The 72,089-nt window shown below is 33.0% G+C and overlaps 2 long non-coding RNA genes across 2 annotated transcripts; both read right to left on the reverse strand.

Annotated features, from left to right (window-relative positions):
• Positions 1-10,038: 10,038 nt before the first annotated feature.
• Positions 10,039-22,623, reverse strand: LOC127738801 (uncharacterized). The gene is made up of 2 exons (XR_008000170.1): positions 22,269-22,623; positions 10,039-12,146 (listed from the first exon to the last, which is right to left on the reverse strand). It is a non-coding gene; the product is annotated as an uncharacterized LOC127738801 (long non-coding RNA).
• Positions 22,624-35,991: 13,368 nt separating this feature from the next.
• Positions 35,992-39,989, reverse strand: LOC127737019 (uncharacterized). The gene is made up of 2 exons (XR_007999265.1): positions 39,933-39,989; positions 35,992-38,111 (listed from the first exon to the last, which is right to left on the reverse strand). It is a non-coding gene; the product is annotated as an uncharacterized LOC127737019 (long non-coding RNA).
• Positions 39,990-72,089: the final 32,100 nt, after the last annotated feature.

Raw genomic sequence — 72,089 nt, forward strand, 5'->3', positions numbered from 1 at the left:
ACTCTTGACAATTTATATTGACATGCATCTGTCTATTGTTGAACATTGAATGAAACTCCCTATATTTTTTTAAGTAAAAAATATGTTTTCTACATAATACGGTAATAATAATTGGAAGATATTTTAAATACAAGTATGTCATTTACATGATATAGACGGTCCGAGTTGACTTTGAAATAATAAATAAAGAATTGAACAAATAAATAAAACAAATTCAACATTTTTGCTTTAGTTAAGTTTTATAATAGATTGATAAAGATAAGTAGAAATTTGAATTCACATTAAACAAATTTGAATTTTTTTAATATGTTTTGGAAATGCAGCAACATGTAATTGATACTGTCATGTATAATATATCATTTAATAATTTATGAGTTTAAAAACTTCTGAGTTTGAATGTCCCTTTGGTTTCTTTCGCCTCTCTTTTATAATCATTCAACTAGTTTAAATCCTCTTTAAATACTATGTCCGAGCTGTAATTATAGACGGTCCGGTCTGATTTGACTTGGGCCGAGTTGTCCGCCATTCAAATTGGTGTGATTTTTGAAGGACAGTCTTTTATAAATTTTCAGCTTGTTGTATACACAAATATGTATAGTTGTATATAAAAGCTTTATACATGCATATATGCTTTGCATTTATACGTTTATTTGAAACAACATACCATTCTATATGCAATGATATGTGCCTGTCCATAGGCAGGAGCCTGTAGTTCACTGGTTGTCGTTGGTTCATGTCTGTCAAAATAAACTCATCATAGATACCAGGATTGAAATTTTATATTTGCGCCAGACGCGCGTTTCGTCTACAAAAGACTTATCAGTGACGCTTGAATCAAAAAGAGTTAAAAAGGCCAAATAAAGTACGAAGTTGAAGAGCATTGAGGACCAAATATTCCTAAAAGTTTTGCCAAATACAGCTAAGGTAATCTATTCATGAGGTAGAAAAGCCTTAGTATTTCAAAAATTCAAAGTTTTGTAAACAGTTAAATTTGTTTTTCGTAAATTGTTTTGTTATAAATTAGGCCGTTAGTTTTCTCAATTGAATTGTGTTTCATATTTTTTATGTCAGGGCTTTTTATAGCCGACTAAACGGTATGGGTTTTCTCATTGTAGAAGGCTCTACGATTGCCTATAATTGCATATATCCATTTCATTTGAACTTTGGTGGATAGTTGTCTCATTTGCAAACATACCACATCTCCTTATTTTTATAATGCATCAATTATAACTTACATCAAACATGGATATCTACCTGTTCAAAGCTGTTGTACTATTTCATGTTCAGCAGGATCTTTATTTGAGCCGACTACACGAAATTGAAGGTTTGCTTCTAGTTAACCATTTGTGTACTGGAAAAGTGAAAAGATTCAACAGGGTGTATGAGAACAAATTGAGAAGCAAAGTAGGGTAATATAAGAACTAGGATATGAGATATATAAAAACATGAAGCACCAAATCTGTGTAAATTTCTGATCGCTCGCTTGCATAAAATGCTTTTCATAGATTTTAATTTTTTAATATTTCAAAAATAATATCGCTCGATAGTAAAAAAAAATATTCTTTCGCCTGCCAAAAATCAAACTTAAAAAAAAAACAAATAAAAACTTTCGCTCTCTCGTTACCCTTTTTTAAGGAAAGAGTCCGAAGAACAAGAAATTAATTTTGCCTAAGTATATAAATGTTTTTCATGCTGTTGTACTACATGTAATTTCAATGCAGCTCAGTGATACTGTAATGTTTGTATTACTAACACATGTTGCATTTCTTGAAGTTATATAAATGAATTGATTAGGTTTAATAAAAACATCGAATTATAAATACCTGTAAAAAGATAAACCTTATATATTCAAATATATACTTTCTTTTAGACTACAATCTACAAACTGCAAAAGGATATTTATCCATGTTGAATGATGATAAATTTAATGTAAATATAATATGTTATTCCAAATGTTCAATTCATTTAACGTCATTGCATATTTGATCCAGGCTGATGATTGCATCAAAAATGGTGATGTGTGATCCATGTTCTAAACTTAGCAAATCATCAGAAGGAATAAAATATTGTACAGATTGCGAAGATTCATTATGTACTGACCATCATGAGAACATGTGTTTCGAGTTTTATTGCTACGATCATGATTGCTTGATATGTCGAACATGCATGGCAAATACGAATCGTACTTGTGGAAAAATTCAACCAATAGATATTGCTTCGAAAGGATGTAGATCATCCCCAATGTTAGAAGATATTACACAAGACATTGCTGCATTACTAAAATCGACGAAGGAGTTGGTAGAAGATAGACAGAAGAATGAGACACGTGTAGGACAAATTAAAGCAAAAGCATTTAAACAGATAGCAAAGTTTAGACAAGACATTAATGAGCACCTTGATGAGCTTGAGAGTAAACTTTTTTCTGAAATAGATATCATAGACAAAGAAATTTGCCAAAAGGCAGGCAATGGTCTCCTTGATGCGGATAAAAGACAAAGGGTCATTGAAAACATACGGCAGCAAGTTGAATTTTTTACTATACATGCTTCAGAAAGTCAGTTATTCATCCTTCTGAACACAATTAATTTAGATGTATCAAAACAGTCTCAAAGTCTTCAAACTCTTATCAAAGTTTTGGAAACCAATGATCTATGTTTCGAACCGTGGGATATAATTTCTGTAATAAGATCTTTAGGATCCGTAAAAGTAACATCTTTCCCATGTCCAGTGACCTATCAACATCCTAAACACATGCAAGCACAAACTGGAGAAGTATATAAAATAGTGCCTACAAAGTTTGAGTTCGAAAAGAAAGTTTCTATACCATTTGGAAGAATCACCTGCATGACATTAACTGACGATAACATATTGCTTCTTTGTAACGATATGACTAGTGAAAACAACATATCAGCATGGACAGAAACGGGACAGCATTTGAAATCCTATACTTGCTCTAAAGGTAAAGTATTCGTCATAACTATCATCTCGGGAACTGATGAAGCAGTAGCCACATTGCCTGATAATGAATTACTTCAGTTCATCAATTTAACTAGATTCACCGGAGGAAAACAAATTGAGGTACCTGGTGTTCGCCCGTATGGTGTGGCAGTTGTAAAGGATAATGTGATTGTCGGTTGCAGTGATGGAAAAAATTTTTTCGTCGAGCTCAATAGTGGAGAGTGTAATCAAACTTTGAATGTTGGAAGTGGTATTATATCGTCACTTATTCCCGTTGTGGATGATAAAGATGAACTGTTATATTACTGCGAACATCCTGGTGGAAACATAGTAAGCTGTATAAAATTCGACGGAACACGCATTTTCTCCTGTGTTTTGAAAGAACCAGTAGCTTTAGCATTAGATTCTAAGGAAAACCTTTATGTGATAGAAATAGATTCTGAAGATTTACATCGCCTATCATCAAATGGTAAAGTAGATGATATACTTTTAAAGAAATCCGACGGATTAGATCTTCCCTTTGCCATTGTATTCAACAAGACCTACAGAAAAATGTATGTTTCAAATGTTGATTTAGAGAGCAATGTTATGATATTCAATTGTAAATGAACGTTTAAATACACAAAACAATGTTGGATTTCATTTCTTGTATAATTTTTTAATATTCTCGAAAATCGTGTATTCTATGTATTACAAAAAACAGTTTTTGGTCAAAGGTTTGGTCTATTTTTTGGGACTAAAGATTTTCGATTATCCCCTTGGTATCTTCTCTTTTTTAATATAGTATTTTGTCCATTTAGATCGTCTCCGAATTTGTTAATACTACATACATCATTGAAGTGTATGTGTCATGGTAAGAAACATAGAAACATAGAAAACAATAAGATAATTAGTTTCCGATGCGCAATCCATTCAAAACAGCACGCTAATATTTTCCTTTTCAATGTTTTTACTCCATATGCATTGTAGAAGATCACGAGTCAGCGCAGCTTTAAGATATAAATTTCAACAGGATGTTGGATCATAAGTGTTCATTGCATCAGTAGTTTTAGTATGCACATTCAGGACGAGATGAATATGAACCCGATTTGTACTAGACCGACACGCTGATCTCATTTCTTTAAAGTGCTAGTTCACAAGATAAAAAGTAAAATAACATTTATACCAAACTCCTAGGAAAATTCAAAACGGAAAGTTCTTTATCAAATGGCAAAATAAAAAGCTCAAACACATCAAACGAATGGAAAACAACTGTCATATTCCTGACTTGGTACAGGCAATTCCTTATGGAGAACAAGAAACAGTACGCAGGATGACATGTCATCCTACCGGGACACATTATTCTGACTCCGGACTGATCATGTTTTGCTCTTACTCCTAAATATCGCGTGCTTAGCAGAAGAGCTTCCAATGTTTGATTTGAACCAGCCGAGGATCGAACCAAAGAACTCCAGTAGTCGAGGCGACCACGCTACCACAAGGCCACCGAGGCGGTTATGAATATTGAAAATACACGTATATGTACATTCAAACCATTTGAAAAAAAAATGTGTGGTCATAAGACACCGTGCTCCCTCACATTATCACATCTGTATGTTAAGTAAACCACTGAATCCGGGTAAAACCCTTATTTGGTTTATGATTTCAAAAGTTTTAAATTTGGAACGGGACGGATGAATGAACGGATACACAAGCTAAAAAATATAACATCTCTTTGATATCATAAGTTGGTCATGAAAATAAAAGTATCGTACTTAACAAAATTGCAATCAAATATTCCATGTTCGTTTTTCAGACGTATTTGTATAAGCTGAGCGATACACATATCATAAAAACATCAAAAAAAGCATTGATGTTAAATTGTGTATCTTCATAGAACCCATGCAGCTTTATAATTAAAAACAAGAAGTAAAAATAAAGTGTAATCATTTGTTTTCTTGAAGATGCATCCTAATAAGTTCCATCTCATAAAATTCTACAGAAAGATGATAAAGTTCTATCAGATACAGATACATCAGTGATCTGAATTTCTCCCTTTGACAAACGTATCTTGAAATAAATGAAAAAGAAGTTAGTCGTGTACACCTTTAACTTTCTGGCTAGTTTGAAACCCCTGCTTTAACCTTATAACTTATAAATCAAAAATTAGAATATCATCTCGCTTCTTTCAAACTTAATTTTGATTTTAGTTGTTTTAAAAATTCATCCTTTGAGAACTAAATATATGGGTCAAGTGAAATGACCAAGTAATGATCGATGCGTTTGATTACCAGTAACTGGATTAACTATTCCCTTAAAAGGTTGTTTTCAATAAAATCATCCAGATTTTAATAAAAACAAATATGTACAGATTTGAAATAGCAGATTGGGTTGATTTTTTAACATCTATTCCAACAAACTATGTGTATTCAACGAGCTAAAATATCATGCAGTCTATCCTCCCCTCCGTCATGCTTCAGTGCAATCGGCCAAGATACGTTCAGATACGCTGGTTATGTCGAGTTATGTCATTTTACTGGAAATCTCTAGTTCAACCTAAGAATAGAAAAGAATGTCCAACTTTTATGTTATCGGTAAAATAGATACAATATAACATTTTTTTTGCAGAAAAATAATATTTTTGACGGTATATAAGTCAGATAATGAACAATATCGATTTTGTTTGAAAATCACATTATATTAACTGCTTGATAAAGGAATGAGGTGGTGACAATATATTTGGAATCCCAAAATATACTCCCACGATATTTACAAGGAGGGAATCCTGATTAATGAAGAATGGTTTTATGGTCCTTTTGAATGTCAACCAAAGATGAATAACTTTATCTTCCTTCGCTCTACTGGATACCCAAATAAAATAAGTGTCCTTTCAAACAACTAACTGCTATATCTGTAAAAAACTGCGCGAAACCCCTTAAAAATAATCAACGTTTATCTTATTAGGAATCAAACTCGGTCTTTTGAGTAACTGTGAAACTAAGTACTATAGAGGTGGTGTGAATCAGATATGAATATTAAAAGATTCAAACAATATGTCAGTGTACACACAATCAAAGTCATTCTCTTCGTGCAATAGTTTAAAAATCTGACTTTTTACATTAGTATTCCTCATTCTAAACCTAAAGACACATTGAAAGAATAGGCCAAACTGTTTTTCCTAAAAAAAAGAATGGCCAACCCAGATAAATTTTATCTTGTTTTAAGAAAATGATACTTTGTAATAAACTACTCGAAGTCAAGCAGAAAATTCACGGAAACTAACATCATAAAAAATACTCGATTTTTATATTGACATAAAAATGAGAATGGAAATGGGGAATGTGTCAAAGAGACAACAACCCGGCCATAGAGCAGACAACAGCCGAAGGCCACCAATGGGTCTTCAATGCAGCGAGAAACTCCCGCACCCGGAGGCGTCCTTCAGCTGGCCCCTAAACAAATATGTATACTAGTTCAGTGATAATGGACGTCATACTAAACTCCAAATTAGACACAGGAAACTAAAATTAAAAATGATACAAGACTAACAAAGGCCAGAGGCTCCTGACTTGGGACAGGCGCAAAAATGCGGCGGGGTTAAACATGTTTTTTGAGATCTCAACATATTTGTTACGTTCGGAGAACGTATTTTTCAACAATCGGGAACAAACTGTACACCTCTGCTTGCTAACTTGTTTCATTATTTGGATTAAACAGACCTCGTACAAAAGCACCTCAAAAACTAAAAGAAACAATTTCCTTTATATAGATGGTGTCATTTTACTAAATAATTCAAAGTTAGGTGATAATGTTTACTTTATCTATCCCGTTAAATTTGAAATAAAGGATACCACAGATAAGTCAGCCTCATATATTGACTTACGTCTAAAATTTGACAGTGAATGTCGGTTGAGAACTAAACTTAGCGACAAAAGAAATAATCTTTATTTCTTTTTAGCAACAATCGGCCAGCAGAAGCGCCTGCATATTAAATATACATTTCCCACTTAAAACGGGCTTGCGTTTCCTGTCATGATTTCCGTGATAGAGCGTTATTGCTTATGAGTAATCGATTGAACCAAAGGTTTCAAACGAGAGGCGAAAGACACCAAAGGGACATTCAAACTCATAAGTCGAAAATAAACTGACAAAGCTATGGCTTAAAATGAAAAAAACCAACAGACAAACAACCGTACACAAAACACAACAAGAAAACGAAAGACTGAACAACAAGAACCCCACCAAAAACTGGGGGTGATCTCAGATGCTCCGGAAGGGTAATCATATCCAAGTGATAAAGTTGTACTCATCCTTTCGAGGAACATGACGGTTACCACTTTTTTAGTAAGTTTTGCTTACTCTTCCCAAGTTTTAATGTGGATAGTGTTGCTTAGTCTGTAGTATTGATGTTCTGCTTGTAGGTTTGTTTGTCTTTTAATCGTCTTTCTTTTTTTACCATGATTTTGTCAGTTTTCAATCGTCTTATGAGTTTTGAATGTCCCCTTGGTTTCTTTAGCCTATTGTTTTCTAATCGATATTTAAACGCGATATGTATTCATAAGACATCAAGCCTCTCTTGTACTCCAAATTTTAATTTGATGTGACTACAACAACTACATTGTTTACTACCTCAAACCTAAACTTATCGTAATAGGGACTATCGATCGGACTGACCGACACACAGACCGAAAAATAGTATGGCTTTGTTATCGTAGGCGGGTTGTGAAACAACTTTTTTTTTTATATATTTCCCGAAAGTAAAATTGTATTTAGAAACGGAAGCTTCATTTGAATATACTATCTAATATTCATAACATAAATTTGATCGATTGATTGTTGGTTGCTTAACGTGTTTGCCAGCTCAATGAGCAAAACAACAGTGAATCTCCAAATTAAATGAGTATTTGTTGATTGTGTAATCTGAAAGACTTTAACGACACCAAATAATACTGGTTGGCTGAGCCATAAATGCAGCACACATTTAATTCTGTTTTGAAAATGATATTTCTGATTAAATTTTACATGGTAATGTGCTTTCAAACTCATTTATGATAAATCATATATCTTATTCAATTGTTCAGCTATATCACTTTATTCTTCGAAATTTTTTAAATAAATTTGTAACTAAAACACATTCTGAAAAATGTAGTGTTTTAATTCCTGTTTAATATAATGTATTATGTATGCCATACAATTTATCTAAAAGTTGCTATTGATTTATCCTCAGTATTTTGTCTTCTGAAAATAGTGAGAAATACTGAAATATTTCACAGAGTGAACTGAAATATGAGCCAAACCATCATTCAAATTATTGTCTTAATTTAAAAATGTGTAATTGTTATTAAAATATGCGATTTTTTTCTTATTATGAGGGAAACCTAGTGATTTCACGGGCTTTTGTGGGATATATTGATCCGTTTTTTACTGTAATTTCGTGCTTGAAAAATGTGTTTGCTTTTATGGGGAGTGTATCGAATTGATAGCGCTTCGATGGTACCATCCGCCCAGGAGTTAGTTTTGCGGTACTTGCATATTATGAAATATCCCATTTATTACGTAATCGTAGTGTCCACTTATATAAGAAATTATGTTATGTACTAAAAAAATAAAAAAATGAAAACAACACGTTAAATAATTTCATGTTTCCGAAGCGCTTTTCTGGATTTACCTTCATCAGGAACGCTCAAAGCCGAATATTTGAAAGCCGAGAATGTATAAGAACCGAAACAGTTGAAGAGCTATATGACAAAAAAAAAATACATAAAAAATAGCCAATTCCACCTGCCTCACTTGACATTGACCTAAGACGGTTTCAGGTTGTACTTTGTAAATAAAGCTGATTCACAAACCACGACGTCCTTTTGGGGAGATACTAAACATTTTGTTCTGTGTAGCTGCTGATTCTAAGATATGATTTCCATGTTTCATCTCATAGAGACACAACTTCGAACTGGACAGGATTCAGTAATTGATCGTATAAGTTTTGGTATGTATTTAGTAGTTATACTTTATAAAACTTTAAACTCCATTTTTATTATTATAGTATTATAAAGTAATATATATTTCTAATAATGGTGCAGTTTTTATTTGAACTATCAATCTAACAATACATTCTATAGATTAGATTATGATTGTTTTGTCATGTCAATGAGCAAAATGACAGTGAGTCTCAAAAAGCAATTGCTCTTTGTTGATTGTGTAATCTGAATAACTTTTACGACACCAAGTAATACTGATTGGCGGAGACATAAATTGCAGAACACTTTTAATACTGTCATTGAAAATGTCATTTCAAATTACAATTACATGGAAAACTGCTTTCACTTATCATCAAATGGTTTCTTATTCAACCATTCCTTTTCATTCTTTGAAATGTTTTAAATAAAACTGTTACTTACATTAAAACTGTTCTATAACAAATGTGTGATATGCGTTTAAATTCATGTAAATGTATTATATACGACATACAATATTTATGCCTCAAATTTTGAAAATTTATTTTTTGTTAAAAGTTGCGATTGATTTTTCTTTAATACTTTGTATTTAGAATATTGTGAGAAAGAATGAATTATAACAACATTTCCCAGAGTGATGATAGGATCAAACATTTGTATTATTAATTTCATGAAAGACGTAAATATTTTCTTACTACACGAGGGTATTTGTAGACTATATTTGCCTCGGTTACATATTAACCCTACCACGTGCTCTCTAAAAGGTATTATGTACAATGTTTTCTGACGCATTTGGTAAATTCCAAATTCCATTGAGAAAATTATGAAACTTCCAGTTTATAATTGGTATATATTGGTAAAATTTTTAAACATATATCTGAAACTCCATCTGATTAGAATACGGATCCTGTATCCATGCTTTTCTTACGAAGATCTGACAAAACACTGTTCTACTATCTGTTATGGTTATTGTTACGCAAGCGCATGAAATTTCATCCTTTTAATTTTTGAAAGTGCGATTCATTAGGACCCCGAAAGGGCGGTTTTTCAATCAGAAAGTATAGCTGAGCGTTGTCAGATCGCTGTAATCAAAGCGTAATCACATGATCTGTATTTTAATCAGATTGTTGAAAACTGATTTTTGCACATTAAGGTGGTACCTAACACTACAGGGAGATAACTCTGTAAAAATCAGCTAGACGTTTTAATCACGTTGTATTGTTAAGGAAATATTAAGCTTCTCAATGATCAAAATTAGTGTTTGTCAAACTGCTATATAACCAATGAAATTTTTCTGATAAAGTGGTTGGTTGAAATTTTTTGAAATTTTTACATTTTTGTCAAAGGGTCAAAGTAAACATTTTGTCAAAATTTTATGAAAATTAAACGAGCCAAATTAATATTAGTCAAGGTGTTGGGTACCACCTTAAAATGAAGTTCTATATCCTTGATATTCTATAACATAACCCTATTTTAATTATGGTAAAATTTTCTAAACTTAAAGTTCATAACACATTTAAATAATAATAAGAATAATCATAAATAATAATCTCTACAGAAAATGTCTATAACCATATAAAAATATTCACACAAATAGCAATTTTTTTTTACGTCAAATCGAATACAAAAGTGCAATTCATTTTGATATTTTAAGTTTTTTAAAACCATTGTTTTTGATTTTACAAGTTATGGTTTATGTTATTTACAGATATTGCTTATATTTTTTTAGATTCTTCTTTTAATAAAATAAAAATAAAAGGTTTATGTCATGTTTTCATACACCGTTACATTAAATTAGATTTAGTCATTATAGCTAAGTGTCAAATCGAAGAGCCAAACCCTAATTTCTGCAAGAAATCGCTCTTTTGTCGATCGAGTATAAATGTATTGTAGAGAACTGCTTTGCGTCAATTTGAACAAATTGTAGTATTGTTGGATAATTTCATCCTTCATTATAATGATTTATAATTACAGAATGAACTGCATTTAACTATCTGATCACAAAAATGTTCATCTTTTTTTAACAAAATATCCTAATCTTTGAATTGTTCATCAGCCTATTGAATGATTTTATGAAACATAGATTTAGGTTTATAATTTCTGCAAATTTGTCATCAATGGTATTATGATGAATGTAAAAGTCCTATTAATTAAAACAAAAGGAAGATCGAGTGTTATTAAACCCTCAAATCGGCCCCCCAAAAAAAAGGAAAAATTTTGAAGTGTTGTTATCAATCAGATATCAATATATTTTGCAAGCATAATGAATGATCTTTCATGTTCCGTAGTCGTTCAGATTTTAAACTATTCATATGACCAGGAAAAGGCAAATTTATCAATTTATTCTCTTATATAAACATAGTTAAAATTAAATCTTATTACCACCAAGATATTTCAGCAAAAATGAACTTTGGTAGAACCTAACATTCTACCAAATTCTCGGGTATAAGGTTGCGCTGTTAACTAGTTTTGTACAAATCTATAATACCTTTTTTTTCAAATTTAGCTTTTTTTCATAGACATTTGTCCTTTTGATGTATAAAGCTATAATCTTTATGATGGAAGAAAACGTGCATTGTAATTAGAAAAATACATAAGCCTAATTATATTAAAATAAACAAGTGCACCAAAGGAGGATTTATTTTTCATCATCTTAATGACGATATAGGCCCTTTATGATTCATCTCCTTTTATACTTGTTTGATATATAATTGCAGGAGTTTAAGAAAACACTTCAAAACCACTATAAAACTAAGACTTTATTTTAGAAATTTGATTTTAGGTTGAAATGGAAAAGACTGTATACTACCAATTTATACTAATGTTTTCCTCTCCATTAACGATTATATATACAGGGAAGGTCTAAGTACATTGAATGCAAATCTCAAGTTAGAAATCCATCGAATGTAAAGATTTTAACCAGCAGAATTGTTCTATTCTTAAAAACGTATAAAATTTGAGTCTCAGTTTTCTCTGTTCTGATTAATGAAATCATGAAATATATTTTCCTTTTTGTTCCTTATTTCCACTTCAATCCGGCAATGTCCTGTACGTTCCTTGGACCGACCAAACGGACATATCAGTTGCTATTTCTGCATTGTCTGTCAATCCATCCATATCATCGCGCACATTCCTCCATCGTGACGCCACAATACTTAAAACAGTAACCATAACAACGATAAAAACCAAAACTATCACAAGCGAAACAAACACAATTACGTCCTGTTGTGTGTAATATTGATCCATTTACTGCCTCTGAAAAATAATAGAAAATGTTTATTTTATCAAATGATTAAATCAAACTGCATTTGGTGGGGTTCGTGTTGCTCAGTCTTTTGTTTTTATGTTGTGTTTTGAATACTGTTTTTTTTTTTAACATGGCATTATCAGTTTGTTTTCGACTTGTGAGTTTTAATATCCCTTTTGGTATCTTTTGCCTCTTTTTCGAGTTATCTTTTCTATACTAATCATGTGATAACCAAAAATAACCAGAATGTAAGGACAAATGATTTTTATTTTTAACAAAATTCTTGCAAACTTTTCGTGTCGAAATTACTTATAAAACTGAATAACTGCAGAAACATGTCATGTTAAGGGAGACCTATTATGTACAAGTATGATCCCAAATAATAAATTAAAGCAAAACATGGTTACAATTTTTTCCTCTTGTAATAAAAAAAAAGAAAAGAAAACTTCATAAAATTATATGCGTCTTTTAGCGCTTTTCTGGATTTACCTTGATCAGGAACGTTCAAAACCAAATATTTTAAAGCCAAGGATGTATAAGAACCGAAACTTTCGAAGAGCTATATAAAAGGGACCTAAAGATGATGATCAAATCCATCTAATGTCAACTTTTCCTGAGGGATTAGGAACCTTAGTTTTTAAAAACCTTAGTTTTCTAATCATTTCTAAATTCATAAACGGGAAATTTAAAAAGGTACCCTTCTAAATTGACAAAACTCTATTTGATGCAGTCCAACTTATCTGTTTAAAGTCATGCCTACCCTAGATTAAGGAATTGTTTTAATCTTTATTACATTGGAAACTGTCAACAAAATGTTCATTTTCTTTTTACCTTATGTGAAAGGTAGCTTATCAGAAATAAACATATAAATAATAAGATGTTTGAATATTGTTTTATCGGCACTAGCAATTGGTTTTGTTATTTAGAAATTTAAACATAACTAAATATGTATTCCTATACAGTAATGAACACTTGCGTACCTACATCCTGTTGATACTTGTTTTTATTTTGACATTAATTTGTACAAGGTCATGTTATTTCTCAGACTTTTCATGACTTTTTTACATTAATTCCATTGGATGTGTACTGATTGATACTTTAGTCTGAGAGACATGATTTATTTATTAGTTGTTATTATTTGTTTTGAACTAGCATTCTGTAATTGCGAGTACTCTCACATCGGAACTTTTTGTTACTTGTTTTCTTTGCTTTGTGTTGATCTGATTAGTCAATATTTTCACTGATTTTTAGAGCTTGATTTAATGTTTCACAGGTTAGAAGGATGGTTGTGCACTCGCATACGTGTTCAAACCAGTCCTATTCTGAATGTGCCTATCCAAAATCAGGAGCTTGTAATTCAGTGGTTGTCGTTGGTTGCTGTCTATCATATTTGTTTCTCTGTTACTGTTTCGTACGTAAATCAGGCCGTTAGTTTCACAATTTCGTTATAAGAGGGCCTTTATTAGCTGACTATACGGTTTGAGTTTTCCTTATTGTTGAAGGCCATACGGTGACCCATAGTTGCTTCTAATCATGTCGTCTGGTCTCTGGTGAATATATCAGAACCTATCTTCCTATTTTATATAAACGCTTACATATTTGTTGGTAGGTTTAGAAAACATTCTAAAAATCATTAATTGAAACGTGTCAAGAATGTTATGATTATTGCAATGAAATGTGTGATTAGAAGAAAATTAACTCTTGCATTATATAGCAGTTATGTGTAAGCAAAACTACGATTTTCTTTAGGCCATGTGTTGCTGTGTTTCCTTTGACTTACGATTTCTAACCGACCCCTAACATCTTTTATGTGTCTCAATATTAGATTAACTACGAAGAAACCTTGGGAAAAGAGTCAATAAAAAAGCAATGTCTTTCACAAATCTTAATAATACCTCTGAGAAAACGGAAAAGATTATGTGAAATAATAACATAATAATGTTTTGGGAAAAGTATAAAAGTTGACGTCAAAGAGTATGGTGAAGTGTGAGACAGCGGGAATGACTTTTAGTTTTTCTCAGTTATTTAATAATCTTCGAGTTCTAAGTGTAGGAAACTATTATAACATTTAATCAAAGAAACATAAAAAGGCATCGTCTCAGGAACTCTAAAGTAGAGAACTCACAAATAACCAATTCCTAAATTTGCACTTGTTTATTATATATATATATATATATATGTATATAGTCCTATCAGAAACAGACTAATTGAAATTTGGCTTCATTTATCCCCGGAGAGGAATAATAAAGAATCAATTACTGATTTTATATAGAACAGACACCCCAGGCGTCTCCTGCTGTTAAAAGTAAATTGTGCTGCCATTGTTTAACATTAGCTTCATTAAATAAAGTTAAAGACTATCTGAAAATGAAATTGAATAGCTTAAGACATTTAAGGTTTTGCGCCAGAACATCGCCCTTTTTGCAATTATCTTTATCAGATTACTTATTGCTACAATCGTAAACCTGTAGACGTCTTTATTTTCTGCTAATACCCTTAAATAAGTGGAACTTAACACTTTAGAATATCTCTGTTAATAAAAACTGCTTATAATTGAGTTAAGTTTTACAGAAAGTTGTAAATAATGTATATTAATCCGAAGACTATCAAATTTCTCACACTAGGACAGACAAGATACAAGAAAAAAATAAACGTTGATTAGTGAACTGCTTTTGCTTTCATTGATTATAAAATCAGGTTTCTAGTTGCTCCTTATAAATGAAATATTTACAGCTGAAATGTTTAACTGTATTATAAGGCATCGATAATTTAATTTTGGTGGGGGATAAATTGTTTGATTATATTTTTTTGGAAAAACATAATTTGTCTACTAGAGGAAGGGAAAAAATAGTGGAATATTGAAAGTTACACAAAGGAACAGTATGTGTAAGTCATATACAAAAGAAAATGCTAACCTCTTTTCTCAGAATAAAAAGATAGAAAGAACTACATAGAGACAACAGCTGTAAAATTGAATAAAAGGTAGAATTCTTAGATACAGTTGGCCCGTATACGTAATAACCACAATAGAATGAGTTGGGTACAAATGGTAGATGTACAGAATTTCGTTAATGAGAGTCTGGGTCGGATTTATACAATAAAGAATAATGGACAAAATGTGCAGAATAAAGGGCTAAAAAAATAAAGAATAGAGAAAAAAAGGTAAAAAATAAAGAATAGAGAATGATGAGGTGCTAAAATATAAAGAATAGAGAATAATGGCCTAAAAAAATAGAGAATACAGAAATGAAGAACTCCCATCCAAACTCTAATTACATGTAATAAGCTTAAGATGGTAGTTGGCGAGTCTTGACATTTTTTTTATCAGTAGATATATTTTGATTAGGATAGGATCTTCAAGAATACGAGAAAAAGGAGGTTTCAATAAAATTCCTTCTAGAGTTAATAATGGTATTATGTTTATAATTTTAGTTGGCGTATGTACATATGCATACTTTTCATAGAATGTCATTTTTTTCTAATTGGAATAAGACATCGTATAATTTAGTTTTCGGAGATTTTTTTCTGATTAATTCTAAATCCCATTTAAAGATATAGTTAGTAGACTGTCACTCTTCATAAGAGTGATTGACCTGAAATGAGGATTTTTTTAACCCTCTTTTGTATTATCAAAAACTAAAAAAGATAGGGAGAGACTAAACAGACTAAAAGATCAGTAATACAAGACCAACAAAATAGAGATTTTTGTCATGAAGTCTATTCTCGTATACAATGTTGGAGAGTGTCCTTTGTTTAATATGCACATAGACCAAGGTGAGCGACACAGGCTCTTTAGAGCCTCTAGTTTCAAACTATTTCTGTCGTTGGGTCATTGTATCATTGACGGATATCATCCTCGCCTTTCATTGAATTTCGTAGATGGTCTTTAAAATAAAATGCATTAGGTATACATTTATATAGAGAGTAAAGTTCAATAATAAACTTATTTGGATTTACAGTTACTAGTTGTCGACAATTCTCATCTTTGCTATTCAGTAAATATATTATTATCATGACAAATGAACACTTAAAAAGACAGGAGAGAAAGAAAATTTTAATACAAAATTCCTTGGCGAAATTAAATAATTGTCCTCGTTTTAATAGCAGAGTAGTTGGTACTTGTAATGCATGTGTACATGCTTAGGTGTTTTCCTGTAATGTTGTACGCCAAATCTAAAGAAAGAATCGACTATCCCGAAATATTAAAATTCAGAGAATGTCGCGCATTTTGTATGTTTAAGGATCCAAAATGGGATTGTAAATTGTCTAAAATATTGTTTGTTTTCAGGTAGAATAACTTCTCCATCAATCCTCTCCCTTTTCATTAAAGTTACCAAAAAAATAAGTTAAAATGATAAATCAATAATTCTGTTATATGTTTCGTTTAAACTAGTCATAAACAGATAAAGCACGAGGCATATATATATATATATATTAGGAGTAAGAACGTCCAATTGACAATATTTACAGCTGATCGAAGAACAAATTGCAATTTCATTTGTTCAAAATAGTGTACATGTAACGTTAGAAATGAGACTTTTGTGCCAAATGACAGTGTTTAAAATGGACATATATCAGATCTTCGATTGTGTCCATTTTATGTATTAGTATTTATCAGTCTTGAGTTTTATAAAGAAGTGATTTGTAGACTTGTAATATTTTCGTACATTTTATTTTTATTTAATTTGACTTAGTGTCTTTTCGGCTAATAATTTTCCCTCCTGCAACTATTTTATATGCAGTGTTTTCTTCGTCAGTTTAGAACTTTACATGTTGAGTGGACATCTGTTGATTGTTGATAACAGTGTATTGATCTCTCGATGTTTTTTGTGCTTCGTTGGGTTGCTGTCTACTTTACGCATACCTACAAACCCTTTTATTCCATTTACTTCTCGACTATCATGTGGCGTTAATCATACAACCGAAGGACAACATATGTTGACAATGATTGACTTTATTGGTTGTAATGACTAATGATTTAAATTATAAATGTTCATAATTATGTGTTTTGATGATAACAATCTAATCATTCACTATTTTATTAATAATATAGCAGAAAAAATTATTATCAGAAAATGTAAAATCTATATAGGCAATTTTCTCTAAACAGATACTTGACGATGTATTGTAAATCCTTAGTCTGTAGTTCTATATAACAGTCACCATTCACATAATATGCAGCAGCGGAAATGCGTTACACTTTCAATAGATTTTTCACGTTTTCGAGAGAATAAATATTTTATTGGACTTTTTCGATAGATTTTTTAAACGATTGGGCAGACATTCAATGCAAATCAAGATCTTTACAAAACAAAATACTTTATAGGCCAAACTTTGTCATTTATTTCCCATGACAATCGTGATTTTTATTTATCGGTTAAATACGTATATTTTTCGACAGTTGGTCTCTGTTTCTTCCTTTTTAAGCTGCATTTACCCTGGTAAACTTGATGTAAAGATTTAAAGGGAATACATCGATCAATATGTTTCCTTAACGAAATTGTTTTACCACTTGCAGTAAGCACAGAATTATGTTTCTGGGATAACATTCATCCGTACGACCCATACCATAAGTCAATAAGTCAGCCAACTAGATAAAAGATTCCAGAGCACCAACTCCGAAAGGGTCCAATGAGAACAGTCAAAAGTCGGTCATTTTTGACGGACGATGTTGCAACCTTAGTTTTAGTAAAGGTATCAAATTTTTTAGCATGAAATTTATATCTATAGTTTATTATTTAAAAAAAATGTTATTTAAGAAATGACTGTACTAATACTTTTTCTGTCTATAAAGAAATAACATCAAAAATGTGGTGCACACTGAATAAGTCGCGTAGCGGGTTTTTTTAAAAGTATGCACGACATTTTTAATACAGTCATTCCTTATAATTTAATTTCTAAATTCCATTTTTCCGTAGTAAATCATGAAAAAACGTTGATGACATCAGGGTCACATGACAAAATTATGTCTATGTCAAAAACCTTTTAGCCCATCAAAAGACGTTTTACATCCAAAATTAAATTATTACTCATTGATAACCACTGGATACTACATACTTAGATGGTATCCGCAATGACGGCTAGTCCACCAACAGCAGTACAGACCTATATGTATGATAAAATTTCAGTGCCCGCGATACGTATTATTGGAAAAACCTTCATTACGCTAAAGACAAAAAAGTAGGGAATTAATAAAAGACTTGTTAAGAAAGACTGAACATCTTTTTATTCACAATCTGATTAAAACACATGTTATGTGTCCGCTCTTTGCTTACAATGATCTGGGGTAAGACTGCGTTATACTTTCTATTCTGGTAATTATTACATCAGCGTGGTTAAAAAAAAATGTAAATGTTTTATCTTTTTTCCCATGATAGGAGTTTATTGTACTATTTAACATTTGATTGTAGAGTCACCTGCGATATGAGGGCATATATAGAGAAATTGGAATTTCATTATTGTTTTGTTGCTAAAAACAAATATAAATATTTACTATTTTATAACAGTAAGCGTCCTATGTATAAAGTCGAAGAAGATCTGTACATTAAGTTATAATATGAATAGTACATGTAATCTGATTGAAAAAAAGGAAATCGCTTTTCTAAGCAGTTTGAAAAGATTAGCAATATAAATATGTTCTGCATTTGCATTGAAACAAATATAAATCATTTCTTGGTTGAGTGCTAGATCTTCAGACTCAAATCGATAAATCCTGCTCTAACGTTATTGTAAATGAAATTCGGTTTGAAATTCAATTATTCCACTTGGTCAATGCTCGAAAATACCAACGGGGGCATATACGAAACTGATGTTGTGCTGTGACACCACTTTTCAACGTTAGGAGAGCGTTGAACATAAAAATAGTTGACACCGCCCCATTTTGTATGTGCCTGTCCCAAATCAAAGGCCTTTCATTCAATGGTAATCGTTGGTTGCTGCCTGCCATAGTTGTTTTTCATTTAATGTTTATGCATAAATTAGGCCGTTGGTTTTCTTGTTTGAATTGCTTCACATTTTGTCACGTCGGGACCTTGTATAAATAGCTTATAAGTATACGGTATGGGTTTTGCTCATCTAAAAGCCGTATTGTTATCCATAGCTGTTTGCATCCTCGTCCTTTGGTCTCTGGTGGATATATTATAGTTGTCTCATCTGCAATCATACCACATCTGTTTATTCAATCTATATTTATATTTTATATTTTACGACATAGACGTTCTTATGGCATACTGTATGGTTAAGAGAGAATTTTTTAAAGTCCTAAATAAATTAACTGTAGCAAGAATTTCAATCTGTTTCTTATATACAGTCAGCAATTATACTTCATCACCAGAAAAACACGAACATTCTTTAAAGGTAGACATTTTCTTCATTAACCCAGTCATCATTTGACCAAAAACCCTTATTTATCATTAATTTTAACTCTGTCAAGTAGTTAGTAATTAAGTTTCAAATGCATGCATTTGCTGTTATTTATGTCTCACAAACTTTCATAATCGTAGATCCTCTTAACATACAAAAACATTCAATATGAATAAAACAAGATGTTGGGTAAGCACAAATAAGAAAGCAACCTAACGACAAAATAACATAAAGACATCTCGAGGGCGGGCAATATAAAGCCTTCAATAATAGACAGGTGTCTCCACAATACGTCAGCTTTGATTTGCCCAGAGCCTGATAAAGTTATGATATATATGTTGTTTTTTTTATTAATGAGCTTTCAAATATCATGAATATAACAGGAAAAACCTGTATGTGCTAAAAAAGTTTGATGCTTTTGTTTATAAAATGCTTCGCTGAGCGCAGCTGGATACGACCGCAGAGGTCCAACACTGAACAGTTGGGGCGAAAATGGACACAATATTCGCGCTTGATACAGGTCTGAATTTGGATTGTAATTAAAGATTTAACACATAATAGGTTTCTGACACCGAATAACTGTAATCAAAGAACTTACAATTGGTTATATAATTTATATTCATTTTTTTGCTTTTGTGCAATGCACTATGCTGTTGCGAATTGACCCCCCCCCCCCCCAACAAATAAAAATATATTACCCCCCTTTTTTTTGCTTTTGTGAAATACACTATGCTGTTGTGTTTTGACCCCCCCCCCCCTTTTTTTTTGCAAAAAAAAAAATATTTGAAGAAATTTTCTTTTCAATTTCTGAAATCTGAAATGGAAAAAATTGCCCCCCCCCACAATTTTTACCCCCCTCCCCCCCCCTTTTTTTTTCAAAAAAACATTCTTTCCCTCAAGATATTGTCATAATCTCAATCCAAATTAACAATGGAGTTTGCAACCATAATTACCAATTTGAATACATCATAAAAGTCTTAAATAGATAATTTAAAAGCAGTGTAAGGGAGGTAATCCAACATTGTACAATTTTGTTTTTGGATTACTTCCCTTACACTACTTTTAAATTGTCCATTAACCAGGAAACCCTTGTTTTTCCCCCTTTTTGGCCCCTAATTCCTAAACGGTTTGAGCCAGAACCCCCCAAAGCCAATCCTAACCATCCCTTTGTGGTATGGAAACTTGTGGTATAATTTGAGAGAGATCCATACACTTAAACACAAGTTATTGTCTGGAAGTTACAAAAATGCTTATTTTTGACCACTTTTTGGCCCCTAATTCCTAATTGTTGGTACTATAACCCCCAAAATTAATCCCAACCTTCCTTTTGTGGTATTGAACCAGTTGGTAAAATTTCATAGAGATCCATTCACTTTAACTAAAGTTATTGTGCGAAAACCAATGTGTCTTCGGACGACGACGACGACGACGCCAACGTCATACCAATTAATTAATATATACGACCGCAAAAAATTTTTGCGGTTGTATGAAAAAAGTAATAGACTTCACAATTTTAAAAATTTTTAAGCAAAACTCTCAAAATAATATACTGTTCCTATATAAAGAAGTTGCAAAGTCTATAATTTGCCATGGGAAACTACAAAAATGGTTTTGATCAAACCACAAAATAGGAGGTGTACAATGATATTGTATGGTTTATATTCTGAGAATATTTCCAATCAATTTAAAAGGGGATAAGGATTAAGGAGGGGTAAGATATGTAACAAATGGGTACCCTCCTAAAAGTTAAAATAATGACAAAGTCCATTATTTGCTCCCGGAAACCCCAAAAAATAATTTGGATAAAAAATATGGAGGATGTACACAGACATTTATTTTATATTATTGAGATTCTTAGAAAATTCATCATATTCTAAATATGTTTTGGAAAAGATGGATAAGTGTACTGTAGTGTGTATAAAAATAAGAAGATGTGGTATAATTGCAAATGAGACAACACTCCACCAAGACCAAATGACATAGAAGTTAACAGCTATAGGTCACCGTAAGGTCTTCAACAATGAGCAAAACCCATACCGCATAGTCAGCTATAAAAGGGCCCGAAATGACAAATTTAAAACTATTCAAACGAGAGTAAATTTTACAAAATCCATATCATATCAAAGTCAACCCCAAAAATCATAAGGTCGAAAAAATTGAAAATGAGATGCAAAACTTCAGTATGTGCTTTAGATTATGTTAAAGTGTCACAACATTCTGTCAAGTTGATCAGGAGCAATTGCTGATACAAAAACTGGACGGTAGGGCGGACGGACTACCCGATTACTTCATACCCCCCGCTTCAAAAGCTAGAAATATAAAAATTGTCATAAGGGACTGTTTGAGCAAACACCAAAAACATTCAAATAAAAAGCGAACAATACATGAAGATGGGATCAAGGGTAGCTTAACATACAGCTTCATTTCAAATTTGAATGTTAATATAGAAAAAAGATCAAATCTGAAATGATAAATATTCTTTTAAGAACACAGTTTTGATGAATGTTAAAGAAAAACATAAAACAGAGGGAATTATGAAAGTTGTCAACTTTTACACCGAAATAATTAATGTAGAGGATATGTTGTTGCATGTTAATTAAACTTATACATGTATTAATGAAGATTTTCAATATCGCGAAAATATTTAATATAGAAATTTTTCATTAAATGTAAAAATGGATGTGAAATTGATTTTTAAAACATAACTGTAAACTGAATCATAATAACAACACATGTATACATTCATAAACAGATATTATACACCTTACCTTGAATATTATATAAAATCCGTAAGGAAATGTCAAAATTACTTTTGCAGTAGACTGATTAATTACACTAAATTAAGCATGTTGTAAAACAACTAAAACTTTACACATTCATGTAGATCATCTTCAACTGTCACATTTTACTAACATTGTACTATAAATATTTTATAAAGCCTACATGGACAGCTGTTGCAGATCGATACAATCACAGCGCCACCCTACCATCATCCATCAGCAGCCTTACCCTTATTCAATGTACTAATAATTACTTCAATCGATATGAGAACGAGACTAGATCAAACTTCGGCAGTTTCTTTTACGATTTTAATCAGCAGTCGCAAGTCGTAAGTATAATAAAAACGCCACGTTTGCCAGTCGGGTTAACCGTGGAGTCAATATCTTAAGCTATTTACTAGACTAGAAATCAACTTAACTGACAACAATGAATTTACTAATGGTCAAATTGTCTAAATAATCTTCGATGATGTACTAGAGAACTAAATTCTTCTCCTTGAGTGGACACTACATCGTCGTTAAATGTTGGAAGTTATCAAAGAGATGTAAAGGCTATATCGATTGATATCAACATACAACAAATATTTTAGCATATCAAAAATTACGTAAAGTATTAAGGAAAAGCAGAAACATGGAATGTTTAATAATTCTACCAACACTGATTTAGGTATTGATTGATGTTTGCTTTAAATCTCGTCAGTGCTAAGGGAGCTATCTCAGCCTACCATTTGATTTTAAGGGGGGGGGGGGGCTAGGATGAGCAGGATGAGCAACTTAGCAAAAAAAAAGTCAGGATGACAATTTTTGTAAAAAAAGTGACCTACCGAATTAGACTATTTACCGGATTTGTTATATCATAAGCAATACGACGGGTGCCACATGTGGAGCAGGATCTGCTTACCCTTCCGGAACACCTGAGATCACCCCCAGTTTTTGGTGGGGTTCGTGTTGCTTAGTCTTTAGTTTTCTATGTTGTGTCATCTGTACTATTGTTTGTCTTTTTATTTTTGGCCATGGCGTTGTCAGTTTGTTTTTCGATCAATGAGTTTGACTGTCCCTCTGGTATCTTTCGTCCCTCTTTTATTGAAACACAGTATTTTACTGATATGAATCAAAATTGTCATAGTTTCGTTGGAGTATGATATACTGTATTACAATCATAAATGTAAAAATTGCACACGAAAATGCAAAGACATTGCTCAAATTAATGTGTTAAAGGGACTTTATAGGTATGTTTTACAGAAAGTTGCAAAACATGTATAAGAACGGGGAAAAAGAAAAACTCGAATATATATTCGCATGGTAACAGTGACTCAAAATATATATGACAGTCATTTTTTAATACAAAATGATTATGAATAAAAAGAGAAGTGGATGAATGTCAGTAAGATTTGGATTCAAATACACAGGTTAAATTAAATAATCATCTAATACAATGTATAGTCAATAAACGGTCTTTAGTCTTAGATGCATGATTTTTTTATTAGTTGTTAGTGGCTTTGAACTAGCTGTCAGTAACTGCGAGTACTCTCAGATCTGTACTTAGTGTCTTTTTGTTGTTTGGATGTACAAGTACCCGGCCACGTCCACTTGTATTTGTAGTATTTGTATTTTTATCCTTCTGATGAGTTAAGCCTTTTCCAACTGATTTTTATAGTTCGTTCTTATGTTGTACTGTTACACCACTGTCCCAGGTTAGGGGGAGGGTTGGGATCCCGCTAACATGTTTAACCCCGCCACATTCTGTATGTTTGTGCCTGTCCCAAGTCAGGAACCTGTAATTCAGTGGTTGTCGTTTGTTTATGTGTTACATATTTGTTTCTCGTTCATTTTTCAATGGCGTAGCTTGCCTCATGTTATTACCGAGGCAGGGGGTCTGGGAAGCGCAGGCCTCCAGAATCTGTAGAGGTTTTGAAATTTGAACAAGAAGATTCTATTAAAAAATAGCAGTTGTTTTATCTTACTTCATCATAATAATGTTAATATGCCTTACACAAGTTATACTACAGATTATTAGTTGATTACTGGTACCTACATCATTTTCAATGTTCAGATGAATACATAAATGTTCTCAAAAACATTTACCCCTTTTTCAAATTGAATCCTTTCAGTGAACTTCACAGATTTTAAATTCTTTACGAATAAAAGGAGATGGTATGGGGTATACTTTAATGACACAGCAACTTCAGCATTTCAACAATACAGCTGTGATCCACAAAAAAAACCATGTCAGCTGACGTTCATTTTTTGAACATAAATTAGGCCGTTAGTTTTCTCGTTTGAATTGTTTTACATTGTCATTTCAGGGCCTTTTATAGCTTGGCTTTGCTCATTGTTGAAGGCCGTACGGTGACCTATAGTTGTTAATTTCTGTGTCATTTGGTCTCTTGTGGAGAGTTGTCTCATTGGCAATCATACCACATCTTCTCTTATATATATTTGGAAGTGTAAATTTTTAATCGCGCTTCCAATTTAACACAACGAATTGTTTGGAATTATACAACACAGTTTGGAATACTTGATGTAAAACTTTTCCACCACCAACCGACTGATATTTGTAGTTTAGAATGTTATAAATGCAGTTATGATTATAAGGCAATTCAAAGGAGTGACATGTGTTGCGTTGAATAATAAAATGTACATTTTGAAACAAATACGATCATAAAATATTGGATCGAAAACTGTAGTATACAGGTTGATTAATTGAATTGATTTGTTTATTTGACGTGATCTGACAGATGAATGGCACAAACTATAATAAACGTAATGTAGTTAAATATAAATCTTAATATGAAATGCTACATTTGATGCACGATGAAAACATTACTCATGTAAGGAATAAAATACATAATAGTCAAGGAAAACTTATCCGGTAAATTAATATAATTAAATCAATATGACCATGATATCGTTTACTACATATAAACACCATGCTAATATCTAAGATGTTTTCTAGCGTTTAGTTGCATGTAGATTGGTTGATTTAGATGCTTTATGCCAAGTGGCAAGTATTTTATGTGGACAAGAAAAAAAATCCAAATGAACAGTTTTCCAACCTAACACAAAGAAGTGTTTGGAATTATACGACATAGTTTTGAATACTTGATGTAAAACTTTTTCACCACCAACAGAATAATATTTGTAGTTTAGAATGTTATAAATGCAGTTTATGAATATATATCAAAGATTATAATGCAATTCAAATGAGTGACACGTGTTGCGTTGAATAATAAAATGTACACTTTGAAACAAATACGGTCATAAATATTGGATTTAAAACTGAAGTATATAGGTTGATTAATTGAATTGATTTATTTATTTGACGTGATCTGACATATAAAATGGCACAAACTCATACACGAATTATAGTAAAATATAAATCTTAATATGAAATGCTACATTTGATTCACGATGAAAAAATTACTCATGTAAGGAATAAAACACATAATAACCAAGGAACACTTATCCGACAAATTAATATAATCAAATCAATATGACCATGATATCGTTTACTACACACAAAAAGCGTGTCCATATCTGAGGTGTTTTCTAGCGTTTATTGGCGTGTAGATTGGTTAACTAAGATTGTTACGTGGCAAGTATTTCATGTGGACGAGAAAAATGAAAATCCAAATGAAATGTTCTACAAATTGGATCGACTGGGATAAAAGGCAGAATATTTGGACTGCCACTGGCAAAAGAGAGTATTTAAAATTGATTGAAATGGAATAGCTATGTCATCTTCGGCCCCACTATGCAGGATGCCATGATTCTTTGACTTTAATAGAGCCTGCCCTTTCTCTACCTACAAAGCATCGTAGTTAAACTAACTCAGTCTGACTGGACGTGGCTGCTTATTTATATTTTTTTTTAGATTACTGCTAGAGGAAAGAGGACTAGGTGACCATATTTCTCTACCCTAATCAACCCTTTGGATTCATCGCAATATTGGGATGTTGACCTTTTTATGAAGGAAATATTTGAAACTGCACATTAATCAAACAATCCTATAACGTCACAGTACCCAAATTGCACCTATTTAGCAAAAATAGCAGTCGAAATCTTACAAGTTTTCTTAGAGACTAAACAAGTTGTATTTTTATGATTTGACATTATGCACATCTTTCAACAGAGGTAAATATATTCAAATATACACAAAACATTCACAGTATATATCAACAGATGAAGTGTTCACTGGAAAAAATAAAATGTACGGAAACGTCGCCATACGACGTCCACAAAAAGTCATCTTTAAAAAATGACCAAATGAAATATGTTACAAGCATATATTTTTTCAAAAATGAATAGTAACCATGGACTAATGTCAAATTGTTCTAAATATTTGAAGAAATAAAACAAACATCTGTTATTCGATTTTTTAGGATGTGAATTTAAGCATGGATGCTATTTGGGTACTCCTCATTACAGAATCATGGATCGTTTGGAGGTCTGTTCAAACCCATTTTTATATGATTCAATATGGATTCAAAATTAAATTGGTGAAACCATATAGTAAATAATGATACATCTACAACTTTTGTCTGGATCATAAATAAACGTAGGTGAAAAAACTGTCAAAATAGGTGCAATTTGGGTACCCTCACGTTATACATGTATGAGGGTCTGTATGGGCCCCCCTCATTTCTTTATTCTTTAATATTTTAGACCATTTTTCTCTATTGTTTATTCAATTTGCTCATTATTCTCTATTCTTTATATATTAGCACTCCATTATTCTCTATTCTTTATTTTTTCCCTTTATTCTGGACTGTTTGCACATTATTCTCTGTTCTGTAAACCCCATCCAGACCCTCATCATATGGCTGTCATTCTCCTACAAGAAAATTGAAATTTCAAAGTTTCGCAATGAACAAAAAGAAAAATGAGGAAGTGATAAACATGAACATAAAAAGTGTTTTGGGAAAAACTGACTAATTACATGTCCAATTTATATTTTAAGTTTTTTGATTTATTGCTATGACGCAGATGAATTAAGAATTTTGTGCAAGATGTGTAGAGTTCCTGTCGATATTTTATTTTGGCAGAAATTAACGAAAAAGCAATCACATCTTTATAAAACAACTCTTCGAGCTCAAGTTGCAGTTAAAAAAAAACCGCATAATTCAACAATCTATAAAATGTTTTTGTTTCTCAAATTAATTCAATTGGTAATTTTGTTTTTCTATTCTAAAAGTTAGAGGTTCTATAGACAATCCATTTGTGGCTGTATAATACGACAGTGTATTATATAATATTCCTTGGGTTCATATATTTTGTATTCATAACAAACGATATAACACGTCAACAGATTGGTATGCACTAGTCTTATTAAATAGAGCAATGCCTTATAGTCTACTGAACAGTTTAACACTTAAGTTTAAGTTGATTCAGTACATTTGAAACTTTGCTTAAAATGTACAGTACGTAACATAATAGTCATGTTTTTTTTGGTAATCTTAAAATACTCAAAACCACAGGTGAAGTCAAAGCAGTTTGCCTTCATTTATTGTTTGCCACAGATTGTGAAAAGGATATTGACAAAGTTTGCAAACGCTTAACACTAGTACCTGTACAAAGGCAGTAACCAGATTTTCAACTGTTTTCTTGTTCTATTTGTTCTGTACATTTGTCATTGTTTGCTCTTTCTATTACATTTCTGTACTTGTCAGATTTTTTGTATCTATAGCGGTTTTCAAGATAATAGCCAATAGCTTGTCGGCCATATTGGTTGGCAAGCTGGATCATTGGAGACCTTTTTGAAACAAGATACCCAAATGATGATTGTTGCCAAGTTTGGTTCCTATTTGGCTCTGTAGTTATAGAGAAGGTTTTAGTAGAAGTTAACGGAAAAACGACGGACGCCAAGTGATGAGCATAGGGAATATTACGCTTCTGAAATGAACAAAAATAGAGAATAGATGACAGAATATAAAAGAAAAATTGCTTAAAGAATTAAAAAATAAAACAGAAGTGAAGACACCCTCTTCAGGATCCTCATCTTTTAGTTTTGATTACTTCATTTCGTTTCATTTTAATATTGTAAAATAAGTGTGCATTACTTTGGTTTGGTTTACTTTTTTTTCTATTTATGGTCTAAACGCTTTGTCGTAGTATAAAAATACGTGATATTGTGAAGCGTCTCTGCTTGCACTTATCAGGAAATTAAAACGTCATTCAACAATTTAACATCATTTAACTTTGTTGGTTCCTTTCTCCTGGTGCCTTGATATTCTTTTCCCCCATGTAGAGTTAGTAATTTGCATTAAGTATATTTATGTTATGTATTGAAAGCATCTGTAATTTCCACCTAAAATAAAATACACTGGACACACAATAAGTTTTCATTTCAAAAGTTTGATCCATCTTGGCACAAATATTAGAACAGCAACTACCTTTTTCATAAAGGAAAAAAGGGTTCATCGGTTTTTAAACGGAAGACATACATACTGACTGTACTGTCGTCTTATGTTTCCTTATTCAATTTAGTAGACAGGGGCCTCGATGACAATGATCAAAGTAGTCTGAGGTTGCGCGTTCGAACCCCAGTATTGTCGTGGTGTGCTCTACTCCGATCTTAATTGACACGTATTCCCAGTTTTCTTGCCAAAGGACAATGTAACCTCTCCCGGTATGCCAGCTTCCTCAACCAATAAAAACTGGTCGCCATAATATAGCCAAGGTGGCAGAAAATGACGTAAAGAAAAACAAGCAAACTTCAATTCAGTGGTCATCCTGTTCGTAGCTGGATTGTGCAGGTTTTTACGACATCTGGTCTAGAAATTAACTGTAAGGTTTTTGCATGTAAAATTGGTTAAACCCTATCACATTGTGTGCACCAAGTCACGTGATTTAGACAATGTTCTTCCTTGTTGTCTTTTTTGTACTTCTATGTTCTGGAGCTGTCTGGTGATTGTGATTGGTGTGGCTGGTATCCTTTTTAGTGTATTAATTAAAACACAGTCAACTAATTATCAGTCATCTTTAGTTTTATTGAGCAACCTTAAGAAACGAATACCACCCCCCATCCCCCCCCTTCCTCTCCCATAAGTACAATATACGTACATATATTAGAAATTTCAAAATCATTTGTACAAGTTTCAAAAACAGTAAGAAAAGCAAGACTCGCCGTCTCAGTTATTACAGATGTGCATGTACAATAAGAATGTTTCCTGATATCCGAAACCGATAACGGATGGCTAACAAATGATGCAACATGACAGCAACAACTCAAATCGTGGCGAGAAGATAAAAAAACCTTGAAAACATATAATTCAAAACGTGTATTTTACCAATAACTTCATACTAGTTTAAAATATAAAATATAGAAAATAACTAGCTTTCTTTCTAACACATAGTACATTCATCTCGTTGCTTTTCTACATCTAGCATATTTAGTTGATTCTGAAAGTGTGGTAAGTATTACGTCAAAAGCGACTTCAATATACAGACAGAACAGTATGCATAAGTAGCTATTGTTGGAAGTAATGTACTACCGAATCCTAACGCTCTATAGAGTGGAGAATATGTGTATCCAAAATAAAACAAAGCTCTTCCAAGAATGAAAATAAATGTCAGTATTGGAATGACTTTCATTAATCCCTCGTCAAGAAAAGACGATAGAGTGAGCAGTGCGATCATATGGAGAAAGAACTGTTCCACTGTATTGCGTAATATCCTGTTTGGCACTTCCACCAAAGTTTCTCCTCCTCCATTCACGGGATCTATTGCGTTAGTACTTTTTCTGACTAAAAATACAGAACGAATTGCGAATACAATAGAAAAAGATGACACGAAGAGACAACGGATAGTGAATACCAACCGATCAACGGGAGTTTTAACACCTTTGACGTTCATTGGACTGTAATAAAAACCAGTTGTAAATATCACTATTATCATAACGACGGCGGCTCCTATCTGTTTTTTCATCAATCTCTTTTTTTCTTTTACATTTTTTTCGTCTTTTTCCATACTGATGGTGCAACTGAAATTTAAAAAGAAATTTTGTACTTTTTCATTGCCTTTCTCTAAAATGCTTAAGGTTTATGACAAAAATACATTTCAATAATTACATTACATGTACGTTTCATTAGAATCCATAATTTTGATTGGCCGACAATAAATGTGAGACACTCAAGTTTCAGATTTTATTTCCGTAAAAATACAACAGCTATGGCTACACGTGCTATCCGTGACAATGTTAAAATAATGCATCGAAATACAAACGAAACGTTTGGTATAACTCTTAATTTCATAATTGTAGCATAAAAAATTAATGTTTCTTTTTATGATGCTATAGGGTTGTAAAAGCGTTGATCATGCCCACATGTTTAATATGAAGCGCTTCCAAGGTAGCGCTTCATACATATCGTGCTTCGGTCAACGCTTTTACACCCCAATAAAATTATAAAAAGAAGCATTCAATTCTTCAAATGAATAATTTAGTTTGGCCTGAAAAAGTTCAATAATATTTAAACCTTAAGAATCAAATTGAATGTGAGACAAAAAAAAATACAAAAAGATATAATACAGATTTGGTACTTATATATAAAATAAACTGTCATAAATTATGCCGTTAGTTTTCTCGTTTGAATTGATTTGTATTTTTTTCATATCGAGGCCTTTTATACTACTAGTATACGTCAACGGTATGGGTTTTGTTCTTGTTGAAGGTCGTACGATGACCTATAGTTGCTTACATCTACGTTATTTGGTCCCTCTGGATATTAATCTTATTGGCAATCATACCAAATCTACTTATTTTATGTCAATATATAATGAAAGAATCTTGTAATGGACATGGGAGAAACATATCATTTCGTTCACTCGAAAAATTCAATATTAATTCTTTTACTATATATAATTATTTGATTGTCTCGCAATTTTATTGAAATAAGTATTCCATTGCACGAAAAAATTAGTTTCTTTTAAGGAACCATTTAGCACGGAACAGTTTAGTTTCTTTTAAGGAACCATATTTAGCACGAAATAATTAAAATCAAACATAAAAATCCCTCGCAAGCGTCATTATTAGACACACTACGTTTGGTCTGTTGTACTGTCCATTGTGAGGAGTAATTCCTGGTTTTTTTTTTGTAGTATAACTGGCACCAATGCATTAAGTGCGTCAAATTTGCCTGCGGATTACAACACTGTCATGGTCGTTTCAAAATCTAAAGGACTATGGTTAATCTCATTGTTCGTACTCCGAAATTAAAATAATGTTACGTCATTGGTTGAATTTCCATATTGTTTAGGACGTTTTAAACAAATCACAACATTTTGGGATACGCTTTTGAAAATATTGCCTAGAATGTATCAGATTCTGAAACGGCGAAATTTATGGAACTCATTGAGGTATTCAAAGTAGTGCATATGATACAGTATGGAGTTGCAGGGATTTCCGATTTTTTTACATTTCATTCCTTTTGATAGTTTTACAGTTATTGAAATTTTAACCCCCTCTGTTTTCAATGAGTACCCCCTTCTTATGATATTGTTATCTCTAACTGTTTAAGAGTCAGCTGCTATTTCTCTACGTTTCGCCTTGTGCTTGTTAAAACAAATATTGGCTTCTAAAGGTTAATTTAACAATCTGAACTGCTAAAATGATGACTGATTTGAGCATATACATGTCAACATCTAGATTTAGCAAGGAACTTAATATCTAGATCACACAGGAGCTGTAATACGATCATAAAGTAACCGATATGGACTTCCAGGAATAGTTCTCGCTTCATGTGATCTTTTTTTAGACATTTATTTACAATACCGATCCAAATTATATCATTACATACACCTGTACATAACAATAACAGCATACGTCATTTTTCTAAATGAGGTATATATGATATTTAGAATACTTCTACAAAAAAATCTATGTCATAGACATTTACACACATTTTTGTAGTTCAATGAATATCTAGTTTTAGGGTAAGACACTTTGTTTACAGTTTTTGCTAGGCAAAGAGAAAATGCCTTCAATTTATCTATTTGTAAAAATCACACGTATCAAAATCAGAGTAGCAGATTGCAAACAATTGGATCAATACTGCAGTAAATGAAAAAAACGCCCGAGGGGAAAACAATGTTGGATTTGATTGCTTGGCTTAAGATGTCCGAACGACAGCTCAAGGGGATGCAGGCGCGGATCCAGCTATTTTGAAAGGGGGAGGTTCAAACCCCCGTAACACCACGAAACGCTCAGAAAAAAGAAAAAACACCGGATCACCCCCTCCTCTTGTATCCACCAATGGGATGAAATAATCATATATCCAGCGGACGAAGTAATTATTTCGATATATAACAAAATATCGTATTTTACGTGCTATACTCAGGACTCCATCTGAATTAATCATACAAAAACATTTAATAGTATCACGATGTTGGATCTCTAAATTGTATCATAAAATTTGATTTAAAAAGTTAATTACTGTTGGAACATGCGACTTGATAATTGTTAATATGTTTGAGGTTAAGCAATGATACCGTTATAACAAAATCCTAGCTTCAGAGAAAAACTTGAATATAGTATGACGCTTAATAAGTTCCCTTAAAATCAAAATATATACAGAACATAAATATATTACCTGTGAATAGAACTGCATACAGGTATCACCAACAATTGCAAATTTTGAACGTTTTATAACAGATAAACAAACATGACCTAAAAAGATAGGTCAGTCAAGCTAATATTTAGATGTTGATGGGAAGTCATTAGGTTAACTTGTTTCAAGTTCCCCCTGATAATGATATCCAAAAATAAAGTTCATATTATGGAAAACAATTAAATTTAAATTAGTAGGGAGATAAGTATAGAAGGGGAATGATGCCTTTTGAATAAGGACCATGGCAAGTTAAAAGCTTCTTTTTTACTGGCAAAGACAAACACTTATATATATTTTACCTATCAGTGGCTACATTGTAGGGGCAATTTACAGCCGTGTATTTAGTGTGGACACACGATTATTGTTGACCCTTGTTTTATATCTAGATTGATTGATTGATTGATTGATTGTTGGTTGCTTAACGTCAAGTGACAAATATTTCATGCATGTTCAGGATGAGAACTAATTAACAATAAATACAATAGGTAGCTCCTGTAAAAGAGGCCATGCAGGATGAAGGTCGGGGAAATTTAGACTGCCACTGGAGATTGAGGGTATATTGGATAGGGAAAGAAGGTTTGTCTTGCAACAGGCCACCTACGGGCTCCTCAAAGAGTTGTTGCAAGGGTTTTTAACGTTTTTATATCTAGATATCTTTCTATTGATTCGTCGTGTTGATATGATACTTTCTCTTTTCTTATTGTATTGCGTAATAAAAATAAGGAGATGTGATTGCCAACGAGACAACTATCCACCAAAGTTCAAATAAAATGGACGTTAGCAATCATAGGCAACCGTACGGCCTTCAAGAATGAGAAAACCCCATGCCGTAGTCGGATTTGAAAGGCCCCGACATGAAAAATATGAAACAATTCAATTGAGAAAACTAACGGCCTAGTTTATTAGAAAACAATTTACGAAAAACAAATATGACAGACATGAACCAATGACAACCACTGAAGTACAGGCTCCTGACCTGGGACATGCACTTAAAGAACGTGGTTGGGTTAAACATGTTTGTGAGCGCTCATCCCTCCCCTAACCTGGGATAGTGGTGTTACAGCACAACATAAGAACAAACTATAAAAATCAGTTGAAAAGGGTTCAACTCATCAGATCGATACAAAGCAGAAAAACATCTTACAATAACACAGACCGGACGTGGCAGGGTATTTATACATCCGTAACAGTAAAAAGACAAAGTAACGATCTGAGAGTACTCGCAGTTACTGACATCTAGTTTAAAGCCAATAATAACTAATAAAAAAATCATGTATCTTAAGACTAAAATATAATGTTTGATTGCTCTCTCTTTCACTGAAAACTAATTTCTCTTTTGTACAGTGTACTGAACATACCCTATATTTTACCACAGTCAAATTTATACAACGAGAATATCGCCTACGGTACTGACAAAGTAAATCTTAAGTTTCATTTGGTTCAAATATTATTATTTCTTTTTTGAAATACATGGTAACATCTAAAAATATCGTATTTTATTTTCTAATAAATTCAGACTTGGGATCCCGTAAGCTCACCTTGTTGTGAGCTAATGTCACAATTTAGTGTCAGTCCTCCATCTTCATTTGGCAGTTCGTCTGTGCATATGTCTTCTCCTGTGCAGTCGTCGGTCTTGTAAAGCTATTGATACTTATTAATCAGAATCATCCGTAGAGTTTAGTATGAATACACTGGTTAGGAATTTAATTGGTTTGACAGGACTTTTGCTTAAATAATCAATTTTTATGTTAACCTTCGACGATTCTTTCATCCAACATAGCCACCAGCTTTGAAAGAATAATTATGTTAGACTGTATGAAATATTACAGTAGCCAGGCCAATTAAAGCAAACTAAGCCGAAATGATCGCAAGGTTGTCTTGTTCTGTTTATAATTGTACAAATCAGCCTCGCAATGGAGATTATACTTTTTCAATGTGGATACGCCTGTTTTTTTTATCTGATTGGCTCTACGGTGTCATAGAAACCACGCCTAGTTATGTATGATGCATAGGTGTCAGGTTAGCGATACAACTATTTAGAATCCTCAATATTTTGAATTCTGATGGGTGTTTCAGAAAGTTATATACATGACAAATTTAAGGGTCTAATTTAAGGTTCATTATAAATGGTAATTTTCTGGATGTAGCAGCTGGAAAGAAAAGCATTAATTGAGCTGTTTAATTGAATCAGTTTGGTAATCTCAAACACGGTTGATTTCTGTGCAATTAAAGAAACCACCACTGTCTATCATGCACCATTTTCTCCTGGTCCACATTTAAACACAATCTGTATGCTCTAGCTATAATAATATCTGTTTTCTCTAGCTATAATACTATCTGTTTTCTCTAGCTATAATGATATATGTTTTCTCTAGCTATAATAATATCTGTTTTCTCCAGCTATAGTACTATCTGTTTTATCTAGCTATAATAGTATCTGTTTTCTCTAGCTATAATAATATATGTTTTCTCTAGCTATAATAATATATGGTTTCTCTAGCTATAATAATAATATCTGTTTTCTCTAGCTATGATAATATCTGTTTTCTCTAGCTGTAATAATATCTGTTTTCTCTAGCCATAATAATATCTGTTTTCTCTAGCTATAATACTATCTGTTTTCTCTAGCTATGATAATATCTGTTTTCTCTAGCTATAATACTAACTGTTTCCTCTAGCTATAATAATATCTGTTTTCTCTAGCTATAATAATATCTGTTTTCTCTAGCTATAATACTATCTGTTTTCTCTAGCTATAATGATATATGTTTTCTCTAGCTATAATAATATCTGTTTTCTCCAGCTATAGTACTATCTGTTTTCTCTAGCTATAATAGTATCTGTTTTCTCTAGCTATAATAATATCTGTTTTCTCTAGTTATAATACTATCTGTTTTCTCTAACTTTTATAATAATATCTGTTTTCTCTAGCTATAATACCATCTGTTTTCTCTAGCTATAATAATATCTGTTTTCTCCAGCTATAATACTATCTGTTTTTTCTAGCTATAATAATATCTGTTTTCTTTAGCTATAATTTCATGTTTGCTTCATAATCAAACACGAAAGTTATATGTAATAGTTCAATTAACTAAAATCGTTACCAATTATGAGTTTTAATTTGTGTATTTATTTACAATTCTACAGTTACAGTGTGAAAACAATGTTATTGGAATTACAATGTAGGATCAGAAAACCCATTTAAAAGCAATAATCAATTGCACTATCAATCTCATGCAGCAAAATCATGATGTAAGCATTTATTAAGCATGATTTGGAGTAACAGTAAAAAATAAATTGTTCACAAAGAAAATGATGAAATTCATCATTACAACTATAAAATGTTGAAAGCAGAAAATGAATCATTTGCCTTCAAATACAACTCAGCAATAATCTCGAGTGTACTTGAAATGAAAATCTGTTTTACCAAATATTGTAGAAAAGTAACTGTTAAACCTGTTTACTTACTTAAGGCCACTTCCCTGAATCTGTTTTTAGCCACTTGCCTTAATTCATTTGTTCTTTTTTTTTATTATTATTTTTTTGTGCGTTTGGTTCGTATTCCATGTTTTGTAGTTAGTTAGTTTTTTTTTATTTAGGGGTAGTGGTTGGATTGGGTACGGAGGGTAGGAATTCGAGTTTTAGGAGGGAAAGGGGTAATGGTTCATTTTGTTACGATACTCTTAAGCAAAATATTCGAACATTTGTCAATAAAATTATAAAAGCAAGAACATGGAACCAACCTGACAAACTATCAGAAGAAATTGAATAATCAAAGAAGTGCGAAAAAACGCATTCCAATTAATATTGAGAAAGTTTGGAATAACCTAGCAGTAATTATAAAAGAAATGTGGTGAGCGACAGTTAAACTTTCCACATGAGATCAAAGGTCAATAATGTAAGCAAAAATAAGTCATCTAATATTAAGCCAAATACTGTTTAATAAGCCATAAACGGCTTCGGCTTGATACAATATGTGAAACAATAGCCTGGAGAAAACCAAAGGCCTAATTTTACATTCAAAGAGGTTGCCAAGATTCAACCTTGCATCACAGTCCAGTGAGTGTCACTTATTGAATTCCAGAAGAAAGCTTTATATGAGTTGTAGAAATTAGATTTGTAATATTTTTTCAATACCATTTGATTTAAAAAAAAAATCTGGTTCTTAATTTGAAGTCGGGGAACTAGTTAAATTGACAGAAAGATTAATCAGTTGTAGAACACTTAATAGAAGCCAAGATGAAACGATATGTGACGGCTTTTTTTGTGTAGTTTAGGTAGCCCGATAATACATTTGGGGACCTTCAAATGTTCAATAAAAGACCTTGGTGTGTTGAAGAAGAAACACGAATCCATAAACTTAACATGATGAAATACAAGTAAAGATCTGCCAGGTCGTTTTCTTGCAAACTTATAATATGAAATTCAAGTAAAATTGGTCAACCGGAAATGCAGTAAAGAAGATTATGTAATTCTTTTGGCAAAATTTATGTGCAAGGAATTTTTTTCTGTATATATCATCAAATTGTTGAAAATAAAATAGATATTACTGGGACTAATTTGTCACACAAAGAAAAAATATTCAAGGTTTTAGAAAATTCGGTAGTGTTCGTTTTGATATCTCAACGTTCCGTTCTCGTTACGTTACGCATGCACATGAAACGATTACATCAGGAGTGTCTGCAATATACAGAAAGAACAGTATGCATAAGTAGCCATTGTTGGAAGAAACGTACTGGCGAATCCTAGCCCTCTATATATTGGATCATAAGTATACCCAAAATAAAATAAAATCCTTCCAAGAATAAAAATAAATGTCAGTATTGGAATAACTTTCATTGATCCCTCGTCGAGAAAAGTGGATAGAGTCAAAAGTCCGATCATATGAAGAAAGAACTGTTCCACTGTATTTCGTAATATCCGGTTTGGCACTTCAACCAAAGATTCTCCTCCTCCATTCACAGGATCTATTGCTTTTGTACTTCCTCGGACTGATCCTACAGTATGAATTCCGAATATAATGGGAAAAGATGACACGAAGAGACAACGGAAAGTGAATACCAAACGATCAGCGGTGGTGTTCACACCTTTAACGGAGAATGGACTGTAATAAAATATAGTTATAAAAACTACTGTTGTGAGTACCACAGCAGCTCCAATCTGTTTGTTAACCCAAGCTCTTTTTTCTTTTATAATTTTCTTATCTTTTTCCATTTTGATGTCAAGGCTGAAATGAAAAAAAAAAAGAATTTCATTACTGCAACGTTATTGAAAATTTTCCATCATAATTGTGAATGCCTGCTCAAAATATTGCCGCACATCTATAAAGGGCACACTACGTTAACCAAGCGCGTAGCAACCCGTATGCAAAAACGCAGTTGCGTACACATTGAAAATTTTACAAAAACGAAAATATGGCACACCTAGTAAGAATAAAACTAAGGTAATAAACTAAATTAAAAAGTATTATACAAACATGTTAATAATCACTTTGTAGCTATATTCCGTTCCTGAAACTACTCATTTATTTACGGAACCAGCATCGTGATTATGTACCTGTTCAACGTGTCCCCCAATGTAATTATACGTGTCTCGAGGTTACATGTGCTTATTTTACATGCTTCGAGATTTAAAGTGCTTGTTTTTCGTGCTTAGTAACATTGACTCTCGTTTTGGAAGTTAATAAAAAGAAATAGGAAATAATTTGATGCTTTTCCTTTTAGATTTCGGGACTTCAAACGTATATATATATATATATATATATATACTGGCAAATTAAAGGTTTCCAACCTCTGATATGCATACGTTATCGTACATTGTTTATCATGCAAATTGTTATTCCTTCTTTGAATTTAACGATTTTTCCATGCAAGCCCCCCCCCCCCTTTTTAACCTTAACTAACTATCAACGAATATTATTCTTTATCTAATCTAATGAAGCTCAACCCGATACACATTTGAAAAACCAAATTTCTAAGCCAACAGTACTTGTTTGTTTATCTCTAATCATTTTTTTTTTTATTTATTTTCAAAAGTTGACTTATTACTCATGAAAATAAGATTTCCGTGAGGTCATTTTAAGTCCCAGGAAATTGCGAGAATGCAGGATTTTGCACCATTTACCCTAAAGCTTCTGCCCAAAACCCCCTGCCGTATGACTTCCTCCTTCGGCATTGAGTACACATCATGTTGGCCTAGCTACGCCCCTGTTAACCAATAGATGTGTAGACATTCAGGAGAACGGAGATGCGTGTTTAAACATAGTTTTCATTAAATAAAACGATTGTCCTAATTTTGTGGGTAAAAGCCGAAAAGTCAACGTAAAGGATATAAATTTTTAACTGGTTCGGACATCTGTACTTTATTTTTATACATAAATGCCAGTATTCAACAGCAAGGTAATAATTGAAGCTGCATGAAGAAATGCCCCCTTTTAAAATAACTCAAGAGAGCCTAAACATTTTTCTTTAATTCTTTAATTTTGAGTAAGTGCTTATACCAGTTTTCCTGCTCTAGATGTAAAATTCAATGAGTAATGTCTCTCGAGTGATGTTGCGACCATAATAATTGTCAATTCAAAACCGAAGAGTTGATATTTAAGACTCCCGTTCTTGCATCTACTTGTATATTTTAAACCGTCAGTATATTTATTCACCTTATTAGGACAAAACATTTCCAAAAAACTTATTTTGTTCGATTTTGCATAGACTTTTGAAGATATTTAAAGTACTAAATCTTTTTAATTGACATTACTATATATATTGTATCTACCTGCTTTGGTTGTATCCAACTTTTGAACACTGATCTCAAGGCCTTTTCATAAGGTCACAATAAAGTATATGCAAAAACCAGGCCATTCCGACAACACTCAGGACGATGTGCTCGCCGTTATCGGATTTCATATTTACATATTTACTTATATAATTTTGATATTTGATAAATGTTTCATGATCGATCGTAAAACTTTTGAAATCTTAATATGATTCAAATAAAAGGTAAGAAATATTACAAAAACATGCTTTTAGTTTCCTAAATTCTATATGCTTACTTCTTTTAAAATCCAAGCGTATCTTCTGCTATAAACAATTTACCTGTAAATGTTCGGTTCGTCTGACAACTATGACCTAAACAGATAAATGTTAAACTACCGGTGACAAATATTTATACAGTACACAGTACACAATATGTATAGTGTCCGGCTGGGATCGTGTTTATTCATGTAATTTGATTGAGTTTTCTCGAGTCTGAACAAGTTTTTTCCGAGTGAATATGATAAAAAATGTAAACAAACAGACTTCTTTTTTTTGTAAGACGTGATATAGATGTTTAAACTTAATATATAAGATCATACAAGGTAAGTTAGTAAAGGTGATAAAAAGAAATCCCCTACTTTATGTTGTGTTCTAAAAGTTTAATTTAGCTTTACAATATGCTTTTATTCCAAAATATGGAATAAAGCTATTTTTATACAAGTACCTATGCAAATGTCAAAGGAAATGTATATTTGGAATCTATATATTCTTAGATATACAGACACTTTATAAAAATTCTTGTTATTGCATTGAAAAGGGACATTTTTAGAATAAATTCATTTTTATATGTCCGCGTCTTTTCGAGAGCAGTCCGGGTTTTTTGAGTGCGTCCAGGTTTTGATCGAGTGATTAAACAAAATCTCAATGGCTTTTAAAAAATGTTATATGTCAGTGCGATTACGTTTAAAAATAAGAATGTGTCGATAGTACACTGATGCCCCACTCGCACTATCATTTTCTATGTTCAGTGGACCGTGAAATTGGGGTCAAAACTTTAATTTGGCATTAAAATTAGAAAGATCATAATAATTATCATAGGGAACATGTGTACTAAGTTTCAAGTTGATTGGACTTCAACTTCATCAAAAACTACCTTGATCTAAAACTTTAACCTGAAGCGGGACAGACGGACAAACGGACGAACGGACGGACGGACGGACTCACAGACCAAAAAACATAATACCACTCTACTATCATAGGTGGGGCATAAAAATGAAAAGGTTCAAATAAAGTAATTTTTAAAGCATGAAACGAATGCATTTAACCAGTTTGATAATACTGTAGTACATAACACGTACATTCGTAAAAAGCATCGTATGTTTGTATATATTATTGTTTGCCACATCTTATAAATTGCATGGACACCGGCATTGGTTTATTTGGATATATCAAACATGTCCACGCCCATGTTAATATGGCGGAACTATCCAACTAGTCAACGCCCAGGTACACATGTTGCATCGATCCAAACATACGTATAGCGATGTCGATTCAACCAAATATGGATATCATACAGTAAATATTCGTGTTGTAAACAATATTAATGTGAGCACAGGTATATATAAAAAGAAAAGGAAATGCTGTCTGAATGCCAATGAGACAACTACCATCAAGAGTTCAAATAACGAAGATGAAAGTAGATATAGGTCACCGTACGGCCTTCAACAATGAGAAAACCCTTTACCTTAAAGTCAGCTCTAACAGACCCGTACATGAAAAAATCGAAACAAATAAAACGGGAAATTCCTTTCCATCAGTTAGCAGTGCTTTAAAAAATGAAAAACACGGACCTCTATCTAGACATTACAATTACCAATGTATAATATCTACGGAAATGGATAAGTTTATTTTTATGAAAGTTCGTTACCAAAAAACATACTTTGTCCACCTAATTCTTAAGTGGGATACAGGTAGTAGTAAGAGAATACTGATGAAAAAACTAGGGCTCATGTTTTAATCGTATATTTATCCCTTGAAAAGTCTTTGGATAGAAGATGATGGATACATATCAATGACACAACAACTCAACGACAAAAGTAACAGCTGGAGGGCAATATACAGTCTTCAACAATAGACATGTGTCTACACAGTATGTCAAGCTCTAACAGAAAGCATAAAAAAATCTGCAACAACTAAAAATACACATAAAAAAAACTTATTAAAAAAAAACATGAAGAAATGACAACAGCAACTACTAACAAGTTTCCTGACATGGAACAGTAACATGAATATGTTTTGAAATTAACGATAAGCATTTTGAGATCTCCCCCAACCCCTTAAATATTGATTAGTTTAATTACAAAGGTACATAAATGAAGAGAATGTATGCATACAAATTGAAAATTAAACATACCGTTTTTGATGCTTTATATCGTTTTTCTGAAATAATCTTCGGGGTTATTCAAATAGAAAATGTTAGAAAGGTTTTTTTTTATGTGGTCATAAAGGAATAGTTGTAGAATTGCCTCTGACAGTTCGAGATTTGACGATCGCAAATGCATTTTACTGGCAACGCGTAAATTAGAGCTAATGATAAAAACATGTTACATAAAATGTCGCATTAGAATTTGTAATTCATCAATGTATGACCCATTTATGTAGGCAAAATTAGTAATACTCAAAGACAGTACGTTGGTTGTTGTTTTTTGTTTGTATGTGTTGTTTGGCTTGTGTTTTTGTTTTTTTATTTGGGAGGTATTTTAAGTCATATTCTTCCACATTCATTTTGATCCAATAAACTACACATAAAACACTCCTAAAGGCAATTTGTGTGACAAAATTATTCTTATTCTTAGTGGTTGCCTAACGTCCAGTGGCAAATATTTCATGCATGTTCAGGACGAGAACAAATTAACAATAAATACAAAAGGTAGGTTCTGTAATAGAGGCCGTCCAGGATGAAGGTCGGAAAATGCGGACTGCGACGGGAAAATGAGGGTATATTGGATAGGGACAGATATATCTCTTTCCAACAGGCCACCTATGGACCCCTCGAAGAGTTGGTGCAAGGGTTCTTAACGTGCAGCGAGATTGGCACTCTCTAAATACGAGGCATCGGATTTAACGTTCTAATTCTGAACGGAAGTGGCTGCAAACTTGTGCATCCCGCACAGCCAAACGGACGACCCACTTTGGCAAGGGTTATACTGCCTGTCGGAGGAAGACCAATGGTGACTATATTTCTATTCTCCAGTAACCCTTAGGGGAGTATGAGATGGAATAATTAATGCCAGTATAGCTTAGACAGCCAGCATTAAATCATTGTTTGTTAGGAATACCCATGACTCGTCCCGAGTATGCATGAAATACTTGCCACTAGACGTTAAGCAATCAACAATTAATCAGTGTATACAAGAGTAGATTAAAAAGTGGAGGGGCAAACTTTGGAAAGCACAACAAAGAAAGGAAAAATATAGTATTACAGTTTAAAAGTCAGTTAGCGTCGTCTTTGTCCCCTTTTCTTACAACAATTCTTTGGGTCACTGTTTCTTGTCGGACATGGTTTTATTGACCTTATTTGTCTTATTATAATTTACGTTAATATTCAAATGCTTCTTTATTTGATTATTTGAACGATGTTGATAGCGATAGCCTGATATTTTCTTTTTATCATATACTTGTATAAAATATTACTAAAATTTTACAGTTCAATAACATTTAAAAATATTAAAAGGCTATGAAAGGATTACTAGGTTTATTGATCAGATTCCTAAGAATTTCCTCAGCGGGCTGATAAAGGAACCTTTATTGACTGCTTCCGGAATGTTATCACATGCCTTTCCGTTAATTTCCGTGACGTTTATCACATGCAACTTCGTGCATTTCCGGAAATTTGTTTGAAAACGACACCACAGTGCGGAAAACCGCAAGTGATTTAAGACTGACTTTTCACAAAATGGTTGAGGAGCAAATTTCAAACTATGAACATGATAATTGTTGTGACAAGATAAATAAAAAGCTTGTACTATCAATAAAAACAATTAAAGTTAAGAAATTTGTATTTGGTTGTCTGTAAATTATTATCTTAAAATTCATGGAAAGACAAAATTTTAATTAATAGTTCTTGTCTGTATTTCTTCTGTTGAAGTATATGATAAAAAGATAATTACATGTCATTTATCATATCAGACCCTTTATCGGCCCTCGTTCATGATATCAGCCCTCGAGCCTGCGGCTCTTGGGCTGATATCATGACCTAGGGCCGATAAAGGGTCTGATATGAAAAATGCCATGTAATAATCTATATTTATCTCATTTCATCACCACTTTATTTAAAAGAAGACCGATGTATTCATCAAGGAAATCGTCCGACGACTCCTTATTGGAGTTATTGCCCTTTAATGACGATTTTTACCTTTTTTTGCGTTTTGTCTTATATGATACAAATTATAATAGATAAATAGATACTTTAAATCACAAAAATTATCAGCAAGGCAAGATCTACTAACAAGTAAATTTTTGCCGATATAGTTAGTAGACTGTCACTCTTTGTAGGAGTGATTGCCCTTAAATGAGGATATTTTTACCCTCTTTTGTGTTTTGAGCAAAAATTAAAGAAGATAGAGAGAAACTAAACAGACTAAATGATCAGCAATAAAAGATCAACAAAACAGAGATTTTTGTCATGAATTCTATTCTCGTCTACAATGTTAGAGAGTGTCCTTTGTTGAAGAGAGGGGCGAAAGATACCAGAGGGACATTCAAACTCATAAATCAAAAATAAACTGACAACACCATGGCTAAAAAAGAAACAGACAAACAGACAAACAATAGTACACAAAACACAACATAGAAAACTAAAGACTAAGCAACACGAACCCAACCAAAAACTTGGGGTGATCTCAGGTGATCCGGAAGGGTAAGCAGATCCTGCTCCACATGTGGCACCCGTCGTGTTGCTCATGTTAGTACAAACCCGGTAAATAGTCTAATTCGGTAGGCAACTTCATGAAAAGGGAACGGGATTGAATATGCACATAGACCAAGGTGAGCGGCACAGGCACTTTAGAGCTTCTTGTTTCATAAAAACTTGCTTGTATAATTCATATTTCATATTTATCGGCCGGGGTTAAACTTTGAACAAATAATCATCATCATATTCCTATGAGTTCATGATATTGACATCAATCACGGTTTTGTAGAAATTGTAAAAAATCGCAATATTTTTTATAAATCCCAAACGAAAATTTATAAAACATACATCAAGTTTGAAATAGAAATACCTGTTTTTACGCTGCTATTGCCAATTTTCAATATTTGAAGGTAGATCGGGTTCTTAATAATTTTTTTATTGCAGAGACAGAGACACCAATACCGTGCGCAACGTCGAAGCACATTGACACCCAGTTTTTTTTCGTTCGCAATCGAGTGTGTACTGCTTCAAAAAGAAAGTTGTTTCATTTTTTAAAGAAAACAACAACGGTTTTTTTTTTTTTTTTTTTTCAAAGTTAACATTTTTTGGCAAAAAATTATCTACGACTTTCTGTAACCAATAATTACCTAATTTTATGATACTTCCATCGCAATAAGCCTTCAATTTTGGTTTTTAATTTAATTGATTGCTTGCGGATTGCTTAACGTCCAGTGACAAATATTTCAGACGTTCAGAAAGAGAAAAAATAACAATAATTCACAATAGGTAGGACCTGTAGTAAAAACCGTCCGACATCAACATCTGAGAAATTTGGACTGCCACTGGAAAACAAGGGTATATTGGATAGGAACATAAATTGTCCCTTGCACATGCCACCTACGACCCTCCAAAAGTTGTTGAAAGGGTTCTTAACGTGCAGAGAGCGTAGCACTCTCTCTACATGAGGCATTGGATTCAACGTCCCCATACGGACCGAACGTGGCTGCGTACTTGTACATCCCGCACAGCCAAACGGACGCACCACTTTGGCAAGGGTTTAATTGTCGGTCGGAAGAAGACCAAATTCACCCTTAGGGGGAATTTAATTTAGGCTTATGTACTAACTTAAAGGAACAGTTTCAAAAACCCGGATGTAAATATCTCTTTTGGACTGAAAGTCATCTTTTTCTTTCGCAAAAGTGTTGACATTTGATTTTTTTTACATAAACAACATCAAAAAGGTATATTTTCCCTGATTATTTCCAGACGGTGCAAATCGATTTTATGTCAAAAGTTCATGGACAATTCAACGTAAGAACTTTTGGTTTTAAGAATGTAGACCCCATTTGGCCAAAGAACATATTTGTTGTTACACAATAGAGGCGAAAGTGTGGAGAGAAGAGAGTATAACAGTGATTTCGAACGTCCTTCTTCTTTTTCTTCTTCTTCCAGGTAAGGAACCGGATTCAAAATTGAATGTTATTGGTTCCGCGCGAAAACTTTACGCAGTTATAAGTCCTTGCTATAACAAAGATTCTAGGGAAAGCCCACATTAACAATCAATAAGATACACATTTGGAAATACAAATATTTTGATTTTCAAATAATTTGGCCTCGAGCATCACTGAAGAGACATTTATTGTCCAAATGCGCATCTGGTGCAAATTGCCACCGTTATTGTTATTACATTGATCAAAATTCAAATTATCAACAATTAACGTGAACACAATTACACAATGTAACGCATACATTAAAATACATGGAAGAGTCTAGAATATAATTCTTGTCTAATGCGGCTTTCCGCTATATTACGTCCGACATCTGTGTCTAAGCTTGTCGACCGGATTCTTCACCATCTCACCTTACGATCCTAGTTTGAATTACATAATTAGCGCTAGCAACGAACAGAAAAATAAAGCGCTTAAAGTGATAAAAAGATCCCTGTGTTATTATCACATTGCCATAATTGCCAACCTTGATCTGATCTTAAAGTAGATTTTTCAAGTATTTGGACAAAACAAAGTGTCAAACATGTTACTAGTAAATTGGTCATGTTGAAATAAACCTTATAAATAGCACATACATGATGTCAAAACACTTCTTAGATTAAATTGACTGAAATCAAGAAAACAGAGAATATGCCAGAATGATGAATTACATGAATTAAGTGAATAGAATTTTGATCCCAGAAATAAATAACAAATTATCACTGTCACAAGAACAACCATATCTTTGTGTTTGGTTGTTCTTGATATTTCATTTTATCAAAGCTTTTTGAAAACTAAAATTTTTTTTGGTAAAACATCTATTCGTCATTTGGTCTCTGATGGATAGCTGTCACATTGGTAATCATAATGCATTTCCTTATTTTTGTATATCAATTACAACATATGTATGTCACTATAACACAACCACATTCTAAACTATAATTATCTTTATATCACCAGTAGCGTTAAAGCCTAGTTTTTATAATCAGTATCAATAGGCCTTGTCCTTTTTACAGCAACATGTTACCCTTGCAATTATAATTATGTCAATACAACATATTTTGTGATTTGAATATTACCCTTGTCGTGTCTAAAATTTATAAAAATGTTGTGAAAAATCTTCCCTCTTTGTAAACCAATGAGACTTGCATTTTTCCAAATTTAATATCGTGGTGTAGCTCTCTCTCTCTCTCTCTCGCTCGATTGATCTTGGCTGTCATTCAACATGTTGGGACCAGTCACTCTTATGGGTTGTAATAACTCGTTGATGACATATCCCAAATGAGATATAAAGGAGTAGAACCAAAATCTGTTTCACTCACAGGGTCAAAAAATAAAAATTGTCAAATCCTACTGAAAATTGAATATTACATATTAGTTTGAATATCCCTTTGATATCTTTCACCTCTCTTAACAAGATATGAATAAAAACTCAACATTGCACAAAGTTATGTTATTCTCTGACTGTTGATGACGTATTTACATCACATCCATTGGATATTGGATGTGTATTGATTGGTATTTTAGTTTTAATGCATGAATTTTTTTATGAGTTGTTATTGGCTTTGAACTAGCTGTCAGTAACTGCGAGTACTCTCAGATCTGTACTTGGTTTCTTTTTAGCTCACCGGGGCCCAAAGGCCCCATGTGAGCTTATGCCATCACTTGGCGTCCGTCGTCGTCCGTCGTCTGTCGTCATCGTCGTCGTCTGTCGTCGTAAACTATTTCAAAAATCTTCTTCTCTGAAACTACTGGGCCAAATACCTTCAAACTTTAACTAAATGTTCCTTAGGGTATCTAGTTTATAAATTGTATCCGAAGTTTTGATCCATCGACAAACATGGCCGCCATGGCTAAAAATAGAACATAGGGGTCAAATGCAGTTTTTGGCTTATATCTCAAAAACTAAAGCTTTTAGAGCAAATCTGATATGGAGTAAAATTGTTCAATTGGTCAAGATCTATCAGCTCTGAAATTTTCAGACGAATCGAACAACCCATTGTTGGGTTGCAGCCACCGAATTGGTAGTTTTAACAAAATTTTGCAGTTTTTTGTTATTATTTTGAATATTATTATAGATATATATATAAACTGTAAGCAGCAATAATGTTCAGCAAAGTAAGATCTACAAAAAAGTTAATATGATCAAAATTGTCAATTGACCCCTTAAGGAGTTATTGCCCTTTAAAGACAATTTTACACAATTTGTTCATCAAGTTTGCTAACATTTAAAAATCTTCTCCTCTGAAACTACTGGGCCAATTACCTTCAAACTTTAACTAAATGTTCCTTAGGGTATCTTGTTTATAAATTGTATCCAAAGTTTGTATCCATCGACAAACATGGCCGCCATGGCTAGAAATAGAACATAAGGGTCAAATGCAGTTTTTGGCTTATACATGTTTCTCAAAAACTAAAGCTTTTAGAGCAAATGTGACAGGGGTAAAATTGTTTAATTGGTCAAGATCTATCGGCCCTGAAATTATCAGACGAATCGAACAACCCTTTGTTGGGTTGCTGCCACCGAATTGGTAGTTTTAACAAAATTTTGCAGTTTTTTGTTATTATTTTGAATATTATTATAGATATATATAACCTGGAAGCAGCAATAATGTTCAGCAAAGTAAGATCTACAAAAAAAGTTAATATGATCAAAATTGTCAATTGACTCCTTAAGGAGTTATTGTCCTTTAAAGACAATTTTACACAATTTGTTCATCAAGTTTGCTAACATTTACAAATCTTCTCCTCTGAAATACAGGTGAGCGATTCAGCTCTTGAGAGCCTCTGGTTTTGTTGAGGGGATGTATAAATACCCTGCCACGTCCGGTTAATGTTTTGTTAAATGTGTTTCTACTTTGTATCTATCTGATGAGTTAAGCCCTTTTCAACTGATTTTTATAGTTTGTTTTATGTTAAACTGTTGCACCACTGTCCCAGGTTAGGGGAGGGTTTGGTGCCAGCAAACTATTTTAACACCGCCACATGATGTTTGTGCCTGTCCGAGTCAGGAGCCTTAAATTCAGTGGTTATCGTTTGTTGCTGTATATCATATTCATTTTATAGCTGACCATACATGCGATATGGGTTTTACTCATTGCTGAAGGCCGTACTGTAACCTATAATTGTTACCTTCTTTGTCATTTGGTCTTTGGTGGAGAATAGTCTCATTGGCAATCATACCACATCTTCTTATTTTTTATAAAGATACCAGAATTATAATTTGGTATTGATGCTCGTTTCGTCTAAATAAGACTTATCGGTGAAATAACTCGAATCGACACAGTTGGAAGGCCAACTCAGATACGAAGTTGAAGAGCATTAAAAACTAAAAATTCCAAATATTTGTGCCAAATACGGCTAAAGCCATCTATTCCTGTGGATAGAAAAACCTTAGAATATCGAGTAATTCAACATTTTATAAACAGTACATTTACAGAAAATAAATATATCAATGATATGTCATGTTGACACAAAAGTGCTAACTACTGGATTGGTGATACCCTCGGGGAAAAAACGTGCACAAGCAGCGACATCGATCCAACCATAACCGAGCTTTAGGTGAAATGAGACAGCAACTTAACAACACAGAAATACACCAAATAAATATTCAGACCAACATACGGTATTAGACAAAAGACAATATGACAAGCTTTTAATCGTCCCGAACCTAGAATAGTATTGAATAACATCGAATGAACAATGTTCTTTACTGAAAACATAATATTAAACCCTGATTTTCACTGAAAACGTATCTTTGACCTGTGGTTTAAAAAATGTTTTCATATTTAAAAAAAAAACTAGTTTGGATTCTTTCAATTTTCTTTAAAATACGACATACTAGATGCAGTTTAAATCATTACTTTTCTCTGTTACTTTTATCTTCCTCATCATACTAAGAAAATCTTCGAAAAGGGCCTTTTCTGTTCAATAAATAAATATATGGATGAATAACAACAAACATTCAAAAGCACTGCATTAAAAAACTGTCTTCCCCTATATAGTAACCTTTTGTCATACAGAATATCATAAGACAGTTTTCATGTCGTCGATATAAGGAAGCATTTACTATCTTGTGGATGTAGTATTATGCATGTATATTTGAAGAAGACTTCACATCTAGAAAGAATTCAAACGTTTGATACGAACGGTACTTGTGTGTTCTATGGCAACAAAGAAATGATCGAATTAAAAATTTTACTAACTTCAACCTTTGCTGCACTTTAACATTGTTCAAATATTTATTTGCCTTAAGTTTTACGAATTTCAATAAACAAGATGACATACCAAGTTTTGGTGTACAAGATCCAGAAACTGTCTTATGACTACAGCAACTCATAACAAGTGCAACTACAATAACACAAACAGCATTAGTGATGAACATTGTGTACTAGTCAAGCATAACAGGTATAACGTTTCAAATTTGAGAAAAGGTGCCAAAATAAATAAAATTGGTTAACTACAACATTGCATGTTATCAAATTTGATAATGAAATTCGATAATAAAATATGATATTGTTTTTAAACCTTCAAATAATTATTTAAGAAACACTTGTGCTAAAATGTCCATAAAATTCAACTAAAACTATTTCAAAAATTATACACAAATGTAAGTAAATCAATAGACTGATGGATTGCTTTTTTAAAAGGTCCGTTGACAAATATCTCATGCATATTTTGAACGGTAGCAAACTACCAATATATACGAAAGAAACATTCGGTAAAGTAGGTCAACCGAAATGATGGGCGGGAAATTTAAATTAGGGATAGGAGCGGAAATTTAATCTTACACTAGGCAACTTACTGCATGTAACCCCTCAAAGAATTGTTCAAATGCTTCTTGAAAGAACAGAGAGCGTGGCACTCTCCCTGCACGATCCATCGGATTTAACATCCCATCCTTATAGGACAGGAGTCTATTTTTATATATCAAGTTAAATATTTAGCAATTATGGACTTTTGACGAGGTCAATACGTTATATATGGACCTGTTCAGATTATATTGACCGAGGACGAAGTCCGAGTGTCAATATAATCTAACAGGTCCATATATAACGTATTTACCGAGTGAAAGTCCTTAATTTTTATATTACATATGTAAATAATGTATTGGGAAGGTGGACTTCAATGTTCTTGCCATGTGTTTTTTTTAATTGTATTTTGCAAGATTTTTAACATGTCATTGAAAATATCAATAAATACGATGAACTTGTTCTACTGTAAATACAACATATTTTATTATTTTTTCTTTCTGTTTAGAACAAATAGAATTCAGTTCGAACTTATTTCAGTCTACTTTGGAACATTAAAGTTGCAATTGAATGTTATATTTGAGCAGTTATATAAGTTTGGCATAGGCATCATTGAAGCCCTTCGAGGAATAGCATTTACGGGTGCATTGTCAGTTGTCTGGACAGGAACAACTTCCCGAACAAGATCGTAACTTTTGAAAATATCATTGAGTTCATCATTTAATAACTCAGGATCGGTTGAATTGCACCAACATCGGCCAACAATACTTGTTTTTGGGAACAATAGAGCGTCATGAGTTCTGTATTATGATCATTTAAATCTGTTATTGCAGTTGTAGCAGAGTAGGCAAATGTAGTGGTTTTAAAGACTTTGTTAGTGGCGTTGGTCTTTTATTTAAGGTATCTTACATACGTTTCTTTGTTTCTTCACTCGTTTGTCCAGTGTATGTTTTAAGTGAGTTATCAGATTTGTGTCCGGTTACAGACATTATATGTCTATTTGGAAACCGGGCAACATCAAGAACATGTACAGTGGTTGCTTTAAGAGAATGATTTGTATAAGACATTGACAATTTGGCAGCTGTAGATATTTTCTTCATCATTGAACCGATATAGTTATGGCCTAAAGCAACATTGTTGTAGTATGTTTTGTCTTTTGCTTCATTCCTAGACTGTTGAAAAAATGATTTACATTTTGCTGTGAGTCTTTTAATGTATGCCGCAAGACTGCAAACTGGGTATCTGGGACTTTCAGAAAAAAAAATGAAAAAAAATATTAATACTAAATGGCTAGATTTCAAATGACAACATAAGATATTAACTAAAGTTTTACGAATAGACACAATACGTAGATACTGAAATAAAAATCCTCCCTTCACTTTTGGCATCATCTGTCTGGTGGTTTTTAGTAAGCTCATCCCGAATTTTATAAGCATAAAGTGCCCCCTGTCCATCACTAGTAACAGCAAAATCATCTCGTTTTAGGTCCCTAAGATTTTCCCTGCCACGCCTCCCAAAATGTATCATAACATCCACAAAGACCTACAAATTAAAGAAGTTTTGCTTTATAATATTCTTTACAATACAGAAAAAAATAACCAAAAAATATGTATAATCAAATTTGCATCATTTTAAAATTCATTTTGTTTTTAATATCTCTTCTGTGTGTCTGTTTGATGTTGGCATTAATTGTTGGTATTAAAATTTTTTAAAATTTTATATAGTATACTTTAATCCAAACTAGATATACTTATGCTGTTAAAATGTACATGTATATAATATAAATATGTCTAAATTGAAAACACGTGTGCATGCAAAACAAATGTCTTGGTAGAGGGGTCTAAATACAGCACAACAACATTTTCCAAAAGATCAAAAAAGTGAAAAGTATATTTAAACAAAACGCATTTGACCAGTAGGTCGAACAACGGATGTTCTTAAACCCTGCTGACTGCTATGGCGATTGCCAAATAAACGGATCACAAGATGTAACAAAATGGATCTTTATTATTAATTTAATACCAAACAGAAAACAATAAACTTCCGGAAAAGATGTTATACCGCAAACATGAGGTGCAAAAATTTGTACACCATATCCGGATTTCGACAATTAATGTCTCTTCAGTGATGAATCGAAACGGTATTTGGAAGGCCATATCATTTACCTCAATTTAGGATAGACTCTTGAGTTTTGAAGAGTCGAAATAGGATGAACGGATCATATAAACCCGAAGGTAAATATAATACAAGCCCAAACGAAAAAATATAAATATGTCTAAATTGAAAAAACGTTCAAACCTATGATTGCGTTGGATAAAAACCGCAACTTTTATACGTGTGCATGCAAAACAAATGTCTTGGTAGAGGGGTTTAAATACAGCACAAACAACATTTTCCAAAAGACCAAAAAAGTGAAAAAGTATATTTAAACAAAACGCATTTGACTAGCAGGTCGAACAACGGATGTTCTTAAACCCTGCTGACTGCCGTGGAGATTGCCAAATAAACGGATCACAAGATGTAACAAGATGAATGTATACACAAAAAGTGCAAATGATGGGAATTCGTCATGAGAAGTCTTTTTGGGTCTATTGGTTATTACAATAAATTTTTAGAAGTTCATGGAATGAAATAAATCTAAAACAAAATTATTTTCCAGTGGTCGTCCAAATTTCCCCGACATTTATCCCGGGTGGCCCCTACCTATCATAATTGTATTTATAGTTTATTTGTTCTGGCCATGAACATGCATACAAAATTTGCCACTGACAATAAATCAATCAGGTACTTCAATTTTCCTTCTGGTCGTATGACTCTTAACGTGGCTCGGTATTCGTGCATCCAGCTTTTGGATTTTTGGCATTTGGGCGTTTCTGATGTGGATGGGTCCAGAAACGATTGGGACGCATGATGTTTTTATAGTGTTATCATTTTTTTATTCCTTTGTATCTATATTTTACTTAATTTGTCCTTTCTCGGGAAAGTGTATATTTCATTAAGTTTTACTATACTGTATGTACTATGAACTTCAAACACTTTTTTTGTTGGCGTCTTTGTCAGATATTTATGTATATTTGTTTGAATTAGGGAACGACCATTTAACTTCATAAGGGTGGGGGTTATGGTTTTTTCATAAAAAAAATATTCTGATCCCCAATTTGATGAAAAAAATATTGTGGTCAAGCAGATGACAAAAAAAATATTTTGAATCCAGATTACCCCCATACCTTATAGTGTTAAATTTAGAAAATTTCAAAATAAAAATGTTCTGAATTTTGATTGGCTAATACGAGGGTGTTGATTACTTTGTGTGTAGACATAAAACTATAACCCCCCCCCCCCCCCTTTTTGAAGTTAAATGGTTGCTCCCTTATTACGTCAGTTGCGTTATATGTCTGTGATATATATGTGTACACAGTTTTGCTCGTATTTATTTGTATGTTTGTTTGAATTTTCAGTTAGTTCTGTTTGTATGTCTGGTGTATATGTAAACAGTTTTAGCTGCTTGGTCCCAATTATTGTCACGTTAACCAAAAATGTCTGTTTGGGTTGCTCACCCAATTTCTAAAATATGAACAAAAATACCGAACTCCAAGGTAAATTCCGAAAGGAGGTAAGTCCATAAAACCTGACAAAATCAAACGCTCGACTATATCAACCAACAGAACGAATGGAAAACTCATATTCCTGAAACAAACATTTTCTAGTAATTGAATTTTAAGGATTAACCTTTTTTTTTTCATAATTTTTTATGCTGAACTTGGTCGAGGGACCCGCTTACTTCCCAGAAGTCGGACTTTTATTCAGGTGTGAGTTCGTTTGTCCAGTTAAGATATAGATAAATGCAGAAAAAAGAACGTTGCCATCAAAATTGCAGAAAACTGATATTGTACTTCACAATAGTATTGATAACATTATTTCAAGGTGAGGGAAAGTTTCTTTGTTTGAACATTCGTCTATAAAGAGACATAATATACTAAAAATCTTCAAATATTTACTTAATAATAAGTTTCAACCCAAAGGTCCGTATTTTCATTCATTGTGTTTGATTTTCGAAGATGTTTAAAAAAGAATGGCCCTTTTCAAGCAAATTTGTATACAAATTTACAAAAAAAAAGACTAAAATTCCATAAGATTAACTATTTATAGACCAGTATAGAATAATAACACTAACCACAAACCCTTGCCCTAACCCCTAACCCTAACCCTAAACCTAAATCCTAACCCTTAATACGACGAATTGTAATACACCTACCCTCACGTTTTTTTTTTAATTAAAAATCCGAAAGGTCCGTTGCTGAACACGTTTAGGTAGCAGATAGCTGAAAAATAATGTAGCTTTCAAAATGGGTTTATATGAACATCAAGATTGTGTTTTTTACATGGTTTTACAGGCCATTAACTGTTTGACAGTCCGTATTTTCACATCCATACCGCCCATAGGTCCAGAAATTATTGTAGTGTTTTTATCAAATATTTGACGCTCGAACTTTTCAATTCAATTTTATGGGAAAATGTGGGGAAATGCATATGATTTTTTGGACCTCTTGATAGATAATTGTCAATGAGTTCAGAAAAGGTATCACTGTAATGGATTGAAATTCTACTGTGGACCAAATTTTAGGGACTTTTGTGACATTTTCACTTTCTTTTTGCAATATTTTGTATAAAATAAATGCAGACTGTTGCCATGGTTACACCGAAAAACGATTATATTTCACAATTTTAACTATTGAAAATCAAATCCATGGAAGATGCTGATTACATATGCACATATATAACAAAAACTTTAAGCCTTATTTGTCAGAATGTAAAGGAAAGAGTGTGATTAAAAATTATTAGACTCAGTGTCATTTTTTAAGTTTTAAACTGTGTATTGCTACCTAAGACGCAGAGGAAACGCAGAAAAAAACCCAGAAATATATGTTACAAGTCCGCACCGTGTTTTAGACGTCTTAACACCAAAATGTTGGATATGTACTGATTGATATTTTAGTCTTAGATACTAGTACATGGTTTTTATTAATCATGAGATTTCGGTGAATAAACTCATCATAGATACTAGGATTGAATGTGTACGCCATACGCGCGTTTCGTTTACAAAAGACTCATCAGTGACGCTCGAATAGAAAAAGTTAAAAAGCCAAATGAAGTACGAAGTTGAAGAGCACTGAGGACCAAAAATTCCTAAATATTTTTTCCAAATACAGCTAAAGTATTCTACTGCGAGTACTTTAATATCAGTAATTTTTGTCTTTTTTTGTTTTGTTTGTTTGTATAGATTTGACGAGGTAAGCGCTTTTCAACTGTTTTGTTTGTTCTTATGTTGTACTGTGACACCACTGTCCTAGGTAAAGGGGAGGGTTTGACGCCAGCAAAAATGTTAAACCTCGCCACATTCTGTATGTGCCTGTCCCAAGGCAGGAGCCTGTAATTCAGCGGTTGTCTTTTGTTGCTGTTTTTGTTTATTGTTTTTTTTTCATAAATCAGGCCGTTCGTTTTCTCGTTTGAATTGTTTTTATATTTGTCATTTCTGGGCCTTATATAGCTTACTGTGTGGTATTGGTTTTCCTCATTGTTGAAGGCCGGAGTTGTCTCATTGGCAGAAACTCTCACCTCACTGCAAGTTTAAGACGGCTCCTAGCACCGGCTTGAGCGGAATTCTTTGCAAAAATAATTTGGATGGACTTTGATAGATGTAACACCACCAAATCGGACCGGGTAAAAAGAGACCTAACTGGAAAGTAAGGCATATTTAAAACAAAATAGTTCCTACGCATAGGTGTAAATATAAAACTATGAAGAATATATTTTAGTATTTAAGGATATTAGATGAAAGGTGAAGGACTGGTGATCCTTGTAGAACACATATTGACTGATAATTTTGAATAAGAAAAAATACATGAATTAATTCTTAAATTGAGGGCATATATTGCCTGTTTCTCAGATATGAAGTACCAAAATTCCGGTAACCAGTTGTATGTTTTTCCTTGGAAAGTTCTCCATAAATGTGTGAATTGATATAGCTTCGTGAATTTTTATAGAAAACATGGACACTCTATTACTTTTAGTATCCCTATACTTTAGGGTGGGAGTTCATTTATTGTGTTGGTTTGGTACATGTGGTATGGGGATGTTTTAGGTTAGGGTTATGTTTCGGCATTTTGCTTAAAATAGACTTCAAATTTGTTCTAACTGGAACAGTTATTACGGCATTGTTTATAACAAATTCCAGGGAGACTTCTGTTAGGCGGAACAAATATACGTTGACAGCAACCATAATTTTATGTACAGAAATACAATACATAAACGCGATTTTTTTTTTTTTCAGAATGTTGGACCCAATGAACATGATAATGACATGGTCTATTATGTCACTGGATATACAACCGGTTGTTTAGCAAATTTACAAGAAGTAGCTATTACACCCCAACAATTGAATGAAATATAGGAAAATATATGCCGTTGCAACATAATAACAGCGCCTGATGATAATATACATTCACCACAACATTTACCATATGTCATTTGAAATCATCGAAGGTCTCTGGAACGATCCAAATGACCCCAAGTCAGACGTCCTTAGAAGTAAAAGAAAGGATTGTTGGATCCTCCAACTCAGATCGAGCGCTAAAACCAACTGGAATCAATAGTTTAGAATTTCAAATTTCTGTACATCACTCACTCTATTCTCTACACCCCAACAATTGCTTTCATTGCATGCATCAGAATATCTAGGCAGCTTCTTAAAAGTTACTATGACAACAAAGGAGCACATAGCTGAGTATACAAGAAACTAATTTGCAGTCCTGTCAGATATGTCTACCAAAATACAAGAGTATGCACTGGAACAAGCAGGGTTGTACTGGAATACATCCATTGGATGCAATGGTCAGCTCATGCACTGGATGAAAGATTACATCGAGGATCTAGTACACCCGATATCACAGCAGACGACAGATGTAAAAGCATATCCTTACAACATCGCTGTCATCGCAACTGATGAATATACATCAGATTTCATATTCGCCTTCATTTGTAACCAGACATTTTCAACAACGTGTTATATATACCTATTTTATGTTTTACGTTTTTAAAATACTGACATTTATTTGCATTATACTTGTTAAGGATAGTAATGTCACAAACATTATATGGCCTGGCCCCGGCGCCATAAAACTATTTGAGTATTTTTTTTTTGCTCAGCCTGAGAATTTTCTCAATTTTTTTATTCTCAGCAAAATACACTGCCATAAAAAAATTCTCAGATATTTTTTTTACTCAAAGTTAAGAATATTCTTAAATATTTGAGTATAGCCAAAACCATACTTAAGTATAACAAAAAATTCTTACATGTTGCTATTGAGGGTATTTTGATAAAAAAAAAAATACAACTGTTAATAGGGTTTTTGTTAAAATTTTGTTAAAATTTGCATTGAAGAACGTCACTAATCTGTACAAATGAAAATGTATCCGGAAAAAAACATACACATCTTTACCTAGTCCAACATTTTTTGTTTGGTTAACGTTGTTTTTTCATATATTTTTTAAGGATAAATACTCAATATCAATTTTGTCAAAAACTGTAAAAATTGAGATTTCAGGCTTTTCCCATGGTTCATAATTTGTTGTTTTTTTTTAAATAATCAATCATACTATTTTTAGAACAATAAAAAAGTACATACAGTGCTGTGATACTATGAATTTTAGAAAAGATTGAAAGACTTTTTAAATCTAGTGTGAAATAGCTTCACTGCTCCTTTGTTGTTGTATGAAATCACCCACATTTTAGTGGGCATCGGATATTTTAGCGAAAATAATGATGTGATGGGGTGCCAGAATCTCAAAATAATTGGAAGCCAACATCCAAACGCTGAGGTATTCAATATAGAATTAAAAGAATTACATCAATCAAAGGTGAAAATCCCATTTTAATATTTTTCTTCATTTTCTGTAGACACTTTTCTAAAATATGCTATAAACAGAAATGATAGTGTTTTCTTTTTTAAAACAAAACAATCTAACAACTACAAAAGTTATTTAATATAATCATGAGAGCATCCAAGATCTTTTATAACCAATAAAATCCATATGCAGCATCTGATATTCATAGAAATAAATGAAGTATGTTGATACTATCAAAAAATGCAATATAGTAGAAATATTCCAAATATGGCCGTAACATTTTCTTTGAACATTGAAAAATTTAGTAGCATACAAAATAATTTGACTTTTAGAAATCAAAATATGTCTTATAATTCTGTGATAGCATATGAGAATTAAAAATTTGTTGGTTGTAGCATATTAATCTTACCGAATTTTAAAAGAGATCACAAAAAAGCGACCAATTAAACAGCTTCTCATTGTAGATACTCCTACTCTAGTAGTATTATGCACTATATATCCCGCTTGAATATCAGATCTTTATTGAAAATTACCCAAGATATACGAGGTGATTTACAGAATAGAAAATAACCCCCCCCCCCCCCCCCCCCCCCCCCAAAAAAAAAAAAATAAATAAAAAAATGTGCAAAAAAAAATTAAAGAAAAAAGACTGAATAATTGGGTGCTAAAATGTATATTTTTTTTTATATAAAAATTAGGAATAAGGTAAACCGAATGAAATATTGAACTGGTCGTAATCGGAACTGGTCAATTGATGTACGTAAGCGATGCAATTTCTGTACATTCGTAAGCATCAGTATTTTGCTCCAAAATCACGATCTTGCATGAGGAGTTAACAAATCTTGACGTATCATTTCGTCCCCTATTGCAGTCAAAGTCAACCTTGCATCCTTCTCATGTATTGTGTCAGAAATGATTACACATTACAACACTGATAAAACAGTTCGTGACAGAGGTCAGACCAAGATGACCATTGAAAACAAATAGCTCTGCAATAGTGGAAAACATATTGAAAACAACAAATCAGAAATATGACCAAAAGGACTTTAAAATAATAGCCAATTAAATGAGTCGAAGGTCAACTTTGCCCGATGGAGTTGAAAACTCAGTTTCTTTATATTTTCAAAATTTATATTAAAATGAACAATTAACGGGAATTAAATAGAATTGCAGAATCAAAAAGTCTCTTTCGCCAGCATGCTTACTACGTCTTCGGTTTCAGATTTGTAAGATCCATAATTCATTGCAATTTAAAACTTCAATTGTTTGGTAAGGGCTATTTGACTGATACTCGAGGACGGATAACTTTGTCTTTGAATTTTTGGGGGGTATAGCATTTTTTGTTCACTACCAATAAATGTTAAATATATTTTGATATTCTCCAAAATAGTTGATAAATAGGCAATATTTTATATTTTGTTGGACAGTTGGTCTATCAAGGATAAAATCTTGTTCAGGAGGTAGATTTTTTTCCATTAGTTTTCAGATCTCTCTTAAAAAAACTACTTTTTACAAATTACTACAGCTACCTTAATTAGATTGCAGTACTGGTACCTCATATCTACAAACCAAATACATGTTATGTCACCCTATCTACTGATTGTTATCTCAGATATCCAAATTATTACAAAGAAAGTAAAATAATTTCCCCCCTGTTTGGTTTTAAACAGATATTAGTCAAAATTGATAAATGTATCGTTTGTGCAGTACAGTGACAGATTCGGGGGAGGGGAAAAGGGGGGGGGGGGGTTGTATTACTGGGTAGTGTCGTCATACATATGTCTTTGATACAGAAAAAAAACTCTACCATTTCAAAATCATGATACAGAAGGAAATTTCCATATGCACGATTAGAAAACAAGAATCATTTATAGAGTATTCATTTCTTACTGGATAGAGAAAAATGGCCAATAGAATTACAGAATATGGAAAAATAGAACACGCTGCCCCCACTATCCCTTTCCATTTATCAAGACCCTCATATATCATTGCGACGGATAGTTTTGTTTGTTCTTTTTAACTGTTTTTATTTTCGAAAAAAATATTTGTACAAGGTGTTGTTAATAAATGTAATGGACAATACCGGTATATGCCATGCCTTCTCACACAACGTCGCACTTTCATTTTCTCTTCCTGTGCAATATATTAAACTCATTATGAGGAGCAATTTTTATGACTACTTGCATAATTGTTAAATCGTATTCAATTCTGTATCAAATTTATATTAATTTTAAAAGTTAAATATCTTGAATGTTAAAAACAGATTAAAATTATATACTGGCATTCATATTGATATAAAAATATCCGGTTTGTTGTTTTTTTTTTGTTATGTTTTTTTTTTTTTTTTTTTTATTTGTAGATCTGAGAAAAAAGCAGCTCTGTTTCACTTTAATAAACAATTGGCTTAAAATTGTCACATGGTGTCTTCTTATGTCGTCTGAATACATAATGTATGTCATTGATCTGTAATATGTTTATTTGGCATACCATACTCGATAGAAGTGCGGACGTGAAAGAAAGCACTATTCACGTAAACGTCAACGAAGGTTACATTCCAAGGAGATTACATTTCGAAGATTTCGCCATTTATAAAACATAATCATTAATACGTGTATCTTAAGACAGAAGTTGTATGAGAAATATAAAAAGTACTATATATTTATTAGCTGCGGAACCGTAGCTCTTAGGTCCTTATGTTATTTTTTGACTATTTGCGGACCATAGAGCTACGGATTTTTCCTATTTCAAAACGCTCGGAATTGCGACCCAGGTTCAGGTCGCACTTATTTCCCAAAAATTTATTGTTTATCGTCCATGCAAAGCTTGTCAATATATATAGTTCGTTTCGTTAGACATTTTTCTAGGATATGACGTACCTATTTATGTTTGAATATTCATTTCCTTAACACTATTATCTAATTATTCCCATTTGTATACATTCTCCGCCTATTTTGTTCAGCCATATTGAATCTCGTAGTGACGTCACAAAAAACAAGAAAAGATAACTCTTGGAAGAAAACACGTGTTGGTTTGTTTACGTTGTCTTTTATTAAATTTTTATGACTTTTTGAATGAAATAACGTGTAATTAAAGTTACTTACTAACGAAAATAATAATTCTTCCCAGTAATTTAAATATTTCGTATGAATTAATGTTGTAAAGCCTTCAAAACACTCGATTCTCGCTTAGAAATAATTAAACAAACCAACACGTGTTTTATTAAAAGAGTTATCTTTTCTTGTTTTTCGTAGGCGTTCCTCACCTCCAACATAGGAGATCGAGGATATTAGAGTTATCTTTTCTTGTTTTTCGTGACGTCACGACGAGATTCAATATGGCTGAACAAAATAGGCGGAGAATGTATTCAAATGGGAATAATTAGATAATAGTGTTAAGGAAATGAATATTCAAACATAAATAGGTACGTCATATCCTAGAAAAATGTCTAACGAAACGAACTATATATATTGACAAGCTTTGCATGGACGATAATCAATAATTTTTTGGGAAATAAGTGCGACCTGAACCTGGGTCGCAATTCCGAACGTTTTGAAATAGGAAAAATCCGTAGCTCTATGGTCCGCAAATAGTCAAAAAATAACATAAGGACCTAAGAGCTACGGTTCCGCAGCTATATATTTATAACATGCTACGGGTTAATAACTCAAATATTTCAAGATCTTTCTCTTATAATTTCAAACAATTGTCGACAAATTATTTGTGACTTTATTTATCCTGTGACTTTTTGTCAGGACTGTGACTTTCTGTCCATTTACCGATGCTTACAAAATGCTACTTGTCATTTTATCTATCATAGATTCTTTTTATGTTTTACAGTGTTGCTAAAGAGATGGAACCTGCGTTTTTGCGAAGTTAGGTACACTTTTTAGTTTTCAAACACCTATTTTACCGCTTACATCATTGAGAAAAAAATTCTCAGATAAGAATATTCTCAAAGTTGAGAATATTTTTTTATAGCAGAGAAAAAAGTTCTTATTCTTAGCTGAGTAATATAATTCATTCTGAGAATACTTTTTTACTCAGAAAATAAAAGTTTTATGGCGCCGGGGCCAAGTCGCCGTTTCAGAATCAAAAGGACAATGGGTAATTTCATTGTTTGTACCCCAAAATCAAAACTACGTAACGTCATTGGTTGAATTTCAATTGTTTATGACGTTGCAAGCCAATAACAGCGTTTTGGTGTACACTTTTGAAAATATTACCCAGAATGCATTAGATTCTGAAACGGCTAATTTGGTATTCCTTTTCACACTTTAATGTAAGTTTTATCAATATTGTTTTGATTATATATATTACCGTGGTTTGTAAACGGTCATTTAATATCAGTTCGGTCAGTTATTTTGGTTGCACTTTTCATGCGAGAAAACTCCGCTCTGACGTCACTTTCGATTTCACAGCGTACAATAATAGAAAATTCTCTTGAAATCACGTCTTTTGTTGAGAAACCTAAAGGTATATTTGATTAAAAAATAAATAATTATTTATAAAAAGTGCCATTTTTCTTAACCTCTTTTCAAAACAATTATCAAGAGGTCTGAAGACGTAACTATATTGGGAAACAAACCCAGTCCTGGCATTCGCATTTTTGTTCACATATTTTTCAAAGTCACCAATAATATCCGTTTCCTATAAGGCCAAGGAAATTGTTTTTAAGACTTTTGAAAATAACAAGCACCTTGCATCTTTTTTAACATTACGGGAAAATATGTCAAACTATGATGAGAAAATCACAAGAAACATTTTCCAAAAAAAAAAATTATGGTGGAATGTGCAATGAAATCTAACATATAAATACAGGAATCAGGAAACAGCAGCTAGTATAACAAGAAATGATTGTAACAGAATGCTGTTACGAAGTCTCCCAAACGAAGCTCATATAATTCGTCATTCCCATGGTCGCCTGACATTGGGCAAAGTCCAGTACAAATTGGTTTAGTCCAGCAAAGTGATATGCAGTGACCATTGGGACTGACCCTGTATGTCATTCAAATCTTCGTGAAATGACGAACAGGAATATATACGGTTTAGGGGTGGGGATCTCGACCTTTTACAAGATATTAGAACATTGGGGGTGGGAGGAACCCTTTGAGACTGACCCTACATATCATTCAAATCTTTTTGACATGACGATCAGGAATATGTATGGTTTAGGGGTGGGGGAACCCATGGGGACTGACCCTATATATTATTAAAATCTTTGGAACATGACGAACAGGAAAATAAATGGTTTAGGGGTGGGGATCTCGACCATTTACAAGATATTATAACATTGGGGGTGGGGAGAAACCCCTGGGGACCTCTCCTATATATCATTCAAATCTTCATGACATGACAAACAGGAATATATATGGTTTAGGGGTGGGGATCTCGACAATTAACAAGATGTTTGAACATATTCAAATGACAGGGGGTGGGGATGATCCTTTGGGTCTTACCATGTATATCATTTAAATCATCTTGGCATCACAAACCAACATATATATATGGTTTAGGGGTTGGGATCCTGACCACTTACAAGATATTGAACTTTCTCAAACGGAAGGGGGTCGGGATGACCCCTGGGGACTAACCCTTTTAATCAATCAAATCATCTTGGCATGACAAACCAGAATATATATGGTTTAGGGGTTGGGATCTCGACCACTTACAAGATATTAGAACTTTCTCAAATGGAAGGGGGTGGGGGTGACCACTGGAACTAACTCTGTTTAACATTCAAATCATCTTGGCATGGCAAACCAGAATATATATGGTTTAGGGGTGGGGATCTAGACCACTTAAAAGATATTAGAACTTTCTCAAATGGCAGGGGGTGGGGGTGACCCCTGGAACTAACTCTGTTTAACATTCAAATCATCTTGGCATGGCAAACCAGAATATATATGGTTAAGGGTTGGGGATCTAGACCACTTAAAAGATATTAGAACTTTTCAAATGGCAGGGGGTCGAGATGACCCCTTGGAACTAACCCTGTTTATCATTCAAATCATCTTGGCATCACAAATTAGAATATATATGGTTTAGGGGTGGGGATCTTGGCCACTTACAAGATAACTTCGTTGGGAGACTTAAAAATACAAAACCAGCGGTTTTCGAGAACGGATGCGGACAAGTTCAAGAAGAAGAAGAAGAAGAAGAAGAAGAAGAAGAAGAAGAAGAAGAAGAAGAAGAAGAAGAAGAAGAAGAAGAAGAAAAGAAGAAGAAGAAGAAGAAGAAGAAGAAGAAAAAGAAGAAGAAGAAGAAGAAGAAGAAGAAGAAGAAGAAGAAAACAATAAGTCTTCCCAAACGAAGTTTGGGAGACTTAATAATACAAAATAGAAAATACTTCAATCACAACAATAAATGCGTTTAAATTAATTCCTATGGTTTTAATTGGTAAATTTTAGCTAGATACATATCAAATATTGTACTTCACTTTCCTCCTTTCTGTTGTTTAAATACAAAACCATGTTGAGGACAATGTTGAAATAAATGTAGAAACAGAAGACAATAGTCAGTTTATAGCAGAAATTATAAATGAGATTGACAGTGATGTTGCAAAATGTGTAGTTATTAGAGATGAGACTGAGGTTATGATATAAGCTGTTGCTAGTGAGGTAGCTGGAAGAGGAAAAGAGACTGAGGGTGTTGTGAGTGGCATGCTAGTGAGGTAGTTAACAGAGGAAAAGGGACTGAGGGTGTTGTGAGTGGCAGAGATTAAAAGTGAGGTAGTTGGAGGAGAAAAGGAGACTGGGGGTGTTGTGATTGGCAGAGCTATTGATAGTGATTGATTTTAAGAAAGTAGTAGCCATCAAGAGAGTGAAAGGGGAGAAGAAAAAGAAGAGAAATGTGTTGAGTGGAATAATTAGTGAGGACAGTGAAAATGAAAGAACATGTGAACAAGCATCCTGGAAAGAAAGATAGTAGTGTGAGTGACGGCTGTAAGAAAGGTAGTGAGAAAGGGCAGAATGAACTAGTTCGTTGCAAGAGGAAGGAAGAGCAAGGGAAGAGAAAATGTTAAAGTAAGCAAGACGAGTGACTGTGAATCTAAGAATGCAGGAACAAGTCGGCTCAGACGTGCGTATGTAGGTGAGGAATGCATGATAGATAGTGAGAGTGAGTCAGAAATAACGGAAAAGGAAAAGTGTTGGGTGTGTAAGAAGTTCGTTCCTGAGCAGGTGAGACAGAGTTCCAGCTTAATGTTTACCTAGTGGGCTCAGTGTGGGGGTTGTAAGTGCTGGGTGCATTTAATTTATTGTACGAAAGTGAGAGTAATAAGAAGGGGTGAGTGTGTTTTGTGAGAAAGCTGTTGAGTAATTGGTTATTAGAAAATAAAAAATCATTTTCTAACTCGTTATTCTATTTATTAAACAAAAACAAAAAATATAACTTTGGGTTTTAATGCAAAGAAATCACCATTGGTGAACTTTCTGAAATTCCCATTGTTGTCAAATTGCATTCCCCTACCTGGCCCTAGTGCGATTTGATTCGCTATACCGATCCAATATATCACGTGGTTTGCCGCAATTAGAATTTGAAGGTGATTAAACAGGGTCAGCTGCTTCAGTTTGTTACAATATCGTACATTCAGTGATTAGGGAACAATTATAAAAAACCAATCTTGACAATACACGGATGTGAAAAACAAAGCTGTCTACAGAAAAATGAAATTAAAAATGTCCATAAATGACCGAAGTACCCTCATTATGGGATATTTATCGAACACTTGCTCGCAATATTTGTTTTCTTCTACATGTGTTCTAGTGTTATTTGAACTTATTAGTACTTATTCTCTAGAGCTTTTTTACCTTAGTTTGCACTTCTCTTATTACTCAAATTCTTTCTTTCTCTTCACCGCCTTCAGTCGCAATACGTTCCTGTACACATTACTGGAATGACTTCAGTAAACTATAGTTCATTTGTATCTTGTTTCTCTTGTTCCTATTCTTTGGGAGATACAGAAACGTCCTGCTGACTAGAAACATTAAACAAGGTGTGAACAATTTGATATTTTTTATATATTTGCTGCAGCAGTGAGCACGGTTCAAAGTGTCGAGGGTTGGACTAGGACAAGGGAATGAGTGGGCGGGAATAGTCAGGGGGGAGAGAAAAGTAGCAGGAGTCTTGGACGGTAATCTGGGGAAGAGGGGCGATAAACATGGTTATTCTGGGAACATTTTTCTATAAATCCAGTCTTTAATTGCAAAACTTATATGATTAAAACAACAGATATCATAGATAAATCATAATTTTTTTAAGACGCCGATTTCACTGCACACGACATGTGTTTCTGGAATAACCTTCACCGGGTAAATTTGAGTCAAACTGTTGTGTATCCTATAATTATAAAACGTTAGAGACCATTCAAACCGAAGGGCCACACTGACACACAAGAGCCAAATGAATACTAATCTAAGATAACTTCCATTGAACAACTGTTAATTAGAGGTGATTTTTTAGGGTTAAAAAAAATGCACTCATCAACAATTTTGAAACCACCTTTCCCGAAAATTAAGAATCACTTCAGCTTTATTAAATAAATATAGTATAATGGCATTTTTGTTTTTGATACTGACTTCATCAGCAAGAATATCAAGCGAGCCCGCTAGGATAGTGGCACGCAATATTAAAAAGTTTGGGGTTTTTTTATCGTCAATTTGTCTTAACTGTATGTTTTTCTATAAAGAATATGGAGTAAAATGAAATAGTTAGTCAAATTACTCTTACCCGTTGAGAACGTTGGGATAGTTGTTCGGTTGTATGTATGAAGTTGCAAGCATTCAATGATAAATTGGCGCGGATAGACTTGAGCACGTGACGTTACTGCCCAATATTGTATCAAGTCCTGTTCGTGATCTTTTAAAATATATTAGGCAGTAAGATCAAAGGGAAAATGTACAAATTGCCGATTATTTTTTTTTCGTTCCGTGTGAATTTGTGGCCATTGGACAGATTTTATAAAACGTGCAATATTTTACATCGGGAAGCCTCTGGACTTGACTAAGGCAAAGTAATCTGAATAATATTCTGAATTATACACTTTTATTTCAGATGTGATCGGTAATCGAAGTCTTTTAAGTCATTCCATGTGACAAAAGGACATGGCATCAGTTGAGATGGAAGGTAGGTTAAAAGAATATACAAGACATCTATCATTGTTTTCTACACCCAAGGGTAACTGGGGAATAGGAAAATGGTCACCCTTGGTCTTTTTCCGACCGGCAGTAAAACTCTTGCCAAAGTGGGGCGTCCGTTTGGCTATGCCGGATGTACAAGTACGCAGTCACGTCCGGTCAGAATGGAGACGTTAATCCGAAGCCTCTTGTAGAGATAGTGGCACGCTCTCTGGCAGCACATTAAGAACCCTTGCAACAACTAACTGATGGGTCCATATGTGGCTTGTTGCAAGGCAAAATTTCTGTCCCTATGCAATATACCCGCACTTTCCAGTCTCAGTCTAAACTTCCCCGACCTTCATCCCGAACGACCTCTATATAGGACATATCTACTTTTAGTATTGTATTTATTTTTAATTTGTTCTAGTCCAGAAATTTTTAGATTTTGTTATACATTGTATTTTTATTTGTTAATTATTTCAGAGATCAACGGCCGCCTATAAAAAATGAGGAAAAAAGAATTCCCAACATATTTTCTCGTATTAAAATTTATAAAAAATGATCGATATCAGTTATGGTAAACGAACTCGACTTTTGCATGAAATACACTTCTGGAGACTAGTTATCATGGAACATGAAAACGAGTTAAGGATGGCAAAGAAGGCATGGGAAGGCAATGACAAAACCGGCAGTTTGAGAAGTCAGGAATATTGGACGTCATATTGGTATGTAATATGTAGTTTAGATATAAAAAAAAAATAAATATAATAAGTTTTATTTTATGAATATAACAATTTACCAAAGAAATGATATTGTCCATCCTGAGCCTTTTATTCGAAAGATTATATTTTATGAATATAACAATTTACCAAAGAATTGATATTGTCCATCTTGAGCCTTTTATTCGAAAGATATGTTTGTCTATCCATCTGTCTTTTGTTATAGAGGAAGAAGATACAAAAAAAAGTCGGGTAAGTCCAAGACAGACAGACAACACCACAGAAAACAAAACAAAAAAAAATATCCACAAGAAGCCTATCACAAAACGGAGGATGAAATCAGCTGTTCATTATGTAACAAATCATTTGTGAAAACTCTTCTGAGCATTTAAAAAGATGCGAAAGATACCAAAGGGACATTTAAACTCATAAGTCGAAAACAAACTGACAACGCCATAGCAAAAAACGAAAAACCATAACGAACAGTACACAAATCACAACATAGAAAACTACAGACTAAGCAACACAAACCCCATCAAAAACCAAGGGTGATCTCAGATGCTTCGGAAGGATAAGCAGATCCTGCTCTACTAATGGCACCCGTCATGTTGCTCATGTAAGTACAACACCCGATGAAAAATCTAATTCGATAGGTCACAGTCGAGGAAAAGAGGACGGGATTGTGGTAACGACAATTGGAACATATCCGTCGTCATTTGTGAAACAGATACTCCTTAACAATTTCACTCTGTTTCAGATCTGACTTTAATCAGAATCAAAGACAGTCTTGATGAAATGTCAGTAGGAATCAAGAGGGAAATGAGTATTACCTCCAGCCTTTTCGATGATTAAGGTACCTTCAACTTTCAAGCAAATATATGTTATGAAAAGGTTTAAATTTGATAAAGAATTTAAGTAAAAATGCTATGTGGTGTTAAATATATGCAGTGTGTGATATGTATGAAAACTACTGTGAACAGCAGCCACCGATATTAGAGTTTATGACGTTATGATTTAATGTCAGGAGGTAAAGTTTGCACTTGTTTACAATAATTGCGATCAATCCTTATGGCGTATTCTCGTTTCTCATATTAACAATTATCCATCACCCCAAAGGCAAAACGACATAATTTGGGTCCTTTTTTGGTACTATTTCAAAGCTTCCCATGTTTTAGATACAATTACACATTACAGTGATTGTATTGTTAATACACATATTCAAATATGTGCTCTTTTAGAAAATCAAAAATCCAAAGGATAGAATTATAAAATGTGTTACTGATGGAAATGGTTCACACTCTTAACCTAGGCAGTAGTATACTGAAAAAGGACATACAAATAATTCATACCTTTCATTTAATGTAATTTACTTGTTTAACTTCATTTTTTTCAGATGCATCACCTGAACAAAACATGTAATAATATGCAATGATAATTGTAATTAATTATGCTGCTAGATCAATTAAAGCATTGTTATTTTATTTTATTGGTTTACTAGAATAGTCTTCGGTGACTTTTTTGAGAAAATCTATCACTAATTATGTATAGTGTATAAAGAGATGTGACAGATAGAAACCTTTATATCTTCGCTAATCTAAAAAAAAACAAAAAAAAACAAACAAACAAAAACGGCAGATCTGTAAGAGCAGCTAAATAATAAAATTGGAATAAGTTATGATGAGGATCGAGAACTACAACAACAATACTTTAAGAGAGTATATAGATTAAAATGTTGATTCTGCAAACCAGAGACAGTTTGAAAAACTTTTGTCAAAGAGCTGCTGTAAAAGCCATTTGAAGTGCAGAAACGATACACTTTCCCTACACGAGGAATCGGATTTAAAGTCCCCATTCCAACCAGAAGTGGCTGCGTATTTAACCATCCCGATCAGTCAAAAATGATACTTTTTGAGGTGTCGAGTTGTGCCGCTCAGACAGAGAGACTGCGATCCTTATTAGTACCGAAAGGAAATAATTACATGATTGATTTTTTCACCTTCAAATCAAAGTAAACAGACTGACAGTGGATCCGTTAAAAATATTAAAATTGGTAAATATAGATATAACTACGCAGTTGCTCAACAGAATGCTATTTTGACGACTCACTTTAGATATTTGAGTAAACCCATCTATACTATAAAGTAGATTTTTAACATCTACAGCGAGTCCTGAATGCAGTCGGAACAACTGTAAAGGCAACGAACGGTTGTATGTTTAGGTTACGCTAGTGCATTGCATGAGCTTAAGTTTTTGGCAGGGGTCCGTTGTTCAACTTGTCGTTAAGCCTTATTCACTGATTAAAATTATTCACCGATTAATAATCATTAACACTGCATTAAATTTCAATCATTCAATTAATTGTTGTTCATCATGTCGTTAAATGTAATCACTTGGTTTAACTATGATTAAACTAATACACCCTCAAATTGTTTAAAGATCATAATCACTGCAGTGGGATTAGTTGGGGGAGGGCCTTACTGACCAAACCAAAGATACATTAATACTACAATTTTATAAATTACCTGGAACCATGGAGTCTTGTCCACAGCCAGTCTCTAGACCACCATCTACATTGTATACCTTTAAAACTTATGCTGTCTTAACATTTTCCAGGTGTGCACTTGGTTTATTTGATGCTGGACCCCCACTAGTTTTGTTTTTTTTCCATTTCAACTCCATATTCTGTGAGTTTTGTTTCTGCCTTATATTAGATGTTGTATTGCGCCATTTGTCTCGTATTCTTTTCACGGTTCTATTTGCAACACCGAGAGCATTTATTTTGTCAGAGATCTGTAACCATATATTGCTTTCTGTTGGTTGGACACAGTGTTACTCTTTTTCTCCCTCATGATTTGTAATTTTGTTCAACCTCATCATGCATAAGATTTTCCTCTGCTATAGAAAAGTTTTGTTTTATTAGCCTTGGCAATTTTTGTGGGTATTTTTCTGCCATTGTCTGCTAAAGAAGATGTTGACATGTCCTTGGAATAATGTGTTATGGGTAATGCAATGGGCTAATCATTTGATAATTACTTGATTAAATTTTATTACAGTGATTAACTATTGCAATGATTAAAAATTGTTCAGAAATACAATTTTAACGACTTGTTAGCTATTCTTCTGTTAAAATTTTAATCACTGATTATCGCTAATCTTTGAATTTAACTAACGACAAGTTGATCAACGGACCCTAGAACTACACTTGTTTGTCTTTTATATCAAATTAAATTTAAAATGTTTTCTTCAGACCGAAATAATTAGACTGATACCAAGCGTTCGTGCAATCATGCACATTTAGGATTCATAGATTATTTGCCGTTTGCTAAACGTCTAATGGTAATTATTTGATGTATTTTCAAGAAGAGAAAAGTTTGTTAAGTTGTTGAACGAGATGAAGGGCGAAAAAGTAAGACTGTCACTGGAATAGGAGGGCATATTGAGTTAAGTCAGAACTTTACATTGCAATAAGTCACATAAGGAGCCCATAAAGAGTCATTGCAAGTGGTCTTTTAAATGCAGAAAGCGTGACACTTTCTCAACACGAGGCATCGGATACTAGTATA

This window comes from Mytilus californianus, unplaced genomic scaffold, assembly GCF_021869535.1.
Source record: "Mytilus californianus isolate M0D057914Y unplaced genomic scaffold, xbMytCali1.0.p SCAF_4, whole genome shotgun sequence".
Classification (NCBI taxonomy): domain Eukaryota; kingdom Metazoa; phylum Mollusca; class Bivalvia; order Mytilida; family Mytilidae; genus Mytilus; species Mytilus californianus.